Genomic DNA, 72,089 nt, shown 5'->3' on the forward strand with positions numbered 1-72,089 from the left:
AAGATGATATATGAGATCAATTGAATACACTCTGCTTCAATTGATTTTCCAAGGTGACTCCTTCACCTATCATTGTGTTGCATCTTGTCATCATGTTGCACCTCATCGTGTTGCACCATGTTGCACCCATCATCATAATGTTGGACCTCGTGACTGTTGCACCTTATGCTGCACTGTTGTCCCATGTGCCATTGTTGAACCATGTTGTCATACAGCATGTCTCATGTGCATGCAACACCATGCTTGCCACTGCTATCAATGTTGTCCATGCTTGCCATGCTTACCATGCTTGTTATGTTGGTCATGCTTGCTATTTTCCATGCTTGTTGTTGTCATGTAATAGTTGTTGTCCCACTTGTACCACTACTGCACAATTGTCATTGTTGTCCTCTGTCATTGGGCTATCCCATCATAGTTGTTGTCCCAACATGTTGTTGTCCCATCATAGTTGTTGTCCCAACATATTGTTGTCCCATCATAGTTGTTGTTCCTATGAGTGCTTGTTGTTCCACTGTTTGCTGCACCAAGCACCATGCCTAGCTGTCTCATTTATCTTAGCATATCTTGCTCTCCCATTTATTATGCCATTGTCCCTTGCCACTGCTGCCTAGATATATGGTTGTAGTTGTTGTCCCTAACATTCATACTATACCTTGTTGTTGTCCCATCATAGTTGTTGTTCCTATGAGTGCTTGTTGTCCCTCTGTTTGTTGCACCAAGTAGCCCAGCTGTCCCATTTACCTTAGCATATCTTGCTGTCCCATTTATTATACTGTTGTCCTGGGCATGTTTGAGCCCTCAAATTCTCCTCAAACAGTCCTCCCTTTCAGCCGCATTAGGCCTGTGTCTAGGGCACCTTATGCCTGCGGATAGGGCATCATTGGTGTGTTTAGGACAGCGTCTATCTTCATCTTAACAACGGTTAGGATACCCTTGAGATAGCGTAGGTTAGCACTGCATTAGGATAGCGTTAGGGCTGCCTTCTTGGATGCATTAGCGCTGCCTCTAGGATATCGTTTAGGGCAACCTCTAGTACTGCGCTAGGGACTTCCCTTTGACAGCATCTAGGGCTTCCATTGACAGCGATAGAAACCTGCGTAGAGTCTTCCTTTTCACTGCGTCTAGGGCTAGGGGAGCCTAGGGCATCTCCTCTAGGGCGGCTCCCTTAGTCTTCTTTCCTCCCAAGAGTTCTCTTCCACTAAAACCCAAGACAAGTGGAGAGAAATCAAGATAGAAGTGTGTCTTAGAAATGATTCTCAAGTCATCTCCTTTTATACTAAAACGTTGAGTCCATGTGGGGTTTATTTGATCGCTGGCTGACCTTGACGAATTATCTTATAACACAAATAAATTCATAACTCCATGAATACTTATCGGAATCGGATGATCTTTAGATCAATCCTATACCTCTCGATGAGAGGGATCCAAGAAAAATATCAACTGCCATAAATAAGATGACCCACATGGAGTTCGGCCCTAATGGCCAATTTTAACAGTGAGTGAAAAAATATGCTTTCAAGTGTAACAAATTAAAAATATTCAAATTAAATTTTAATTTGTTTATAATTTCATTAAATTTTAATGTATTTCCACCATCCTCTAATTACAATATAGCCCTCATAAAGGTTAAATCTCTAGCACCTTCATGACATGGTCTATGTCTACTACAATCTCAAGCTATGGAATGACAAAGCACCTCACACAAATGCCATTTCAATGGATATGATTGACACTACGAGTCCATGGAGGGTGAACGTTTATAGAATTATCATGGCGGAGGCACCTCAATGCTTGGAGCAAGATGACAATGTGTTGGAAGAAAGGGGAATTTGGGAATGAAAGTGGCAGCCACCTCGTCACAGAGACAAGAAACTAGGAGAATACATCTCACATCAATTTCCACATTAGCCCCAACACCTTCCACCTTAGCCCTAGTCGCCGCATCTTCCACCTCAGTGACACCATGTGCACCCACAGGTTTGAGAGGAAGTGAGGTGACCTTTGTCTACCTTCCACCTCAGTGACACCATGTGCACCCACTAGTTTGAGAGGAAGTGAGGTGACCTTTGTCTATAAAATCGGTAGAGAGAATCGATGATTCCTTAGTGCATTTACCATTGTATATATCAGTTTTATTTTCATATTTTATATAACAATGTATTTGTTTAATGTTGTTGTTGCTTTAGAGATTTTAAAAATTGAGAAATAATTGATTTTTTTTATGTTATCTGATATTTTCCAATATTTTCCTCCACATTGCCAATAAGTTATATTCTGGACCCTCAAAATATATTAGCTAACACAATAAATGTAACATTGGTTTGTAGTGCCACTCCAAGATTGCAATGTCATGATACATACAAAGACAGAAGGGAAATATTGTTGCGCAAATGGAAGATTTTAAGGGAAAGTAGCAGTGCATGCAAAACCACAAGGCAGTGTTTTCAGTATGGCAGAAATTGCAAGGTAGAGGTTTCACTATAGCTAGAATATTGCAAGGGTAGGGGGAAGTACATATGACACTGCTAGGAAAAGGGTGTGTGTCATGTAAAAAAATTAGTTAGTATTTAATTTTAGGTTTATTATTTAATTTTAGGTTAAATTAGACGAAAGGGCAGGTTTATTATTTAATTTTAGGTTAAATTAGACGAAAGGGCACGATCATAAGATCATGCCCTTTCCCCGAAGGGTGCCCATGGCGATATATAAGCCAGGAAACCCCAATGTAAACAATCATCTTCTGTCAATTAATCATATATATATATATATATATATAATTCTCTGCGTATCAAGAAGTATTCACTTCATTGGTATCAGAACGGTTCGCTCCCAAGACGTTGCTGCTACTGCACCTGTTCGTCATTGCTCGACAGTGAATACACAGCGGCCCACATTCGTTGTCCCACTGTGTCATCGCCGCAATTTCTCCGCTGTTTTTTCCTTGATTTTCACTTGCGTTATCCCCGTTCGAACCAAAACCACCACGTGTTGCAAACCCTCAACTCCGTTGTGTGCCTTGGACGTCCACCTTCGATTTCCATTGTCCCTTCCGCGCATTGTTCGTGCTTTCCGTCGTCCCTTGTCAAGCCTGTCCTCAGTCAATCACTGCGTAAACCCTGTCACCATTTGCGTGTTTTCAATGGTTTTTCTGCTTGTTGTTAACGTCCCTCATCCACCCATATTTTTTTTTGAACGGTTAAATAAGCGTGACGGATCAGTCAGACGTAACTGTCCGTACGATATATATATATAATATATATAATATATACTATAATTTAATTACAAGTTATATAATATTAAACTTTAATTTAGTTATAAGAGGGTTTTTTTTTTTTTTTTTTTTTTTTTTCCCCGAAGGTGGCAAAACCTATCAAACTCAGGTGTCAAACCAACAGTGAGGACAGCCATCTCTCACTGCTATCCGCGAATGTCGGTTTGACTCATCACTGTTATCAAGGAAAACCACGCCACCTGTAATAACCCGCTGGTGGTCCGTAAGGGAGCAGGCTAGTTATAAGTTACATATATATAAAAGTTAATTTAATTAATTAAAAACAAAAAAAAACTTATCTCATATAATTAATTTAATTTAATTAATTAAATTTATTTTAATTAATTAAAAACAAAAAAAAAAACTTATGTCATATAATTAAATTAATTAATTTAATTAATTATTTAAAAAATAATTAATTAATTAATTTAAGCTGGTAGATAAATACACGCCCCCACAAACTCGTTCAATGTCGACAATGACAATGGCGGATTTCCAAAAAAAATTGATTGACGTGGAGCATAAGATAAATAACAACCACGATGAGGTCAATAAAAGATTAGATGATTTCCAGATCAAGCTTGAGGGGCAGGCTGACAATATCAAAAATCTTCAGGATACGACAAATCGAATAGAAATAAAGATGGAAAATCACCGTGTCCAAACAGAAGTAGATCTCAAAGAGACCTTAACATTGCTGAAACTTTTGTGTAAAAAGATGAATTATACACCCGCACAACTACTACAAGAAAATGAAGAAAATCAAGAGCACAACTCATCAGATTTAACGAAGTCAACAGACTCTCATGAAAAAACTGAATCCCCAAAAAAAATCAGCGACACCCCACCAAGAAATGAGTAACGCGACTCTTACAAACAAACAACTCTGGAATACCTTTACCAATCAACACCCCTTTTTCGCTCAACCATTAACGACATACCAGCAAAGGGCAAAAGTCGAGATGCCTAAATTCGATGGAAACGAAAAAAACAATGTTGCATGGATAAATAAACCAGAGGAATACTTTGAGATATATGACATCAATGATGATGACGAAAAGCTCAGGGACGCATCCATGAAAATGGAAGGGGACGCATATAATTGGTATATGTGGTGGAAAAAGACAACACACGTCATTAGTTGGAGAAAATTTAAGGATGCATTATTTAAAAGATTCCAAGGTGTAAAGGAAGAAGAATTCTTTTCAAAACTCATCAAATTACGACAAAAAGGAAATGTGGACGAATACACTAAAGAATGGGAGACCTTAGTAACACGAGTACCTGAGTTATCAGAATCTCGTCCAATTCAATCATACGTCTCGGGACTCAAAACCCATTTACAAGTAGAACTTGAGATGCATGACATTACATCAATAGAAGTAGCAAGACGAAAAGCAAAAACAGCCGAAAAGAAACGCGAACAAATATTTTGGTCAAAATCGGAAAAAACATATTCAAGACGAAAAATACCCCAATGTATGGACTCAAATAATACAATCTATGTTCCACCACATTGTCGTGAAAATGAAAAATCTAATGTGGAAACACAAAGGATAAAAGAGGGTAAATGTAAACGCTGTGGTGAGAAGTGAAACCCCAAACATAGATGTGCTAAAGGAAAAGAACCAAAGAACCTATATAATTGTGAAGCAACCAATGATTCAAACAGTGAAGATTATGACATAGAAGAAACAGAAGATGCCCCAAAATTTTCACCATAATTAGATGACGGAATTATTCCGTAAGTGTCATTATCAGCTATGACAGGAATATCACAACCTCAGACCTTAAAGTTAAAAGGACACATAAAGAAGAACAACATAGTGGTTCTCATAGACTCTGGTAGCACATACAATTTTTTAGATGCAACCGTGGCAAAAAGACTCAATATTTTTTCATTTCCCTTACCAAACACGAAAGTGATGGTAGCTAACGGTAAGAAGATTGAAAAGGTGGGGAAATGCCATAAGGTCAAATTGCATATTCAAGACTTTAATTTAGAGTCTCTGTTCTTCACAGTACCGTTAAAGGGGTAGATGTAGTGTTAGGTATCCAATGGCTACGAACTTTAGGTACTTATGCCGCCAACCACCAAATACAATTTATAAAATTCAAATGGGGAGGTCAGAAGTACAAATTACACGGATTCCAAGCACCAGAGAATCAAATTGTATCATCATCTCAGATGATGAAGATGATTCGAAAAGAAGCACCCACTTATGTAGTACAATGTCACCAATTAGAGCTGATATCTGCAAATATGACCAGTGAAGAGTCACCAGAGATACAAGATCTAATTCGGAAGCATGAAAAAGTATTTCAAGACCTACCTATGAAGATGCCGCCTAATAGGGAAATTGAGCATACAATAGAAGTCAAGGCAGGGTCAGACCCCATCAACATCAAGCCATACCGATATCCACATCACCAAAAAACGGAAATTGAGAGATTAATCCAAGACCTTTTAAAGTGTGGGACTTTGATCATCTTGGAATATCTGATCAAGTGGAAGGACTTACCCGAAGAAGACGCTTCTTGGGAGAATGAAGCATTTTGTCAACAACATCCGTCGTTACGTATGCTTTGAGGACAAAACATTCTTTCGAGAGAAAGGCAATGTTATGTAAAAAAATTAGTTAGTATTTAATTTTAGGTTTATTATTTAATTTTAGGTTAAATTAGAAGAAAGGGCACGATCATAAGATCATGCCCTTTACCCAAAGGGTGCCCATGGCAATATATAAGCCAGGAAACCCCAGTGTAGACAATCATCTTCTGTCAATTAATCATATATATATATATATAATTCTCTGTGTATCAAGAAGTATTCACTTCAGTGTGAGGTGCCATAAAGTACAATCAAGCATATCATAGATGTATTTTGTTATGATTTTATAGTAAATTTTATGTCTGACCTTGAAAACATTGCAAGTTCCTTAGAAAGACTGTAGGAAATAAACGAAAAAAACAGCAGCAAACAAACATCAAAAAAGTATTAAAAACACATTTTATTCTGTTACAGTGGACCGAAAACCCTAACATAAACAAAGAGAAAAGATGTAAGAAGCACGATTCTACCTCCAAAATGTGGAGCTGAGTAAATTGTAGGTGGTGCAGAAAGCCCTGCTGCTGGAATGCTGGAGGTGAAGCAAAACTGTGATTCCTGAAACCTTGCTGCTGATGGAGTCTTGGAGTGAAGGCCTTCTTGCTGCTGGGGTGCCAAAACCTGCTTCATTTCCGTTACAATCCCTACGTGTGGATGCCCTAAATGACTAACTTTGTCTTGTTTCAGGATTGGGAGAGCTCAGGCGATAGAAAGAAAAACACAGTGCTCAACTTGAGCAAAAATGGGTCATTCTATAGTCGTCGTAGACAAAACAGGTTAGTTTTTCAGCTCATCAATGAGTCAACAAGTCAAACTCATTGAAAAATAAATGATCCACAAGTACTCGAGAGTCAAGTGCTTGCAGGGACGTTGTAACATCTAGGTTAGCCCAGTGACCTGGACTTGTCCTGCAAGTCTTTGTTAAACGGTAAACCCGGCAAATCTGTTAATGCTGGTTGTGGGGTGCGGGGTGCTCCGTATATCTGTGTATGTTCGTCAAAGATCCCAAATAGTTTGCCGAGAAAATCTCAACCTCCCTATAGTCTTTACTGTCCTCCCGGAAGTTCAATAGGCAAGAGAGAAAACATTGTTATAGAGCTCAGAAACTCAAACAGAAGGTGTAAATGTAGTTATTCCTCTAGAAACCAAAGCTTGACTGACAAAATAGGAGCTCTGTAAAATTGTCTCATATTAATACAAAATTCCAGTTTTGCTCTTTTCTCTGCATATGTATTCTATCAAATTCTGCTAGTAGTGTTGGATGTTAAATACCTGTATACACACGTACGACAACTAAACCGAGTAACCAATTCATCTCATGATAGGTAGATCGTATTTTCATAACAAAGAGTGGCTTCTATTTATGCTATAAAAAATATAAATATATATTATTTATGGCATAGTCTCTGCTCTGGGTGTATATACTTTAATTGGAGTATAGTTGAATTCCAAGTTTGTAGATCTTTCTGAAGGCTATGACAGAATATTGGCGTATAAAAAGGAGTGCAGTCCCAGAAAAACAAGTAAAACCATTTATTCTGCTACAACCTAGAGATACTTGTAGCCCTGCAGTTTTCAATACTGCATGTAAATATTCGATTATATTTGGTACGAAAGCCCAAATATAGATTAGCCAACAATAAATATGTAAGAATCATCACCAAGGTGGACATTTTAACAGCCAGTCACACATTCAGTTCCTGCGAAACAACACGTACCAGCATCCAATGTCACATGGTTCGGGTTTGAGTTTGGATTCGGTAATGATTAGGTTCGGTTTAAGTTTAAATTTTTTTATGAGGTTCACCATTAGGTTTGTCTATATACATATATATATATATATATGAGGTTCACCATTAGGTTTGTCTATATATATAATGAATTACAGGATAAAATAGTAAGAAATCAACATCAATAAACATCAAAATGCTATCACGGACATGGAAACTGCAAGGATAAATTACAAGCTTGAGTTGTGACATGAGGTTACGAGTTTTGATTGCCGAACCTCAAAGGTTCACCAAAATTTGAACCTCAAGGTTAAAGTTCGACGAACCTTGTGACATAGCCAGCATCGCTTCCTCAAATAGGCATATATCTGAATACCAAGAGCAGATGCACTGAATGATGGGTAACAAGTACCTGATCACATGTCATGGTTCAAGTTACATTATGGCTGCAAACAGAAAAAGCAGTCCCTTGATCTTAGTCTCACTTCTGCTAGATAATTGATCTTTCCATTCATTTTGATCATGCTTAATCCCGCAAATATCCATCACTGTTTATGGATACAGACAATAGACTGTAAAGCCCATGTTTCCTCTTAAAGGGTTATAGAATTTTTAGATAAGAAAAACCTTGATCTTCTAGCAGCACCCTCGCATTTCACTATGTAGTAAAAGACCATACCCAAGTAACCTACAGTTAACATGCCCGGAACAGTTATCACATGGAAGTTAGAAGTATAAGTACGGATACTGAATTTTTTGTTTGAACATAGTTACCAAAAAGTTGAAAGGGAAGAGCACTCCGAAACTTTACATTGCTTCTAATTTTTCGTTCTTAATGTTCTTCCTATTCTGAATAGATAGTCTTCATGAATGGATACAATTTTCAACACAGTAACCCAGATAAAATATTAATGAGACTATAAGATAGTTTTGCTATCATTATTAAGTAGCTATCAGGTCCTGCAGATTCCTACATATTAAATCAACAAAACAACATAGGAAAAAGGAATTAGAATTCAATCCAAATAAGATGCAATTCAGCTAAGACATAATTTTCTTAATGCTAAAATGGAATAGATGGGCCAATATATTTGCAACTTGAGAAAAATAAAAGAGGGATAGAATATATCAAATAAAGGCGATTATTACATGGTAATAATAAAGCCATAAGCCTTAGCATTGGATTTCATATAAATGCATGATTTGTCAGTTTCTTTATACAACACAAAGCTAATTTTTTATCCAACAAATTACATCAAAAGCACACTATTTCGACATAGTTCCGGTAGAATTCCAATATTACATTCCAGCATCATGCTCCTGAATGTCACAATGGTGAACAGCTCATGTCCTTTTTTGAACGCTATTATGCACCTTGACCCGATGCGCAGAGAAGAAAGTAGGACAAGCCGAAGAGAGAAGCATGCATTTTGCTCTAAAATGAGAGAAGAATTGGATTTGTGGATGCTGGAGATTCATTCTTGAACTGTCAAACATGTATATATTTGTGTCCAGCTGTTTTCTGCTCGAATGTCTTCTTTTTGGGGTTAAGTTCTAAGTCATCTCCAATTTCTTCCATTACTTTTGCATCTGCATGCGCATGCCGAGTTGACGCCCTAACTGGAAATATATCTTTTCTATGTGGTTGTGCTGCAGACATATCTTTAACTCTTGTCCCCATAATTGCCAGTGCAGAAGCACTTGAAGTTAAATATTGTCTCCTAAACTGGAAACCCTTCTGTGAACTAGACTCTAAAAAGCAGCCACAGTCTAGTCTTCTACTTTCTTTTGTCCAATGTACACTCAGTTTTTCTACAGTCACCTGACCATTCATTAGTACAAGATATAGTCAGTGACCCAAGAGAGGAAGTATTAATGTCGAACGAAACAGTTGCAGTCCAAGTTCTCTCCTAACAATGGCTCACTTACCAAATCTGTCTGCCCAGTGGAGTGCTTCCACCGCTGCAGCCACATCTTTGGCCTACAATCCTTGCCTGCATTAGATTCATTTATTATAGCTGCAGTGTTGGCATTAGCTGCGTTGGTTGGTGCATGCTTTTTATGAGTACACCATGTTCTCTTTACACAACTTGATGTGTGTCCATCCGCTTCAGATATTTTCAACTTTACGTGGTCAACATAATCTAATTCAGCTTCTCTTTCACGAGATGACACCAGACACCTCTGTAAAGTTGATCCTGTTTCAGCAGATGGCCTCCTAGCCTTTAACTGGTGAAATTCATGACAGTCCAAAATTGTTTTACCTTGAGAGAAACCAGTGTTGTTTCTTGGAGATTCTGGCCTATTAGATTGAATCATGGCAGAGATCTTCTCATCCTTCATCAATTTTCCTTTGCCATTGCCATCTACTACACTTTCTATTTCTTGTGGATCTTTAGATGTAAACTTGAAGGCTCCTCGCTGAACCTTAGGATATACAGATGAAAAGACAGTTTGACGATCAGAGAAGCGAGAAAATGCTCCTGTGTATTTTTCCTGCCAAAGAATTCAGACAGATAAAGATGCCAATTATTGCATGAATGTCACTATCAAAATGGAATACAATGATACATTCTTTCTGCCAGCTTCAACCTTTAATGTAATAGAATTGAACACATCCAAAAAAAATACCATGGATAAATGATAATTAGATAGATAATTTGCATGAGAAAAAGAAGTGTTTGGGTCATTAGAGTTAGTGACACTCACCTCTCTGAAGATGCAGCTTAAGTAATGCTACAAATTTGTTAACTAAGAATTCTTGCAAACTCCATTGCCTATGAGACCCAAAACCTCATCAATTTTACTATAAAAGTCAAATTACTGCCCCTGAAAATGGCCCCCCAGCGAGGAAAATCACCAGTCCTATACAAATGAAAGTTTATGTAAAAAGTCCTCAGCTACTCAATAAGTCAATTTCAAAACCACAGAAAGAGAGATACTACTGCTGTTACATGAGGAGCTCTTCCTGGATTCAAATTCTTTCTTGTTCCCTTATCTTCTATTCCTGTTCAAAGTCTATCCCTAATTGTCATATCTCAAGATTAACCACCAGTACGTGTCAAGATGGTCTGATCCTAAGCCATAAAAGAGAATGCAAGTCTAATGAAACACCTGATGAGGCCATGAAAAAATTCCTTAAGACTACCTCAACTTGTAGATTCTTTCTGGAACCACTAGACATTTTTCCACCCTTTGACTTTTGTGAATCTGGACCCAGTTTCACAGTAACCAGAAAAAGCATAATAGACCAACAAAAATCACTTTTTTAACCAAAAATTATTAGTTTGGACTGAAATAGCATCATGGTATGAGAATGGGTATGGTAGACCCCTGTATCTAAACTCTAAAGTGAGGAGTTGGAACTTGGGACTGCTCCAAGAAAATTGAGTTTACCTCTTCAAAAACATCCAGGAATATTTATTCAGCTACCGACGCATCTATCAAAAGGACAGAACCTAGATATCTAAAAGGGTACCGAGCTGGCTTCTCAGCTTAAAGTGAGTTGTATGGTAACAGATCTCAATCTCAACTGTGCTAAATTAACTATGACCTACAGGTAATGGAACCAATATTTTTTCTACTCTTAGATTGCAAGTGACATACAGCTGGACTTAGACTGGTTCATAGGGGTCACGCCATACCCTTTAAAGGGGGTCTATCCTTCTATAATAAGCAGCAAGTGATCACATATATACTTCTCCATCACCTACACATAAAAAGGGGGAAACTTTTTGCAGGAAATATAAATAGCACACATCTCTGGAGCCAATTCTAGCTCTCTGTAGAACAGAGGAGCCATGAATGGTTCCTACTTCTAAGGAGTTGCAGGTGGTTTCTCGAAGGATAATTGGCCAAAACATGAAATATGTATATTTGGCAGCCTCACATCTTGCATTTTGGCTAATTAATTCCAGAAACCACCTACAACTCCTTAGGATAATAAGGATAAATTTATCAATGTTAGAATTTTGGGCATTAGACTCAATGAGCGCACACACCAGATTTGGTAACAACTTTCTATTAACCTTACACAGCTAATGAACTGAAATACGCTGATGTGTTTAACCAGAAACAAACTTAACACTGGAACTTATAAAACCATCAATCAGATCATGCACAGTAACACAAAAATTCATCCCCAAAAACAGAATTCTTATTAGTCCAACAAGAATCTAAGGCTCCCATACCAGGGAAAATGGCCCTTTTACAATGCTCAGTAAAATACCAAATCGCACTGGAAAACTTAGAAAAACCTTTGTTTTGACCCACAGAAAATTACTTAAGAAATAACAGCTGAAGGGGAACCTGCAACTTGGCCTCCTAGAGATTATGGCTGCCAGGAAACTCAAGTGCTGAACTGGAATTGTCCCCAAGAAAAACTCGGCCTCCTTGGAGTACTCTCGGTCCTCTCTCCCTGCTCACAGCCTGTCTGGCAATCATACAGCCTGTGCACCTGTCAAATCGACCCAAGGAAACAACTCAACCTCCAGAACAAATCGGCCCCTCAGCTCAGTCCTTCTCTTCCCACTTGGCTTCCCTTGAATTTCTCCGGAAATCTCCCCCAACAATTCCTCCTCAATCTTCTTCAATCAACTAGAGCCTCTTGGCCCGCCACAAGCCCTCTCGGCCTTCTCGGGTCTGAGGCCTACTTAGCCTTCTCCTCCACAAGATGCTCTCTTGCCAACCACTTTCCACAGGCCCACTCGTGCCTCCTCAAGCCCTCTCAGCCCTCTCAAGTCTAAGGCCTACTCGGTGTTTTCCTCCACAAGATGCTCTCTTGCTAACCTACCATAGGCCCTCTCAGCCCTCATAGGTCTAAGGCCTACTCAGCCTTCTCCTCCACGAGATGCTCTCATGTTGACCCCCTTCCACAAGCCCTCTCAGCCCTCGACAACTCTGAGGCCTACTCGACCTTCTCTTCCACAAGATGCTCTCTAGCCAACCACAAGAATAAATCACTTTTCCAAAGGGTGTTGAGTTATCAGAATACCATGGGTCTTGTTGTCGCTCAGATTGTACAAACATTGTGCGACAATAACTCAGGTCGGGGGTTGTCACTTCGATTCCCAACCTCTCTGTTCTAGTTGTCTCTCAGCAGCAAGCCATCGGGGGTAGTCACTATGGATTATGAAAATGCAAGACTTGTTGGAAACCAACAAGTCCAGGAGACGCGATTGAATGGCCTAGCCACTTGGTTGACTTTAGCAAGTTAATAGATTAGATTGAATTATTTATGAGACCAATGCCTTATGGAGTCAACTACTTGCTTTAGATCGATTAAATACCAGGTGATCAAATGAACAACCGTTGCTTAGATGCTTTGCTATCCTTAATGAAGTGCAAGTCTTACAATCTAGGTGTGATGCAAGAAATCTTGGTTAATTTTAATTATATGCCTAGCTAAGTGTATCCCTTAATCCTTATCTATTTTGAGGCTAGTCTCAAAAGTAGGTTGTAGAGAGAAGTCAAGGTGAAGCAAGCAAAGGCTTGGTTAACGATACCTCCCCTTGAAATCTAACATACCCAATGCCTCTAGCACTGCAGAGACTGTGGCTCTGACGACTACAAGGTCACCGTTTTAACCACTAGAGAGGGTCTAGCGTTCGCAAGCTAAGAGATGAAGGGTGTTCCTATCTTTCTATCAACCAAGCTTATGCTTGGAGGTGAGTTAATTAATGCAAGTCTAGGCCTAGAATGCAAATGCAAATTAATTTGAGTGATCTTGAGTTAAGATTGTTTATGATCTTAAGTACTTAGTTACGATTTATCTTATGACAAAGAGTACTCAACAATGAATGAAAGACAATCTTAAACACAAGATGGAGTGCCCAATTACAATAGTGCTCAAAATATGTATTAAATGTGGCTCTGACGACTACAAGGTCACCGTTTTAAGTTTTAACCACTAGAGAGGGTCTAGCGTTCACAAGCTAAGAGGCGAAGGGTGTTCCTATCTTTCTATCAACCAAGCTTATGCTTGGAGGTGAGTTAATTAATGTAAGTTTAGACCTAGAATGCAAATGCAAATTAATTTGAGTGATCTTGAGTTAAGATTGTTTATGATCTTAAGTATTTAGTTACGATTTATCTTATGACAAAGAGTACTCAACAATGACTGAAAGACAATCTTAAACACAAGACGGAGTGCCCAACTACAATAGTGCTCAAAAGATGTATTAAATATAACCAAGAGATAGTTGCTCAAGCAATGAATGAAAGCAAGATAAATGCTCTAGATACCAAATGAAATTATCATCCACAATAGATATTTACTTTAACCATGAACCATAAATGACAACAAAAGAAATTAGAGTACTTATCCACGATAACACTTAGAACAATTAATCAAGGTTATCTAGAGACAATGTAATAATGAAGTGGGGACAATAAGAGATTGCTTAAAGGATTAGTAATTTATATGGTAATGCTCTCTAAACACAATAAGCACTTCTTCAACTTATGACAAATGTTATCACAATACCAAATTAGTGTAGAACAATTAGATCTCCAACGCTATTGTGAAAGAACAAGAGATATCAATATGCCTAAGGTCAATGATCAATTAAACAACATTAACCATTTAAGATGCTATTAGATCTTAGGATTAGGCAAGTGCTAATAGGAGTGAGTTACTTAGTGCAAGAATTATGAACTTTAGGATTATGACACTCACAATAAACCAAATGTGTTAAATCTCTTATTAGCAATGTAACAACTTAACCAATGAACAAATAACTTCTAAAATCCAAAGTTACCAATGCTAACAATCCACAATAGAGCCTTAAGCATGATTGGAAGCCTTTATGTAACTTATAACATCAAATGAGCAATAGTAAACTTTTATGACAGCAATAAGTTAATTTCAATTAGAACACTTGTGATGCAAAAGATGAAATGCATATGACTGCAAAAAAAAATGTAAATGACATAACCCAAATGCTAAACTACTTTGCCAACACAAGATTCTCAATGAATTAGGCTCTTTTAGATGCCAATGCCAATGTTATGATCAGACCTTAATGTGCCTATGACAGTCATCAAAAATTTATGAAATTTGTCAAACAGTGAATACCAAATTGATGCAAGTGACTTGTGAATATGTTAGATGATTTAGGTATTAAATTAATGTCATTTAGATTAAAATTTTAGCACTGTTATGCAAATGATCAATGCCACTAGCAAAACAATGAGGGAATGAGGGTTTGAAGAAGCAAACCAATTGGCCTTTAGGCCTAGAAGATGACTAGAAGATTTGCCCAAAACTTCTCTAATGGAGTGACCACCTGCAACCACCAATGTTAGCTCAAAATCTCATGAATCTTGCTGCAACCACAATATGGGCAAAAAATCAATGATAACCCAAATCAAAGATGAGAAGAGGCAAAGAGGGGCCAAATAGGGCAATGCTAGGCCTAGAAGGCTAGCGTTAGGGCTAGAGACGGGGCAGAAAGGCCTATTAGTCCTGTGCATGGTTACTTGGGAGCGGGAGCAAAAGCGGGAGTGGGAAGCGACATTTTCAAAAGCTCCTGGTTCGGGAGCGAATCGGGAGCAAATTTATATATAATATATATTTTTATATATTTTGATGCCTATATGTCAACAAAAGTAGAATGATGAATTAGATATAAAAAACACAAAAACATGGATTGAACCATATAACATCAATCATCTAGAAATTATGATCTTCATCAACCACATCCACAAGTTAGTAACATACAACATATCGAGTCTCATGATTCATCAATCTTAAAGTTTCAAGCTTTCAAAATTCAATATATAACATTTATCATCATTGATCACTAAAGTTGTAACTTGTACTTGTAACCATTACCATTACCAAGTAACCAAACGATAACAAAGAATATCTAACATGAAATGAAATGTTTCAACTTTCACGAAGCATCATATTCATAATTCATTACCAACGAGTTATAAATGCCAACTTCAAACTTCAAACTTATATTATCACATATTGTTTACAAAAAATACCATAATAAATATGAAAGAGCCAATAGTTAAAAAAAGTACTAGAAACTAGAAAATACAAGTAAATCTATTATCTACTGCTTGACCCTCTTGCCATGAGAAATTTCTAATTTTTTGTCTCGTGCTTTATTGGGAGTCTCCTCCTACATAATCGAACGGCCTTGGTGCTCTTGAATAAATACAAGTTCCATACCCTAGAACCCTAGGTGCTCTTGATTATTGGGAGTCTCCCCTGTTGAAGAATCTAGGGCAGTCATGTTTAATAAGATTCTTCTTGCCATGATAACTATTTGTGAGGTACCTTTAATTTTTGTTATTAGCACATTCTTCACTTGTTAATATTAGAGTGTGTCTTCTTAGTTCATCAAATAGTTACCAAAACAAAAGAGATAAAAACACAAGATGTTGGCTTTCTACCAGGGCCAAAACCTCTCACTCTTTGAGAGGAAAACCCGCACAAAATTCTTCTTATGGAGATTCCAACTGACAAATACCAAGACCATGACCCTTGACCTATTAGGCCACTCCAAGACCAAGACACCAATCCTCTTCTTTGTCACTGTTGAGATCATCATCATCATTGTTGCTTCATCGAGGTTATCATTATTGCACCACAGAGGTCATTACAGTTGCTCCATTCCAGCACCTTCATTGAGATCATTGCTGCTCTTCTGTTGAGATCATTGTTGCTCCTCCATTGAGACTTTCACCATAACATCGAGACCTTTATACTAAGATATATATATATATATATATACCGAGATCTTCATCATGCTCATGACTGTGTCTTTATGATTACTTCTATGCCCAAATTATAACTGCACCTTAAATGTATGTCGAGACATAAAGTGATACTTTAAGATCCTCCTCTTCACAAGAATACCAGGACTGTAAGGTTGCTTCTTAGTATGTCAAGACAGTGTTCATTAGGACTGTGAGGAGGCTGAGACATCACCTCTGTGATACCCATCCGAAAAACACAAAACCATTACACCATTGTAGTCATCTGAAATATTGTATTTATCTGAAATACTGAACCACCGAAGTTTCAGAGAATCCGAGTTGTTGAGCCTGTAATTACTCACTGTAATCACCTACGAAGTTGCAGAGGTATCCAAGTTTGCTGCACTTCTGTAATGCAAATTTCAAACCCTGTACACATCTGAGAATTGCAGGGAATCCGAGTTCCTGTAACTTCTCTTTTGCGCAGACCCTAGCTGGGTATTTATATCCTCCATAAATGAGTCAAGTGTCATGTTTAACGGGTGTGTCTCCATAGGTGAGCCCGACATGACTTCTTTTGCTATTATTTTGATGTCGACTTCTTCAAGAGGGATTGTGCTTGTCTTTGGAGGGCTTCTAGACTTTTCTATAGACTTGTATACTTTAAACATAGGCTCAAGAAGAGCTTCTTCATACATGACATTAACTCTTTGACTTATTAATAAATCCTAAGGCTCTCAATAGGAGCCACTATCAAATAAACCTCTTGCTCATGAAATCCATGCAGCAAGGCATACAAAAATATTTTTATTTCTTTCATTTCATCATTTACAAAGATCATGTCATTATGAAGACCGAACCTAGTTATAAACACTCCCTCTTAACTAGGGAGGTATTCATAATGGTACTTGGTCATTCTCAATCTAAAGAATTTCTCATAAGAAGAATCGAATCGGTAACCAATCTGTATAGCATCATAGTAACCAACATTGTTTCCACAGCAAGGCCTTGACTAACAATTCTATCTCTCATTGTATCAGAGCACAATGTTGGCGAGACCAATGACTATAGACACCTTCATCATTGTCTCTCAAGGTACATAGCCACCCGGGTGTTCATTGAGTATGACCTTCTAGGGCTATTCTTATCTTGGGTTCCCAGCCCTCAAAGAATATCGGTCCTCTTGCCTACTCTTGTCTTGGATGCCCTACACATCCTCAAAGAGCATCGAATGCCAGATGATTACCCAATCCTCCATTCTTTCTTCCCAAGTGAAGACAAGAATGTTGTGTCTATCTCTCCCTCTCAACTAGGGAAGATATGCCCATCCCTGTAAAGGAATGTACCCAAGCTCCCTCTCAATTAGGGACTTGTCAAAGCTCCCTTTTAACTAGGGACTCTCCTTTTCAATGTTACTTGGGAGCGGGAGCGAAAGCGGGGAGCGGGAGCGAAAACGGGAGCGGGAGCGACATTTTCAAAAGCTCTCGGTTTGGGAGCGAATCCCGGAGCGTTTTATATATATATATATTTTATATTTTGATACATATATGTCAACAAAAACATGTAGAATAATGAATTAGATATAAAAAACATAAACAAAAAAAAAACAAAAATAGATTGAACCATACAACAACAATCATCTAGAAGTTATAATCTTCATCAACCACGTCCACAAGTTAGTTACATAGTAACATACAACATATTGAGTCTCATGATTCATCAATCATAAAGTTTCAAGCTTTCAAAATTCAATATGTAACATTTATCATCATTGATCACCAAAGTCGTACTTGTAAACTAAGTGTAACCATTACAACAAATAATATCTAACATGAAATGAAATGTTATAAAATGAAATGAAATGAAACAACTTTCAACTTTCATGAAGCATCATATTCATAATTCATTACTAATGAGTTATAATTGCCAACTTCAAACTTAAATTGTCATATATTGTTTAAAAAAATATCATAATAAATATGAAAGAGTCAATAGTTATAAAAGTTACTAGAAACTAGAAAAGAGAAGTAAATCTATTATCTATTTCTTATGCTTGGGCCTCTTGCCACCACGAGAAATGTCTAATTTTTTAGTCTTGTTGGAAAATCAGGGTCTTTGTCATTAATATCACCCTCTAAGCATTAATATGCAGAGGTATCTTTGTCATTACCTCTGTATCTGTATAGGGATCTTTGTCATTAATATCACCCTCTAAGCATTAACATAAGATAGAACAAGCATAGCATGTCAAGTCAAGATTTTGTTTGAGTGATGCGTACATTTTTAGGAGGGTCATGATAGAGGAGTTCGACAACCAATGTCAGTAACATCAAGGTACATAGAGGGGTTGGTGCTCTTGATTAAATACAAGTTCCATACCCTAATACATGACAATATTCAATTGAAACATTGCAATCCCCCAATCCTGAAATCTTGAAAAACTGATAAGTCTGCTGGATTTTGAATGAAATCTAAAATTCTACTTTCTCCATATGAAATCCAATGAGGCCAAAACCACTCTCAAACATCCCGAGTCATTTCATGGTAATGTTAAAAATTTAAGTAAAAGGATGAAAATGAATATTAAGGAGAATGTCACTTTTACTTTAAGAATTTAACATTACCATGAATAGCATATCAATACTAAGGCCTAGACTTGATCATTAAGCTGCCCCACTCAAAAATTATTTTGTTTCTTTCAAAAAAAATTGCATTTCAAACATTACTACAAAAAAAAAAAAGCAAAAAAGGCAAAACGCTTCCAAAATCGCTCCCGAAAAGGCAAGGAGCGAATTTTTTTTAGGGAGCGCGCTCCCGAAATCGCTCCCATTTCAAGAGCGATTTCGGGAGCACGCTCCCGACCCGCTCCCGCCCGGAGCGCAGATTGGGAGCGGGAGTGGGGGGGGAGCGCTCCCCCGCAACTCTGCTCCTTTTCATCAGCAACTTCTTCTTTCTGGGTCCTTCAACTGCTTGATCAATTTCTTTCCTTAATGTCATGAAATTCAGTGGTGCTTCTTCCTTGTAGAACATTAGCCATCCATCGCTTTCCTTCTTGGTTCGTCATGTCATTCCTTTTTTCATGGAAAGTGGCCTTCTTGATACATATCTGGAACCTTCATCATATGGCTACTTCTTCCTCATGATGTTTCTTTTAGGACTTTCCATCCACCACATGAATGCTACTTGTACTTGTACTTACCACTCTTGTGTCAGTATCCCTGCATGAACTCATCTAGATATTATTCAAGAAATCAAAACATAACATTAAATCAAATAATACCTTACAAGATGGCTCTTCATCATGACATCTTCCTGTGGGTATCAGCATCCTGCATACATGTTGACACATATCCCAAAGATATCCATAGTCAAGGGTCTCCATATTTTTCAGACTTTTATCAGAGTCTACATATCTTTCCGAGAGATTTCTTAGTCAAATCTTCTTAATCCTTTGGATGTTCATTACCTTCATCATGGTTGCATATTTCACGATCTCTTCCTTCCTCACACATTCCATTCCCAGAAGCTTTCAATCAAAGTTCCTTAATTGTAGTCAACCACCTCATACTTCATATGAGGACATATTATGTTGATTTCATCTAGTGTGATTTATGCCTTCATCCTTTCAGAGGAGGAGATCCTTTTTCTCTTGATCATGCTTCTCAAGATAGAAGTAATGATCCATGTTACATGCAACCATATGACATGACATTATAATATTAAATACAAGCATACATACCTCATTTTAACTTTAGGTCATCTAGGCTTCTTCCAGCAGCTTCCTTGATTGAAAAGATCTTCAATCCCTTGATCTGCTTCATTTCTCATGTCATCATACCATCATCTCATGAATTCCATAAGTTGGATTTCCTGATGAAACACTTGCTTCCTCTCTAGATCAGTGAACCCTCCGATGAGGATTCCTTCAGAGAATCTTGAGGATCTTGCATATCCCCATCTGGCAAATGTTTCCTTTTTTACTTGATGTATGATGAGTCTTGTCCCGGATGACTTCTTCCTTTCCTGCAATGTCTAATGAGGTTCCCAAGAGCTATATCCTTCATGTTTGACTGCCATGGATTTTGTCCTTCATGATTCCCATGGTGATGTCACGAGCTCTTGTTTCTAATGCTTCCATGATGCCACAATGCATCTTATTATCATGGTCATATCTATAACAAAAGATTTAGGAACTTATGATAGGACCCTTTTGTGAGGGATACCATCTCAATCATAGTAGAGGTCTGTTACTCCCTCTTTCCTTGGCCCTTTTCTTCAACTTCCTCCATCTTTCCGATGATATGAGCTTCTTTCCATAATCTTTCCATAGCATTGAATCTTAGCTATACTATTTTGTCTTGTTTGAGGACCAAACTTCCCTTTCCTTTCTGCACATGTTTGAGTCCTTTAACCTTCAACACTTTTGCCCTCAACTTGTCTTTTTCTATCTAACATAGAGACCACAAGTTGTTGAATGAGGTAACTTTCTTGTCATTTGTTACCTTGCTTATCAGTTAGTGCATTTCAGAACAATGATAATTATCTTCTTATCATCTCTCCCAGATCTCCCAATTGAGATCTTATGAAGATATTCCTTCATTCTTTGATACCTTCAATCAGGTCTAAGTGATATGACCTTCTTCACTTCATTTCAGAGAGTATATCTTCTAGCATTTCATATATCTCTTTTATGTCTCCTTTCTTGCTACATAGGGATGAGAGGACCTTAAGAGTTCCCTCCCATGAATTCAAAGGAGACCTTTTTCCTTGATATGTTCACTGACTTCTCTTATCTATGAGGATTATGACAATCCTCCTTATTCCATGCAAGGACCTTTGATGACCCATCCAACCTATAGATCTCCTTGCAATCATGAAGTCATTTTACCAAATTGATTAATGAAAATACTTACTTGACATGTGAAGATAAAATCTTCACCTTGATCATGTTGAAGATGCATTGATGCTTCCTCCAGGTGATCTTCGAGTTGATGTGATTTTATTGTAGATCCTTGCTTGAGTTGAAGAACTGAAATCCTTTTTCAAAGATCTCCTTTGAGACACTCTTGCACAGAATTGTAGGCCTGTAATCATCATCTGAAGATTTCAGAAGGGAGTTTGAATTTGAGCCTGAGGTAAGCTATCTGAGAACTTTAGTTAATAATCCAAATTAGTCTTACTATAGGACTTAATTGTCTTGTTGTAGATTGTCTCCTTCAATCATTGATGTAGGTTTTGAAACACAAATCCATTCAAATTGCTTTGATGTTGACCCTTGAAGGTCTATTTTTGTTGCCCTTCCTTTGACTTTAGCACCTTAGCTCCGATACCATGTTGAAGAATCTAGGGCAGTTAAGGTTAATAAGATTCCTCTCACCATCATAACTATTTGTGAGGTACTTTTAATATTTCTTATTAGCACATTCTTCACTTGTTAATATTAGAGTGTCTTCTTAGTTCATCAAATAGTTACCAAACAAAAGAGACAAGAACACAAGATGTTGGCTTTCTGCCAGGGCCAAAACCTCTCACTCTTTGAGAGGAAAACCCGCACAAAATTCTTCTTATAGAGATTCCAATTAACAAATACCAAGACCATGACCCTTGACCTATTAGGCCACTCCAAGACCAAGACACCAATCCTCTTCTTTGTTACTGCTAAGATCATCATCATCACTGCTGCTTCATCAAGGTTATCATTATTGCACCACAAAAGTCATTATAGTTGCTCCATTCCAACACCTTCATTGAGATCATTATTGCTCCTCCATTGATACTTTCACCATAACACCGAGACCTTTATACTAAGATATGTATATATATACCGAGATCTTCATCATGCTCATGATTGTGTCTTTATGATTACTTCTATGCCCAAATTATAATTGCACCTTAAATGTATGCCGAGCCAGAGAGTGATACTTTAAGATCCTCCTCTTCACAAGAATACCGAGACTGTGAAGTTGCTTCTTAGTATGTCGAGACAGTGTTCATTAGGACTATGAGGAGGCTGAGACATCACCTCTGTGATACCCATCCGAAAAACACAGAACCACTGTACCACTGTACTCATCTGAAATACTGTACTTATCCGAAATACTGAACCACCGAAACTTCAGAGAATGAGTTGTTGATACTGTAATTACTCACTATAATCACCTACGAAGTTGCAGAGGTATCTGAGTTTTTTGCACTCCTGTAATGTGGATTTCAGACCCTGTACATATCCGAGAATTGTAGGGAATCTGAGTTCCTGTACCTTCTCTTTTGCGCAGACCCTAGACGGGTATTTATAGTGGTTTGTCCTCCATAAATGAGCCGACGTGTCATGCTGAACAGGTGTGTCTCCATAGGTAAGCCGACATGACTTCTTTTGCTATTATTTTGAGGCCAACTTCTTCAAGAGGGATTGTGCTCGTCTTTGGAGGGCTTCTAGACTTTTCTATAGACTTGCATACTTTAAACATAAGCTCAAGAAGAGCTTCTTCATACATGACATTGACTCTTTGACTTATTAATAAATCCTAAGGCTCTCAATGGGAGCCACTATCAAATAAACCTCTTGCTCATGAAACCCATGCAGCAAGGCCTACAAAAATAATTTTATTTCTTTCATTTCATCATTTACAAATATCATGTCATTATGAAGACCGAACCTAATTACACTTTCTTCAACATCCCCCGCATAGAGGGCTTGGTGCTCTTGATTAAATACAAGTTTCGTACCCTAGTACATGACAAAATCCAATGGAAACAATGCAATCCCCCCAATCCTGAAATCCTGAAAAGAAAAAAAGGATAAATCTGCTGGATTTTGAGTGAGATCTAAAATTCTACCTTTTCCATATGAAATCCCATAGGTCGAAACCACTCTCAAACATCCTGAGTCATTTGATGGTAATGTTAAAAATTTAAGTAAAAGGATGAAAATGAAAGATAAAAGAGAATGTCACGTTTACTTCAAGAATTTAACATTACCATGAACTCCATATCAACACTAGGGCCATAGGCTTGAACATTAGGTTGCCTCACTCAAAAAATTTTATTTCCAATCTTCAATAGCTCCCTCCATCACTCCTGAAAAGCCAGGGAGCGAAAAAAATTAGGGAGCGCACTCCCTAAAAAAATTTCACTCCCAATGCGGTCCGAGAGCGAGTTCAAGGGGGAGGGGCTTGTGGCTAGGGCTCAAGGCCTAGATGGGCTGTTAAAATTGGCAACTAGGGCCAAACTCCATGTGGGTCATCTTATTTATGGAAACTGATATTTTTCTTGGATCCCTCTCATCGAGAGGTGTAGGATTGATCTAAAGATCATTCGATTCCGATAAGTATTCATGGAGTTATGAAATTATTTGTGTTATAAGACAATTCGTCAAGGTCGACCAGCAACCAAATAACCCACACATGTGCTCAACATTTTAGTATAAAAGGAGATGACTTGAGAGTCATTTCACACACACTTCTCTCTTGATTTCTCTCCACTTGTCTTGGGTTTTAGTGTGAGAGAAATCTAGGAGGAAGTAGCCCTAAACACAAGAGGAAAGGAGGCTAATCTATCTGCCCTAGCCGCAGTCCTAGCCCTAGCTTCTACGCATAACCTAGCCGCAGTCATGAAGAGATGCCCTAATTCTCCACGCTGTCCCAAGGGTAACCTAGACGCAGTAAGGAAGGAGTCCTACGCATGACCTAGGTGTTGTCCTAAAGAGGTCATGGACAGCGTGAGAATTTAGGGACTGTTTGGAGGGTTTTTCAGGGGTCCGAAGTGCAGGAAGTAGGGTCGAAGGACTGCTCTTGGAGGCTGAAGCAGAGAAGGGAATTATGGGTTGTTTGAGAGCCAAGTGGAGGGGAGGCAAACCCTAAACAGGCAACCGCAAACTTGTGATGCCTTGTTGTAGCTAGCCACAAGCATATAAGGCAGGTCGAGGTTGTTAAAGAGGGCTAGACTGCCCAAAACCACAGCAAGAAGGGTCAGCCTCCTAACAAAGGGCAACCACACTCCTTAACAGTAGATCTGGGCAGAATTGAAGGCTGGATATGGGACTGTAATGATGCCCTAACCAGGCCTACGTGGCAGCATAGGAGTGGACCTCGAACAGTGAGTTGAAGCATGCATTTTAGGTGCTTGGTGTGTGTGCAGCAAAGGTCTGTGGTAGGCCACTCCAAAATAGGCCAGGTGGAAGTGTTAGGGGCTGCCATATGCTCACAGCAGCATGAGGAGGCAGCCATCTACCTTGACTAGTCATTAAGGTAGTTTAAGATATGTTGGGTTGTTGTAGCAATGGGACAGCAGCAAACATGGTGTTGCAAACACAAATGGGACAGCAAGCAATCATAGGAGCAGCAGTCACTTACAGTGGGACAGCTAGGCAATGGTGCTTGTTGGAACAAGGTAAATAGGACAGCTAGGTAATGGTGCTTGGTGCCGCAAGCAATCATAGGAACAACAATGCTAGTAGTGTGACAGCATGGTGCAGCAATACCACATGGGACAGCAGTGGCAAGCATGGTGCAGCAATGGCACATGGGACAGCAAGTACATGGTGCAGCAAGGTGCAACAATAGTACTTGGGACAGCAATGATACTTGGTGCAGCAAGTACATGGTACAGTCATGATTGGTGAAGCATGATGAGAATCATGAGATGCAGCGTAGTGATGATGGGTGCAGCACGGTGAGGTGCAGCATGATGATGATGAGCAGCACAATGATAGGTGCAGCAAGGCGATGGAGTCACCTTGGAGAATCAGTGGAAGCAGCTTGTCTTCAACTGAGTTCAGCTACCTCATGTATCATCCTCTTAGAGATGATCTATGATTTTATTAAATAAGTCAACGTGTTGACTTCTGTTGTATATGTACTCCCTCCCTCTCTCTCTCTCTCTGTTGAACTATTGAAGAACATATAACAAGAATTGATCAAGGGTTTCCCCACATTTGGGTTTGTCCCTGGCTAGCGCCACATCTTGTGTCCTCTTGTCTTGGATTGTCTTCTGCGATCTATGTTTATGTTCTATCTGCAATTTACTTTAACGCTAATGTGATTGCTAATTAGGAAAAGATATTGAGCTAACTGTGAAAATTGAAATAAATTGCTCTAATCATAGAACATACCTAAAATTAACATGGGCCCACAGCAAGGGTGGAAGAAGCACTAGGGCTTTGACGTCAAGGCCCAAGAAGGGTTGCGACTTAAGGAAATGAGGCACTAGGGCCTACGGCAAGGGGAAAGGAGGCAACGGAGGGAAGAAGAGGGCTCACGAAAGGGGGAGGGGGCTAAAGGGAGGCCCTTAAGGCCTGTTGTTTGTTACCCACCATTTTGTGGGTGATATCCCTAAGAGAAAAAAAAAATTCTCGAAGATGGTCCTCAGCCGGCAGCCCCTTGCAGCCACCAACTAGTTCATTGTGCCATTTCTCCACCACCTAAGCCAGCCATGTGGTCCCTCGCCCATCTTCCATGATCATATGTTTGAAGGTGGGCCTCCCGAACCTAAAGGTATGCCTTGTCATTTGGTAATTGAGTATTTTTGTTTCCTTATCATGGACACTTATGGGCATGGATTAATGGGGGGATTCGGCAGAAAGAAAGGGTTAGGTATATGCCTTGTCCCCTAAACCCCTTTTGGATATTAACCTTGCATTCTAGTCTCATGGGATCTCTTTTACTGACCATTTGGCTTTAGGGATGGTATTTCATGGGAAACCCCAATTTTGGTTGCGTGGTCACGTGCCCTTATCTACTTATATTATCCCCTTTCCACTCATTATTACTCCATTCATCATCTCTCCCACCTGGGTCCACATTCCTCCACTGGGTCCACATAGGGTTAGCTCACCCCTTTCCCTTGCCCACACCTTGGGTCATGGCCTGGAATGATGCCTGAAGTTTGATGCAGTTAAAAAGAAAGATAAAAGCATATTTGGCCACATTCAACAAGAAACTATACCACAAAATGCAAAAGATGGTGGGGACAAACACATTTAGCACATGGGAAAAAGCCAATACATGAGCTTTACCCCATCATCATGGCCATCGTCCTGGTTCCTACAGGTTCTATAAACCTCCTTCATCATATAGAAACCCATGATTGTCCCATCCCCTGATGGGCAATGAACCACCCTACCTTAAAAAGAGGTATTCATTGTTATATCTTATACATCATGCTCTTACCCCTTGAGTCCCGAGCAGTTAATCAAAGAAAATCATAAAAAAGCAAAAGGCATATAAAAAAGGGTGGAAAAATTAAAGTCGGGGCACCTCATGTACCACGATTGCTCCCTCCTATACATTATACACCCAAGTGTGGGCTTCCCTCTTATTAGCTACCGTTGTACCCCATCATGTGACCCAGGACTACCCCTTCTCATCCCTTACTTCGTTAACCTATTTGTCACATTCCACCACGTTTTGAAGGATTTACCTTGAACATAGTATCCCCTTTAGAAGTAGAAACCACCTAATAAGATTCTTGGTTAACCCCATTTGGAGTTTAGGAGACATTGGCACATCCTGAAGCCCATTATGGAAGGGCAAGCCATTATGAAGTCCCCACCTATGGTCCATGATTGGTAAGCTCATTTACTCGATTTCTCTAATGACTTGTTGTACTAGAAGGCTAAGGGACACATTGAATGTTATGCAAGATTGCAGATGGTCTCCATCTTGGGTTTGGTCTCCCTATAAGGGGTCCTAATCCTCTAGAGGGATACATTGGCACATGTAGGGTGTGTGTTGAGAGCCATGGGTCTCCACAGCAGTAGACAACACTCCATGGATCCCCAAGGATGGTCAGAGATGCTCGAGATACTCCCCTTGGACGAGGAAGATGCACTTGGTTCATTTCTGCCCAGTAGGCCCCATAGATGTATCATGCACTTGGCCGCTGACCCAGGACTTGTAGGACGATGTGGCATCCCTTGCAGATGATCTACAAGCATCTTCGACTCATTTGGATACCCATGAGGTTATTGTTGTGCCCCCACACCCATTGGGAGCACCACATGTTTATTGTTTGGAGAACAAGGGACCAACCCCTTGTCCATCACTTTTGAGGGTCCTACTCCATTATGGCACCCATGGATATATCATTAGGCCTCTTAGAGAACCCTACGACATGCATAGATTATTATTTGACCTCTTGAGAGGCTTATTCTTTCATTTATGAGCTAGTTTGGTGACTTGTCACCAAAAGTTAGATTATTAGAACATTATTTTATTTTTGGGGCTTATGTAGGCCAAGGAGGCTAATTCAAAATCCTCATTAGTGTATATATACAAGTGAGATGAGTTCAATATCTCATTATCACTTTGGATTGGATCTTTTCTCTCTCTTGAGAATTTCGCACTTTTTCTTAGAAGATGAATTGGAGCTTTATGGATGAACTTTGATGTGTGGATTTGGTCTATCCTATCTTGGAGCTTCTCACTTGTCAAATTGTGGATGGTTGGATATATTTTATTACATGTATGTACATGCTTTTAATGTTATTCTTGTTTTACTTTGTCATATACATTGGACTGGGATTTTCGCTATTTTTAGGGCTAATTGTTGCATGCATTTACTTCTTAAATTGTGCAATTTTGCCTCATTATAGCATCTCTCAATGTATGGGCCATGTAATGTAAATGAAATCTCATAGGGATAATTCTATCAATGAATTTATCTTGACAAGCCATCACCTTTTGCACATCAAAGTATAAAAGCTGCAAGATTGCGTCTCTTTCACCTAAAAGGCTAGCGAAGTAGTCTTCAGGCCTCCTTGACCAAGAACCAAAGGTCCTCACTCATAATCATCATAAACTCCATTCTCCCAAGATTAAGGCAATGATCTACCAAAAGGTGGTCACCTTAAACCAATTTCTTTCACCTTTTCCTAGGTCTAGCCAAACTTGGGTCACCTAGGGCATCATTTTCCCAACAAACTAGCCCTCCAAAAAGTTTGATCTCCTAGCCCCTCCTATGCTAGTGTTTCCTCAAGACCTCCTCCAAATTTGAGGCCATTCCAACAATGGAGTTCTGAGAAAAGCCAAGCACTAGCTCTGAGATCAAATTTTGCTCTAGTATCCCCAAGGCTAGTACCTTATGGGATCAGTTCAACACCTTTAAGTGAAAATTCTTTCTTTGATCCTTTCCCCCACCTTGTCTAAGGTAAGAACATCATTGGTTTCCATACTCTTTCCTCCTACCCTAGATTGGGTCCACTTGGTCCCGTGTGGTCCCGTTCCTTTGAAAAGAAAATTCTTCAAGAACCATCCGCGATACTAATTTCAATAAGTATTTTGGGGATTGGGAAACTCTTTCACGAATCATATCCCCTAAACGTAACCCTCGAATCCTCTCATTCCTCTCCTAAAAGACATTGTACCTTGCTTAGAAAGCAAACAAGCTCTATTCTTCAACCTCTTCTGGAAAGGCATTATTTGGGTCACTCCATATCCACTTATTGATTTATCCTTCATTGGTGACTCCATAATATACCGGGTCTCCTTCCATCGATGAAAGTCTGTAAATAGAAGGGAGCCTTAGCTAAGGTGACAGTGGGCTAAGTCTCCATTTGTTGCCCTTGGTCTAGCATTTTCCCTTTAGGGATCCCCTTTATGTCCCCTGCTAGTTTGAGCGGTAACACGACCAAGGCTAAAATCCCTAAAAAAGGAAACCGCAAGCCTTTCTCGTCCTGCGACTAAGGGAAGAAGCCCATTAGAGGTTATGGCCAAGCCCTAATGGCTGCCGCTAGGAGGCTAAGGCCTCTAGAGGGATAGACGGCTCCCTAAAAGGAAAGTTGAGGCCTGTAAGAGAGCCTAGAAGGGGCTGGCTAGGGCTAAAGAAGAGGAGGCAAGGGTTGGACGACTCACAAAAATTTTGATAAAATTTTCTCCACAAATTTGTTGCGAAAATGTTGAATGCTTAGCCTACAAAATCAAATTTGAGACTAGATATTACCCTCAAGGGCCTAGATCTAGCTCAAAACCCCAACAAAAATTCTCATGATCACCTTGAAGCTTATCTGCACAAATGAAAATAAAATTTCCCTAAAACCCCAAACCCCAATTGTTGCAAAACATAATTTTTTGAATAATGACAATGGACCAATGTATTTTCGAAAGTTAGAGTATTGACCACAGCCTTTAGCGAAGTACAAAAATCATATAAGAATTCCCAGAGCCCAAACAAGGTCAACTCTTCTCCAAAAGTTGTGAACTTGGAGCCCAAGGGTCGGTGTACCTGCAAATCTCTATATATTTCCTCAAGCGGACTTGTTAAATCATATGGTGAATCAGATTACCTAAGATAAAACCAGATTTTACCAATAGAATTCTCTTATCACTGACAAATGAAATAACAAGCTTATAAAAAATTTGGCACAATATAGGAAAGCACATAACCAGCACGTACCACAAATCAATGGACAAAGAACACCATGAACTGAACCCCAAAGTATTTTTATTATGACATCAAACGTTCCCAACAGAGCAATAACTCAATACCAGCATTACAAATTTACATCAAAATCATTTTGATTTGAGAAGCAAATGGCCTTTAATTTATAGAGAAATCCTCCAAGTGAAAAATAACAGCTAGTTGGTTTGATCCCCGTCAAAATAATTTTGACCGTTGATAATAATTTGTATCATCTTTCAATCTTTGCCATCGAAAATATTTATTTTGAGGAAATTTTTGAATTTCTCAAACCCATTTTTTATTAATCCAAAAATTAATTTTTTGAATAAATTTCCTCAAAATTTCGACTTTGACTTAACCACCAAGGTCCAACGGCTTCATTTTCCTTAAAAACTCTATTTTTGCCTTGGTGGGGGACCTCTAAAAATTGACTTCTTTTTTACCCACGAATTTTTTGGTCATTTTCCACTTGGAGAAAATTAATTTCTCTAAAATTAATTTTCGACTCTAAATTAATTAATTTTTTAGCTTAAGATTTTATTCTAATTTAGCCAGAAAAATTAATTAATTAACACAAGAGAGGATTAATTATTTTTTCCACCCTCAAATATTTTAGCCATGGGGTCTAATCTAAGTATGAGGGACCATGCACTAAAATATTTTTTTCATCAGATATTACAAAATACACCTATACATATAGACCCTTAAAATAATTACCCAATTCTGCGACACAATATGATCTAGTAGACCAAGTGATCTATAGTAAAATAATTCAGCCAAATAGCTTAAATTATCCCCAAACCACTTTTACAAAGACTCAATATAACACTAGAACTCACCTAAGACTTTGTCAATAAATTCCACCCCAACTTTGGGATTTAAGCTTGAGGAAAAACTTTGTCAATTATCCGTGTTTAGAAACACACCTAATATGATGAGGTTAAAAAACCTCCTAGGATGAAATTTGGTGAGGTTTACAACTCGAATTTGAATGGGTTAAATTCATGAAGGTTCAGCCTTGAGGTTCGACGAACCTGAACGAATTTGAAAAAAAAATTGAAGTTCGTCGAATTTCGAACCTCAAGATTCCAATTCAACAAACCCTGTGACATAGAAAGTAACTAAGAAAAGAAAATTCCACTCTGAAGTGTGTGCTTCTTTGAAACTGTCCAATGTATGTCGTGAGGCCAAGTGAGATTGGTTTCAAGTTAAAACTATGAAGCTGGAGTGTGTGTAGAGTCAAACCTTGGCTTATGCAGGATTCTGCCAATGTATTTAACCTCTTGGTGTAACTATTGTAACAAAAAAAAGTAAACCAAAAAAGGAGATGATATCTAGATTGTATGGAATCTAGATTATATTATGTGTTCAAGCAGCATCTGGTCCTGGCATATCCATTGTAAGGCATATGGCTGAGTAAGATTGCTTGTGTTAAGGATGTGGATTAATAGCAAGCATTTTCGAGCTTATGTAGTAGATATTTTCAATATTTATTATTTAGTATAAACCAGTGTTGAAAATATCGATATCGCCAAAATATCGGTGAGGGTCCAGAAAACATCTTATCAACAATATTAGCGAAAATATCGGCAAATATCAGCAAGCATAAAAATGCATACTATATTCATCTTTTTCAGATTTTTAAACATATAAAGCAATAACAACATGAAATAAACACATTGGCACATAAATATGAAGAAAGCACTAATATATATGATGTCAAATAGAAATGATACATCAAAGGCGTTACCAAACCCTGTTGATCCCTGATAATTGTCCAATCAAGGACTCAAATGTGGAGAACCAGTACAAAATAACATCACATATATAAAAGTATCTCATTATCATGAGTTATATGTAGCAAAACAAATAAAACTAGCAGTTATCTATTTGAAATCACTGCCCTCTCCCCCCTTTACGGGAAAACATGATGGGTTGTTTGCCAAGCCTGCCCCTAATAGTAGAAGGCCCTGGCCCTGCCTCTGCACCTAATGTCAAATAATGAGTGCTAGGTATGGAGCTGTGCTCTCTTATATCTATGGCAGATGGTGCTGATGTTGGGAGCCTCCTCCTCTTCCTCCTCCTCGTGGTTCTCCTCCTCCGAGTCCTCCTCCTCTTGCTGCCCCTGTTCTAATGGATCATCTAGCTCTAACCACAAAGGCGACTCCTCCAAGATGGACCCCTCAGACTCCACCCTCCATTGAGACAATACATCAATATTGTCTAAGGAAATGGCATCTGGATCCATTGGTGCCTCTATTTGCTTCACTCTAAGTCAGATATTGTAATGCACATACACTAAATCATTGAAGCGTGCGAACTCCAACCTGTAAGAGTGTCAAAAAAACTAATGAGTATTGACTCTTGACTGTTGACACTTGAAGGTCATAAATTAAAAATTAAAAATTACAAATTACAAAAGTGTAATTGCTCAACTGAAGGTTGGAGCTCAAAGTTATACTTGTTGCGCTTTTTTGCGTGTATTTTCTCAAATACACTCCAATTGCGCTCACACCCTGAAGAGCTACATGTCTGACTAAAGATTCTTATGGCCAATTTCTACAAATTTGATAGCTTCGCCACCAAATATCTACAACAAAATAAAGAAATAAAAAATTCAAAAACTTAAAACATAATTAAACTTTCAAATAAAAGTTACATAATTGAATTTTAAAAAACTAAAATTATAAGTAAGGATATTCTAAATTGAAAATTCTAATTTCTAATGAGTGATGACTTGTCACTTATGTGGCATGAAGAGGATCCTTTCCCTAATAGCGTCATCAAAGCCAAATAGGCCAACACAATCCCGATAAAACTGAATATCGTGATTGATTTTGCTACGAAGCTCAGGATTAGGTACCATCCTTTGAATACAGGAATGGAGCCCTTCCATCACCTCGCCATCAAAATCAAAGCCGCATTTGAATGAAAATGTGGGGTTGAGAAAGAGTGTTGCTGCATGAATGGGTCAATGAAGCATCCCTATCCACCGACTATCAATCACATCCCATAACATCATATGCCTATCAAGGCCGGCAGAACCCTTGTCTGCATAATAAGAACGAATGGTCTCCTTGGCCCTATCCATGGCCTCATACAAATAGGCCATTTTAGGCTTCTCCCCATCTACCAATCTCAGAACCTTTACTATAGGTTCACTAAGCATGCTTCTTCTACTCCATGCCAAAACGTGTCAGAGTACACCATTTTTGCAATGGCTCTCCCGTCCTGTCTCTTGCTGTATCTACAATTACGCCAGTCATCAGACACAAACATTTGCTTCAACTCGAACTGACATTGAAGCAAAGACTGAAGAGTAATAAAGTTTGTGGCAAAACGTGTGATCGCAGGATGCCGCAACTCCTTGTTTCTAGTGAACCTCCTCATTAGGCTAAAAACAAAAGCATGGTTATAAATAAACTTGGGGACGCTCCTAGCCATATCAACCACCTCCTTGATGAATGAGAGTTTCCCCATATCCTCAAGCAGCAAATTGAGAAAATGTGATGCACACGGAATCTAGAACAATGTGTGATGCCTCTCCATAAGAATCTTGTCGGCAGACACATAATGAGTTGCATTGTCTGTGATCCAAAATGGATTCAGTTTTGCCTCCATATCAAAGCCTTCAAATTCAGATGAAAGTGGGATCAAGTCAAAGTGCTCGACGAGACGATTCCAACAGTGCAAACGACGCGTAAATCCGAGTTCGGATGAAGAAGTTAAGGCCAATCAAAGTTTCAAGGCAAACTAGGGCAAAAGTCAAAAAGTCAAAGGAGTCCAAGGAGTCAAAGTCAAATAGGTCAATGGTTAACAGTCAACGGTTACATCAGCAAGACACGTGTCGTCCCAGGAATGCGCCACATGTTTTGGATGACATCCGCAGGGAAGGTGACATGGCAGTTTTTGATTGGTTCACATGGGCCAATCTAGTGCTGACACGCAGCAGCCCAGATTTGCCCAATATTGGCATGCAATCCCAAAATTTTGGGGGTCAGGGAGGATCGAACCCCTGACCTCCCGGAAACACTGAGACTTTGCCGGATTCCACGCACCGATCGGGTACAGTTTGAACCTTGGTAACTGAAGGAATGATATGGTATTTATTGTTTCGGGTTGCTGACCGCCAGAAAAGGGTCAACCCCATGACCGTCGGTCCCTTAAGCATTTGTTGTTATCATAACCGCCGGACTACACCATAGTCACAACCATATATACGTATTAACCCATAGTTCCGAACCATATCAAATGAACCACATAAATCTCGACAACAAACCATATCATATCGTATAATATATATGATATATATATTACATGCGATATAAAATGCTGGAGTGTCGGGCGGGGGTTTCGACCCGTTGACCTCCCAAACTATATATGCCTTCACAACAAAGCGCTTGCCAACACGCCAAACCCACGGGCTTGTCAACAAGCCGCTGCCCATTCTTTTTAAAATCCAGTTGCAGGTATAGTCCACCGAGGAGCGCGCGGTTTTCCAAAGCGGTTTTTACACGTAAAGGTGGTTTTGCGTAGCGGAAAGGCGGTTTTTGCAAGTGTATGGTGGTTTTTGACTTTTCAGGGGGGTCTGGAAGTCACTATGGCCAAATATGGTCGAGTTTATACTCGTTTGACTCGAAATTTCGAGCCGGACGTGGTGGTGATGTCCATTTTCTGATTTGAGACTCTGTTTTCGAGCTCATACCTATAACAACGTTTTGAAGACAAAATAAAGAGGTCAACACTGGAAGCGAAAGGACTAGGAGACGTAGCCAGAAAGTCTGGTGAACTCCTTTATTAAATTTGGCTGTGTTGATGTGATTAAATGTGTTTTCAATTTGCTTAAGTGTTTATGTTATTCGCAATCTTTTCGATCCATTGCACTAAGTAACATAAGCGAATTCACACATAGTCTATAATACCTTTTTCATTAACGAATCAGTGTATTATGACTTGCACCACATTCTACACACCAATCTCCCGAATGAACCCATCTAACAACTCACATATCGTTGTTGTATCTTTGATATGTTCTTATGCATCCACTGATTTAATAAACATGGTACCTTTAGGACAATGTACCGAGAAATTTAGAAGGGTCCTACCCTTCCTACCTGTCCAACCATCAAACATCACTATGCATCTAGAAACTTCCCATGTTTTTTTCAACTCCGCCAATCAAGAGTTGATGTCCTGCTTTTATGCTTGAAGAATTGGCTCACGCAACTCCTCATATGTAGCACTTTTGTACCCTGGGCCCACAACAACAATAGTATCACACATTGGCTGCCAAAATGGATTGGTTTTGGTGACGTTGAGAGGTAAGTCGCTCTAGAAAAGACACCTCCCCATGACTCTATCTGCTTCTTGTTTCTCCTTTTTTTTAACAATTGATTTTATGCTAGGTTGTGCTCCATGTCCTGTTCGTGGAACAAAAAATGATGACCTCGCACTAGCAGTAGCAAGTGATGTTGTGGAGCCCCTCCCACTACCCTCAGCGTCAAAATCAGAAGAATCTCGAAAGATCTACCTGCACGTTCAACCTTGTTTCTTTCTGTCTCTTCCTTCTTTCTGTCTTTGTCATCAATTGCTTCAAGAGATTTTTGTATAAACCCCAGACTAGAAACTGTACAAATCCCAACATCATGTCCAGTGAGTCTAGCCCTAAGTTACCGGATCCGGCACAGGCAGGAGGAGTATTGCCGGATCCACGGATCTGAACCGGATCCGGATCCGGATACTCCAAAAATACGGTTAAAATACGTATTTTTTAAATAGACGGTTTTTGGAAACGGACAACCTTTACAGGATACGGATCCCGCACGGGATTTTTTGTTGCGGGCTTACCACTGCACGCAGCACGCACACCTTGTTGGGCCCCCTGCACGCAGCACGCAGTGTTATTCACGCCCGCACACAGTATTATTCACGGCAGCACTATTCACGCCCGCAAAAAATTTAAAAACGGCAAGGGTTTAACTGTTCACAAGGTAATTAAATTTTTAACATTCATTTATTGTTATCAGTTATATAGCCGCATAGCGTAGTGTTATGTTAATATATGCACATATTAATATTTAATATATTAGTTATCAGTTATATAGCCGCATAGCGTAGGGTAATATATGTTATATATAAATATAACAATGATATTCATATATTTATATATATATGTTACATAATAATAACAGTTATATTAATATATTAATATATTAATGTTTAATATATCATAATATATGTTATATCAGTTATATAGCCGCATAGCGTAGTGTTATGTTAATATATGCACATATTAATATTTAATATATTAGTTATCAGTTATATAGCCGCATAGCGTAGGGTAATATATGTTATATATAAATATAACAATGATATTCATATATTTATATATATATGTTACATAATAATAACAGTTATATTAATATATTAATATATTAATGTTTAATATATCATAATATATGTTATATAACAGTTATATTCAACGAAAGTTATATATTACCCTCACTGGTAGCTAACTGAAATGTAAAAAAATATATACCCTCCACCAAAGTATAAGTATGTGGTTTTTTTATAAATGTCTAGTCACATAAATTAATGTGGTTATTAAAATTTAAAAAATATTATTATATTTTTTTGTACTTGACGTATTAAAATTTAAAATATATTATTATATTTTTTGTACTTGACGTATCCTTGCCGTATCCGGATCCTGGATTTTCAAAAAACTAGCGAATCCGGATCCGAATCCGTATCCGTATCCGGATCCGTATCCGAATCCTGGTAACTTAGGTCTAGCCAGATGGTATTTCAATCGCGTAACCCCTCTTGTCATCTTGGTCCCACACAATTTGCATGATAGATATGCCCGATTTGTCCCACCATCAGGCTCCCCATACTCCCAAAATGGGTCCAAGGCTCTTAGCATATTTGAATTTTGTAGTGAACTAACTAAAACGTAGGGCACCAAAAAAAACTTGGAATTAATAAGTAATAACCACCTCATTTTACAAAATATTTTTTTTGCTACATTATTTGCAATGTGAATTCAATGAAAAATCATAAATGACAATAAGAGGGTGCATTTGAAAGTTATAAAAAATAAAAAATAAAAAAATAAAAAATTGGATTGTGCTGTCCAAATATGGAGAAAACCTTTGCAATTGCTCATGGGCATGAAAATCATAGCAAATGGGGTGAAAAAAAAACAAAACAAAAAACAAGAAAAATGTTTGTAGGCAAATAGGCAAGCAAGAATAACCCTAAAACTATCAAAAAAATCATTAACATAGGGGTTTATTTGAACATACTTGTTAATGGAAGAAATGAAAATTGTCTCACTATTCTTCAATCTTTGATCAACAAAATATTCATTGTTGGTGGCGATAATGGCTATTCAACCCTCGAATCCTCCTTGGCAGCAAGCACAATGCTCTCCCGTTCCTTCTCCAGCAATCAGAAAACAAAATGAGTGAAAAAAAATGAATTCATCCTTTTCTAGCCGCAGTGGCGAATTTTTTCCTATGCCCGGCGATATTTGCCATCGTAGAGCGATATTTTCCCGAGATATCACCGATATTTCCTCGGCGATATCTCGTCTCCCTGAAAGTACAGTGATATTTCCGAATCTCGGCGATATTGTCATCACTGGTATAAACAGCATCTTTAACTGCTTATCTGGGGAACATATTACTGAGACAAAAATTAACATAATGGCTTTTGAAAGACACCCCTCTTATTTTCTATGACATTCTTAAGGCCTCCTCCAGAAGATTTTTAAATCTTTTGGTTATAATTACCCATGAAAGTTTCTCTTAATTTGTTAAAACATGCTATTGCTCAGGAGTCAATGAGACTGCCAATTCATCAGTTACAAGCTACAATGTCTTCTGTAATATGCATAATATAGGAACAGTCTACTTTCCTGGCATGAACCTCAATCAATGCCAGCTTGCTCTAATATCTGATAGTAGATACTCCTGGTTGAAGGACATCCATTTTGGGTTTGTGGATTTAGTTCATCAATTGGGTAATGTTCCCAAGCATATTGAGTACTAAAGCCGCTGTTAAATAAACTCAACATGCAAACAATTTTTTGGTCTGGGCATTCATAGTGGCAAATAACCATAATAAGTTATTGTTTATGCCAATCGTCAACAACCACTAGGGTCCAGGTTAACTCTTTCCAATAGCCTTATATTTTATGTTTAATTCATGGAGTCAATAACTATATCAGGTATTGCTGATTCCTCAAGCTGGAGCCCATCCATGTCATTTACTTTCAATTTTTTAAATAGAAAATTGTGTCATCCTTCATGACATCATGATGATATCCATCGTTGATATCCTACAATGGAATCCAATTTTGGCATGTTGCAACAAAATAAAACCTCAGTCTATAGAGCTTCTGGTCAATCAGCTATTATTATTAGCAATTGAAATTGTAATTTTTTTAAATTTCTATACAATAAAGTAATCAGCTATTTTAACTATAGTTTAATTTCATCATTTTCGTACAATATTACGCGTAAGTTGTTTGTCTTGGCTTTTAATCAATAACACAGTGATTTGTTTGGAGAATTCCTCATATTTTCACATCTCTAGCATAATGTGCAAGCAGCAACCCACAATTGACTGTTCCCATGATCCCATAGGAACTTCAAACTTCAATAATTTCTTATGCCTGGGGCTTAGGTAATCTATCAAACAATTTGGCTGAAGCTTACCTCTCATGTGTAGTCTGTCTTTAACCAAGGAGACAAATATTAGAGAGCTCTAAGTCTTTGGGGATCCATTGATCGTCATTAAAACAATGATAGGTAAATCTAATCCCAAAGAATCAAAATTAGAAAACATCAACTCTAGGATCAAACAAGAAATTAAGGTTTTTGTAACAGTCTCCTTCCATATCAAGAGAGACTTGAACGAGGAGGCCAATCAATGGGCTAAACAAGAAACTAAGATTACCCTGGCACCTTGGGAAAAAATGGGGTTAAAGACTTTATGGTCATTCCCTATATTTATGAGAAAGTGGGTATCAATGCACATTAATTTCAACATGAAGCAGCAATTAACAAGTTCGCAAAGCTTTAGGATGGGCAATCCCAGGACACATAACACCCTCCTCTTCATGCGAATTCGCTCTTGGTTTGTGGCAATTGAATTTTGTTCTGTGTTTTGGTACATTTGTGGTGGGATAATGGCAGGGCCAGGCATCAAATGGTGGTGTATTTCAGGTATTCTAGTAAGTCTCATGGTTAGCTTCTGCCTGTTTATTAATATATGTTTTCTCTGGATTGATTTCTTCCTTTCATTAGCCTCCTGTGTCAGCAGGAAGTGTTGAAATGTGTAGCTTGGGAGGTAATCCCACAAACCCTAGGGTATTGGGTTTGTGAGGAGTTGACCCACAAAAGTGGTCTGTGGGCAGTGTAACCAAGCAGTGGGTTTTGTACCCAAAGTTGTGGGCGCAAGACCAAGTGGAGAAAATGATATTTTATTCATTGAAAGTATGTGGGGCACCCTTGAAGGTCCAAGGGGCACCTAGGGCTTCAAGGATGTGGCGAAAGATTAACGAAATGAATTTTTAGTATTTACTCCTTGAGAAATTGGTGTTTAAGCAAGATTGCTTAGGTCGGCTTTGATGAAGTAGTGTGACCCTTGGTGGAATGTGAGACCACCATAGAACACTACAAGGAGTAAATGTGAGCTCGTTGAGGATCATTCCAAGCACATTCTCTCAAGTGATCTGATCAAGAAACAAGTGCGAATTACCTCAGGTGGCCGCAGGACTTTAGGAGGACGAGATTTGTGCAAGAGAGGTCTGTCTTATGTCTGTTGGGAGTCCATGTTTGCACAGGATTAAAGGAGAAATGTCTCTTTGATTTCAGCCTCAACTAAGTCTGTTTTGTGCACAGGATTTTATTTCTCTGTGATTTCGCGCCCTAGCTAGGGCTTCTTATATGCAGATACAGCCACATTGAAGCACAGAAATCTGGTTATTTAGCTCTGTTCAGCGCATGGAGGAAGGGATGCCGAGCCATCCAAAGAAGGCCTAAAAAGCCCAGGTCTGTTGACTGTGTTAGGGCCACAGAACCTCAAGGTATGTGAGCTGTTTCTGTGGTGTATTGGGCTGAGTCTAACACTCAAGGTGCTGAACAGAAGTGCGGCTGTGAGGGCTGTCTTGAAGTGAAGAAGTTTGGGAACAGATTCGTGGAGGGAAGTGCTGAAGTAGAGTAGCAAGAAGTCTGTCCTACATGGAGGGATAGGACAGCTGTTTGGTTGCCCTAGTTCAGTCATCTTATTGTTGGAGAATGTAACTAAATTTGGTCTTCATAATTTGTACCATTATGTATTTTATGTAAAAAGCAAAAGAAAAGAAAAAGAAAAATTATTACTATTATTTTTCTAGACAAACATGTTTTTCATGCTTCTAGGTTTTTGAGTCAAAGAGTCAAAGTCCTATTTGGACCTATTGTAAAAGAAAAAATTCAAATATGTAATTTTGGGTCAAAAACCCCTCTAAGTGCCAAGTCAGCCTACATGTCAAGTCGGCCTTGCCCCAATGGACATGTCTATTCGCACACCTTTGAACTATATAAATAGAGGGAAGATGGAGCTCATTTGGACACACACTTGGATGGTTTTGGTCTGAAATATCACAGAAAGGATAGAGATGATAAGGACAGCCAAAGTATGAGAGATATCTTGCTGGTGATCTCTTGTTGACAGATCTGTTGGGAAGAAGGAAGGTTTGGCTTGGCATCTAAAGGTGGAAGTTTTCTGTGGTCATGGGTCTTGGATGTCTCAATTTTGATCTGATTCTATAAGAAGAAAAAATTTCTGGGTTTTCCCTTGGAAGGGTTTTTGCCCTGGCTTGGAGCCTATATCTTGTGTTCTTTTGTTTATGTGATCTTCATGTTCATGTTATGGTAATTGTTGGATGGATGATCAGAATAAAAATTAACAAGAAGCCATCTAAATTCACAAGCAATTACTATTGAAAAGGAAATCTAAATTAATATACAAAGCCTCCTGATTTCCAATATGGTATCAGAGCTGAGTTTGATTAAGGAGGCTAGAAGATCACTTTGTTGGCATCGAAGTATTAAGCATCACGTGACTATGACTTAAATCTCATATTCGGTGGCTCTCTAAAAAATTTGGGTCTGTGATTCTATGGTCCGCATTGTCCTCACAGTGGCTCGTTCGTATGGTTGAAGGCTCGCTTTTATAATTCACCATGACTAGCATAACTTTGCGATAACCCTAAAAGATCCGATCCACAGAAAATATGGACTCTATGGCAAAAATGCAATACAAGAAATTTACAGTTGAAAAGCATTATAATCTATGGCTTGTTTTGAATGGCTCGTTATATCATATGTGGTCACTACCCTAAGGCACAAGGCTCGTTGTATACACCGTGGTTCGGATAGGTATAGAGATTTGGTATTCATGGATCATATATAAATCGTTGTTTTTGTGGCTCACAACGAGGAGCACTGAAAAATGGCATATATAGTATATGATGACTCGCATTTTATATAACTGCGGCTCGTTTATCTATTTAGCTATGGATTGTATATATGGGTTATAGTGGCTTGGTTGGGCTCATTTATCCTTGTATCATGACACGATAGGAGGTTCATCAATGGCATCAATCTATACATGTCAACGTCACATTGTGATGCCTCAGTAACAAAGTATAACTCGTTGAATTCTTGTATGTGACTTACAAGTCGCTCACACTTACTATAACAGTAACATTCATTTGATATGAGGCTTGCATCGTATGAACTCTCTACGATGGCTTCTCTGTGTATTGCTTGCACCAAAATCTACTGATCACACTTGAATGACTCTGAGTTATGTATAAAGAAATAGGACTTTTACGTATGGTTCAACGATGGTAGTTAAAATTCGACTTACTCTGCACTAGCTCGATCTAAGTGGCTTTAATTACAGCTATTATATATCAAGCATTATGAGGAAGGACTTGGAACTGGCACTCACTTCATCTTAGTCTGTAATGGCCACTCTCCACTCTTATTGTGACATGGCGCATGAATCTAGTGGGATTGTTTATCACAACGTAGTTGCATCACAATCTCACGTATTTTATTAAGGTCGTCTGATGTGTCAATTATTTAGCATCGAGCATCAGAATCTAATGTGTCAAATGTTATGACTTGGCATCACGGTGATGCGATGGTTGGTATCTTGCACTTATTCTTTGGGTCACATGGTCGCCAGGACCTTAATACGTGTTATAAATGGGCAGACATGGGAGGAGGATGATATAAAGGACGACTATTTGGCTAAATCAAGCAGGCATAGAACTATGAATCAGAAATTATGGTTCAATAATAAGTCTGGGACTTGTAGCCACAGTGATTTGATGATGATCCAAGTAAAAATTTGTCAAATAACCTACATATGACAGTAATTCAATGAGAAGTCATGCAATCTAAGATAGTTGTATGGAAGTGACACTCTACATGAAGGTTCTCATACCTATATGATAGTGTTCGGATGGGTTTCATTGTATGAAGATCAATGGATAGCAGTTTGGATCATCTTCTAGATGTGCGTTGACCTAGTTCAAGAAAACATTGTAACTGGGCCATTATCCCTAGTACGGGAGCCCATATTTTGTAAAGAGACAAGTTGCCTAAGAGTTGTAAAAGCATTGTTGAGGAGAGTCAGTGTTATTGTCAGTGTCTGTCGAGATAAGGATATAGGTCCTAGTGTTGTTGATCTGTCAAATAAAATCATTTAAAATCATTGTAAGTGGACCATTGTCCCTAGTACAGGAGTCCAAAATTTCTATATTTTATTTTTGTCTTTATAAGGTAATAGGGCGGTGCTAGGCTGGTGAATGAAGTCACCTTCAGGTTGGGGTCTGTAAACACTTCAGGGTGGTAGGGTGGTGCTAGGGTGAGTTGTGGCTCACTAGAGTGTTGGGGCATCCTTTCAGTTCGCTGCTGATAAAACCAGGGTGTTGGGGCATCCTTCCAGTTGGAGCTGGAGAAGAATGTTTTTCTAGAATTTTATATAGTTGTAGCTTTCTTTTAAGTTGGGGTTGGAGATTAAAGAACTTATTAGAAAAGTGTTCGGTGGTTTTTGACCCAGAGGGGGTTTTCCACCTAAAAATCCTGTGCCTACAATCTTTATATTTTACATTGTTGTTTACTGCTTTCACTAAATAATTATAATAACTGAAGATTAGCTAATGCTCTGAAAAAAAAAATCAATAAAGTGCTAATTGCTAAGAAATACTAGTTCACCCCCCTGGTCAGTATTTCAAACACTTAGTACATTTTTCCCTCCTTTTATTTAATTAAAATACCTTTTCAATTTGGGAAAAAGTTAAATCGACCACGATCCCTCCTCGGGCCATTGAAAGTCACTTCCCACCATGTCATCCTGTAGATCTTGTTCTGGTTCCAACGAGCTATTACACTAAGGTGTTCCATCAATTATTCCTCCTGGAATGTCACCTTAAGCGTAATTAATTGGGTTGGGCTCAATAATAACCCCATTTTCCAAAATTTGACGGAATGCAATGGAACAAAAGGCAAGTTGCACGGATGATGGAATATGCCAATCAAATGCCATCAGATCCGAAATAAACTCCTCACAATCTCATAAATCCCCTCCAGAAGCCCCTGGTCCTCTTGAAGGAGTAAACCTGCTCCTATGACCTAGCTATCTCCAACCCTGGAAGTTCATCCTGACCACGCCATAAGGGAAACCAGAAAAAGGAACATGACATAGAAGAATGCAATGGTTGGCACTACTTGGAGTATGGGAAAGATGGCACAAAAGGAGGAGGCACTTAGTAAAGTTACAAGGGGTCTTGGTACTGGCAAGGTGTAGTTGCAAATTGTGACACTAAGGATTGGTAAGAAGGTGCTTTTGGCACTATTGGTGTTGAGGGATGTAGTAATTGTGCTCCTATAGATGGAGAAATTCCAAGAGGGATTTTCTCGTGAAGTGGCAGAGAAGAAGAAACAAAAATGATTTGTGAATGAGCCTTTGCAATTTCTTGCTCATTTTTGAGAATATGAACACTGGTTTGTACCTCTTTGATATGTTTCTCCAACAATCAAAACTTGTCATTAGTTGCTCCATGATTATTTTTTGTAAACATTTGCAACTCTCCCACTGAAGTCTCCAAATGTCAAGTAGTGAAGTCCATGAGTTAAAGCCTTCCACTAAGTCCTTCCAGTGCATGTAGTAGGTTATCAATTTCCTGCTTCATGATATTTTCAACTAATTGAATCATCACAACATCGTAGGATGCTGGATTGTTTTCTTGCCTTGGTTCTGCAGGTTCCATTTGTTCACAAAGACTGCAACATTTCAATGAATATATCGACTTTGGTGTTGTAATGTGAGTGATGTATTCTGCAACTTTGAGCTGAATGGGGAAAAGAGTCTGAGTTAGTTGTTGGCACCAATTATTTGGGAAGTCAATAAAGGCTCGGGTGTCAAGGTGACCAGAGGCATTGGATGAGAGCAGATTGTGCACGAGGATCTCCAAGAGGCATTTAAGATGAAGTAGGATCTCCTAAATATTGGTGTGATCAATGTGTATGAAGATATCATGAAGTTGGACGACACATTGGCTGTATAAGGAGTGAAGCTGATATGAACCACACATACATTGTACAAGTGAGGGAACCAAGGGGAGGGCACTAGCGGCAAAGCATTGGAATGGATCCATCACACCAAGCAAGGCATCACATGAAAAAACCTTACTGAAGATCCCAAAACTGAACAGAGCTACTGGCCGGAGCAGGGATAAAAAAATCGTTCTACTTTGTAAGCTAGAAACACAAATATCAGAAATTAAGTTGCTTTTGATTTAACTTTGCACAATACTTTTGAAAAATTGGATCCATTGAGGCTGTGGAAGCGTGATTGTTGAGGAGAGGTTCTATTGAGGCTACAGAGCCTGAATTTTGAGGGCGTGGATCCCTTGAGGCTCCAGAGGCTTGAATAAGGAGTAACCAGATCCCTTAGGCTACAAAATCCTGAATGTTGAGGAAGCAGATCCCCTTGAGGCTGCAAAAGCTTGAATAGTGAGGTATGGAATCCCTTTGTTATCCCCAAAAAAGTTTGATGTCCGCAGACTGAATGGTCTAGAGTATAATATAAAATGATACAGCCCAGATGGACTGTATGCCAAATAGAAAAGATAGAAAAAATAAATTGCTCAAAAAGGGATCGAATAACACACATTACCTCTATTAATCATCCCTCTTACAGGCAACATGCGATATATGGGAGATGACCGTAATCAAAGTTCATCATGTCCCCGAGACATTAAAATATAACAAACTCTAACAATCTTAATGATAACCTATAATAACTACTATCAGGCTCGTAATATGCATGGTTCACTGAGCCTCTTTTACAAAAGGAGAAACCCCTAGATAACTAATTGTTAACTAGTTGTTTATGAGTGCACCAAAATGTGAACTGTCTCTTCATGTATCAATGACAACCGTATACATCACTACAGCCATTAGAGAAACGGAACATGAATTCCTTGTGCCCGATATGGAAATGGTGTATATTGTAACATAGCCTTTCTCAGTTGTCTCCCATTATAAATGGTGTGAGACTCTATAGCCCACTGCGATAGAGATGTTGTCACATACATGGATAATACTTACATCATCACATTCGGGTTCAAAAAGGATATAATTCTTATAATAAACATCGTAATACTATATAATATATACAAACAAAAATAAAACTATTTCTATAGTAACATTATTTTTATGGTTCCCACGATTTAAACCAAAAAAAAAAATAGTATTTTTATGTAAATATCATATCTACAATATTTCTATTTATGAGTAATGGTATCTCTATCTACAATATTTCTATTTATGAGTAATGGTATCTCTCTCTCTATATATATGACATAAATAGAAATACTGTATATATGATATTTACATAAAATAATGATATATATATATATATATATATATATAAAAAGAGAGATACCATTAGACATAGATAAAATTACTATAAATATGATATGTTGTATAAAAATAATGTTACAATACGTATATGTGTAGTTAGTTAGTTAGTTAGCTAGCTTGACAATAATCAAAAACTATATTTTCACATATCCATATCTGCATAATTTTTGAGTTCTGAGATCTACTACTGAGTTATACTGTGTTGAGTGAGATTACAACCAGCTTAGATCCATCTTACATGATCAAAAAATTTACAGCTCAAAGGATTGATCCCTATCAAGTTTCAACATCTGATAGATCCGGGGATAACATGGATCTATGTTGGTTATGTTTCGTTTGCTTATGTGAGAAAATCAATAATCTAGGAAATGTTCCAGAGGCTTGACATTCCTTTAGTTTAATCCTAGGAACACTATTTATCTTGGTCCATTCCCACTGCCCAATCACTTGAACACTAGAAGCTAGATATCGTATCAACAATGCATAAATCATGCTCAGTACACTGACTTTGCGCTTTCATTAAATTCCAGAAATCACTTCCAATGGCAAGCCTTTGGCTCTTTTCTTGACTGGTTTTGAGATACTCTTAAATGGTTTGATAATGTAGGAAAGTTAGAGGCACACCTGACCAGAACAACATTGGAAGCACGAATACTTGATAGGGCCACAGTGTCAAGAATCCTCTATTCACTGATGAGTGCATGTGTGTGAGACTCAAAGGTAGACAAGCTCTGTATACAATTTAAGTTTGAAAATACATTAGTTCACCAACCTGAAAAGTTCGATTAATAGCATCATCATTGAACTTGTATTGGGATGCCACACCTGCAGATAGAATGAAAGACAAGATATGTATAAATCTAGCCTCGAGTAATAGCAGACAACACATGCATTGATGAATTCAAAATCACAAACGATGGATATACGCGTGCCAACTGTCCAGCATGTATTACCTCCAACAGATTCCCTCTCGTGACTTTGCTCTCTAAACGGTTTTTCTAAGCTTGAGTTTTTGCCTTTGACATCTGACCAGCCATCGCTTGCTATCGCAGCTTGCTTTGAAAATCCAACATCTCCATTTTCGGCTTTTGTTGATATTTCTTCTTCGTCAGGCACCGGACAATTAGAATAGTGAGACGATTGCGACTCGGGCTCCAGGTAGCATTGTTGCCTTCTAGGCCTATCGTAAGCAGCATCATTTTTAGTGAAAGTAGATCTTCTCCCTGAATGAATATGAAACTCACTCGACTTTTTTGGGTCATTACGTCTGTTAAGCGTGTCTGCGCATACATCACTCGCCAAGCGTACAGCTGCAGAGTAGTTATCTGATGGTATTATCTCATCTATCTGATTTCCAGGGGATAAGTACTTTGGAGTTTTAAAAGGGTGCAGTTCCATGCTCTCAAATCTCCCTAGTTCCTGAGCAATTCCATATCTGCGAGGTCCAACTAACGGTGTCAAGAACGAAGACTCGAAACAATTTTCTGTTCCAATATTCCCCACCTCTAGCGCACTGTTTTTCACATTAGGAAATGATTTGCACCCCTGCATCCAAATTGCCTGCTGGTCTACAAAGCAATGGTTGCTGCAGTTTTCCATGGCTGGAATCTGCTTGGCAATATTGAAAACCGGCGACAATGAGGGCAAACTACTGTGAGTTGCATATTGTACAGATTCAATATCAATCCTATTTCTTATGGGAACGGAAGTCGCAAATGCCATTTGAGGACTTTTCAATCTTTTTCCATCCATTTCCTTCTGTTTTCCACGGACATTGTGATCACCCATTTCCTTCTGTTTTCCACGGACATTGTGATCATCCATTTCCTTCTGTTTTCCACGGACATTGAGATCACCCATTTCCTTCTGTTTTCCACGGACATTGTGATCATCCATTTCCTTCTGTTTTCCACGGACATTGTGATCATCCATTTCCTTCTGTTTTCCACGGACATTGAGATCATCCATTTCCTTCTGTTTTCCATGGACATTGTGATCTCTATTTGACGCCACAATCTCCCTGTACGAACCTACATCCCACATGTTGTTTCCAAGGTGCCGCTGCTGTGATTCTTGCCACTGCAACTCATTCAGCTTTCCCTCCTCATGCATAGAATGGTTAGCCTTGCAGGGTGACTCGGAAGCCAAGCCGGGCTGCTTCACACAATCATCCATCGTTGTCTGATGTTCACAATTTGCATACACGTAAGAAGAGGCCACAGGGGCGGGACTCAAGAGCCCTTCTCCAAATTCATGCCCTCCCTCGCTGTCTTTTATCATTCTGGATCTAATTTCCCACTTCTCCGTTCCTAAATTTCCTAATCTAGGCGTCTGTTCAATGGTCTCTTCTTTCTGTTCACTGCAAAAGTACCGCTCCCAATGGTCAGCAAGAGCTGGAGCTAACGCTTGCTTGCCCTTCAATGCCGTCCCAGGCTTCTTGGCAGATGACTCGGAGGGCTTGAGCGCGATCACGGACCTTGTCCTGACCTGGAAAGGCCCAAATCCAGCAATCACATGTGTCTCTGTAACCAGATTAACATTGTTTGTAGATGATGAAGAGGCTCTGGGGGCTTGCTGCTGCGCCTTTACAGGGTTCCCAATGACAGACTCAACCCTAGGAAGAATCTGTGGATAGATTGCATACCTGCACCCTTCAATGTCAGTATCGCCGACGTTATTTCCCCCGGAAGGAGTACTAGTCGACCCTTCAGTCAGGCGAACAGGGAGACCCTTTCCACAAAACTCCGCCCCATTTCTATCGCCATGGGACTTATTCAATCCTGTCCACGTCCCTTTGATCTCTCTGAGCTTAAGAGAATGGCCACCAGGCCTCAGCCTTTGAACCCACGAAGACTGCAAGCCCTTGCTGCCCATTGCACTACTACTCCTACCCAATTCGTCAAACCTCACAACATCGCTACCTCTAATAAGCCTAGTGGAAGTGCCAAAGGACTGCATATGTTTGCTTACCTTTTACCTGCACTGCTCTCTAAATTCGGTTCTGTTCAAGCCGCTGCCTGAAATCTCTGTTCTCTGCACTCGCCCATGCTCCACGACCCACCTGCCAATTAAGAGCGTTAAAGAACTTGATTTTCGTGCTGCGGTGAGCTCTAATCCGCTAGCCTCCAGCACAAATAGGTTAATGACGACATGAGGATTTGTTCCTGGGACCTCTTATCATCTCGTCCACATAAAACCGGGCGCAAAGCGACATGTATCCAACACTTGCTTACTATGTGTTGTCAGAAACTGATACACTTTAATGTCATGGAGATTGCAGATCCGATTGGTCAAAATGCGTGTTGCTGATAATTTTGCGTGAAATTCTTCAATGCTTGAACACCTGGTGTTAAGATGACACGGAGTCCTACTCTTATACTCTTATAGTTCATCACAACCAAACTGGGTTAAAATGGCTAATGAAGTCAGTTAGTGTTTGTAATCGTCGACATGATTTGCCAAAATCATATGAATCCTCTTGTCTGGTACACGACTTATCCACACCCAGATTAATCGCAAACTAGACATCAACACTCAGGTTAAGAAGGGAACTAATGTCATTTGACGTTTAAGCCTTTACCCTGCGTTTGACCATACTAGGAGGAACTGGATTCTTCCATAAAAGCCATGACCTAGCTAGGTCTGACCCAATTCTTTCACGTACACAGTTAAAAGCTTTGCCAATCATCAATATGATCGCGTTAAAATATCTTCCTTTATTGTTTTCGGTTGAAAGGTAGATTCTACCTTTTAAGTGGGTGAGGTGTAAAAATTTATATGATGCATAATTAGATATTTCAAAAATATTACTTTTAAGTTTATTTTAATTTTAATTATTAATTTAGGAGGGGTTTCTATTCTCAGAGGGGTATCAAAACACCGATGGATATCAAGATATATCTAGACTCCAGATCAGTGAGGATTTGTTGGATTTCACCCCGCCACACGAGATCTCAGCAGCATATACGTCTCAGATCTATTTCTAGGAGACAGACTAAGTACTCTAGACCTCAGCAGCGAGCGAACTCCCCCAAGCAACGATTTAGTGGACAGTTCACACTTTCCACTTGTTCTTCATCGGGCCAACACACTTTGTTGAGTTTCTTCAGTGTTCTTCATTCATCCTTGGATGTTAGGAAAGATGGATTTGATCTTCAAACCTATTAGCTCATGGATCTTCTCCGTCAAGGCCAAATGTTAGTTTACTTCATGCATTGTATCTTTTATAGGAGACCGTTTGGTTCTCCCACTTTGTATGGACATCATTATACCCAACAGTGCCTTTGACCTACTTTGTGGTCAATAGTTCAACACAAATATAATTATCTTATTTTATCTCTCGAGTTATATTATGTCAGTACCGCTCCCATTATGTTTGGGGCATTGCATGAGCTCTACCGCTCCCATTATATTTGGGCCATTGTATGAGCTCTAGTCATTTTTATGGCAGGAAGTTAGCATAAGATTAAATGTTATTTGAATCTTGCAAACAAGAGGACTTAACAAGATAATTCTATCTGATTAACAAAGCTGGAGAAAAAAATGGACAATACAGACCGCAAGCTTACCATTCTAGCCAAATGATAAGCCAACATCTCCTTCTCCTTGAATGAGGGTAGTGACCTAGCCAACACAAATGTCTAGAGATTTTTCCCAATAGTTGCTATGACTCATTGGTTTTTTTCTTGCAGTGTTTTTGTCTTCTCATGTTGTTATATGTCGAGGTCTAGCACAGTTAGAATGTTTTTATAAGTTTCTATTTACAAGATGCTCTAATTAGACTAGATTATAACCACCTCAACAAAAAAATTTGGTCTATATAATCCTCATTTGAAATAATGCAAAGTGAATAACTTCATATATATATATATATATATATATATATATATATAATTATTAAAATTAAATTATTAACTAAAAAGTTTTTTTTTTTTAATTTCTCAACAAAAGGTTGAACACTTTTATATAATTTATAAATAGTAGATAGATAAACCAGCCTAGATCCATCTTAACCCTGGATCTATCAAGCATCGAGAGGGATCAAATCTCTCGAGGTGCAAACCTCTTTTCTGAGTGCAAAACTTGAGGAAAGGTTTGCACCTCAAGAGATTTGATCATTCTCAGCACTTGATAGATTCAGGATTAAGATGGATCTAAGTTGGTTATATAATATCTATAATTGTAATTTTCTGACTATTTCTTATTCCCTCTCTCTATCTCACCCCACAAACATACACACACTCTCTCCCTATCTATCTATCTCCCTCTCTCTCTTCCCCTTCTACCTCTCTCTCTCTCTCTCCACCTCTCCACCTTTCTCCCTCTGTGTGTTTCTTCTTCCCTCCCTCTCTCTCCCCCTCCAACTCCAACCCCCTCCCTCTCTCTCTACTAAGTCCTCTCTCTTTTTTCTTCCTCTCTCTGTCATTCTCTCCCACCTCCCTTTATCTCTCCCCCCATCACTCTCTCTCTCTCTCTCTTCTCTCTAACTCTAACACTATCTCCCTTCCTCTCTCCTTCTCTCTCTTCCCTCCATCTATGTCTCCCTCTCTCTCTTCCCATTCTCTTCCTATCTCTCTCTTCCCTCCTCTCTCCCCATCTCTTCCTTGTTACTCCCTCTCTCTCCCCCATCACTCTATCTCTCTCTCTTCGCCCCACAACTTTGTCACTATCTCCCTCCCTCTACCACTCTCTCTCCCTCCTTCCCTCTCATCCACCCCTCTTAAATTTGATACCATGATATTGTATTTAAGAAAGTATTTAAATTAAAAAAAAAAAAAAAACTCAATTGGTTGTAAAATATTAAACCTATATTTTGGATCAATTATATCAAAGAAAATACAATAATGAAAAACTTAAAATAATCATGCACTATCTTTGCTCTATTATTGTTGGTCAATTTGTTTGTCCTCATGGCTTCGATCCTGAGTTAAGATGGATCTATGTTGGTTTTTTGTAACATTATTTATATTTATATATTTCACATCTTTATATATAAAGTATTCTCATTTTTAATTGTATTGAAACCTTGATTTAATTTCTATGGGAATCTTTTTAGTAGTTGTGATGATAGAGAGTTTAGATATATCTTAAAAGTAATGCTATTTTTTTTCTTTTAGATTTTATTAAAATATATATTATAAAATTAATTAAAATAAAATATTTTAATTGTGAAATAATTTATGTTTTTTGGGCATGTGGTATTGATAAGCCATGTTATTGGTCCATGGTATTGTAACAAAGCCTATTTACATGTTAATAATATAAAGTGGGGGTGAATATCCATGGTTAAGAATTGTGTCATATTGTTGTAAAATATTTTAATTGTACCAACAATATTTTGATTATAAAATAAGTTATGGTTTTTGGATATGTGGTTTTGATAAGCCATGTTATTGTCCCGTGGTATGGTAACAAAACATATTCACAAGTTAATAAAAAAACAAAATACTTGTAACTTTAATTTTTTATTATTAATTGAGCCAAAATTTAAATGTTTACATTCATCCAACTTTGTATTACTTTTAACTTTTTATTTATTGCTTTTAATGTGTTGTTGTTGTTGTTAACTTTTTATTTATTGCTTTTAATGTGGTGGTGGTGTTGTTGTTGTTGTTGTTGTGTTTTTTTTTTTTTAGCCGACATATAAATGTTAAATGTAAAACATTTGTGGCTACACATTTACCCCTATACTAGGTTGATATTGACATTAGATTAAATTTGTTAAATGTTAAATGTCGATATTGACATTAGATTAAATTTGTTAAATGTTAAATGTTAAACATTTATGGTTGACATCTACCCCATAATGGGTTGTAGAGCACGCCATCATCAAACTTATTTAATAATTAATACTTTTCTATAAATTATAAATGATAAATAAAATCAATTATCTAAATTAATTGATATTTAACTATCATAGATTTATATTAATGAAATCTACCAAACACTAAGAGGGATAAAATCTCTGAGGATGTAAGTCATTTTTTGTTTGCAAAATTTGAGGAAAGGTTCACACCTAAAGAGATTTTATTCCTCTCCGCTATGCTAGATCTGGAGTTAAGATGGTTGTATGTTGTTTTTGAACAACACACTAATAAAATGATTTAACTATAAGAAATTTTTAATTTTCACTTATTTTGTAGGATATATATAATTAATTTTATGAATAATGTTTTTTTAAATGTTAATCATATTTGAAATAATCTCCACCCTCGCAGTTGGTTACTACAAAACCAACAGGTAATAGTGACCTCCATAATTACTTATTGGTTAATAATGAGTTAATAGTATATTCCTAAGATGCAAAGTGTTGAATAATCCATGGATGGAGCTCTGCAAACCCTCGCAGCGGCTAGGGTTTCACCCTAGCTATCCATTTTATGCTTCATTTGCATGAATATTTTGCAAATCTCTTCTGTAATGCCAAATTCCAATGATTGAGCGAAAAAAAAGACAATTTCTTTTACATGTATGGCTACCGATCTAGCAAGCTCTTCTTCAGCTTCGTACAGTTTCATGTTGAAATTTGGTTCTAGTCTTCTGGTGGTTCAAGAAATTCCTTCCCTCAATGTTCATGTGGATGAGGAAGTTATCAATTCTGAAAATTTTTACACTGAGTAAGGCCTTCTTTACAGGTTTAACGAGTTTTGGTCGTGACTAGTTGATCGGCCCAAATGGATCTCTGAAACTTGGAAGCCCCTTTTGTCGGATGAGTTAAATATTTACCCTTTAGCTCGGGGTATTTTCGTTGTGGTTTTTGATAACATAAAGGACAAGAAGGCCATTTGCAAAGCTAGGCCATGGTTTTGGGGTAGTGTTGGTCTCTTCATGCAACCCTATACTCCCACTTTTGATCCAGTAACAATATCAATCTCTATGACTCTAGTTTGGGTAAGGCTTCTGAACCTTCCCTTGCAATTTTGGAATCCTCCATCGCTTTCCTCTATTAGGAATGTGTTGGGAAACTTTTTATCGCCAATGTCTTGAAACTGCAAAATTATTCAAAACTACTTATGCTTGAATATGTGTGAAGGTGGACTTCAACAATGGTTTTCCCATAAAGATTAATCTGACGCCTCCAAACGATGTTTGGGTCCAAACGCTCAACTATGATAATGAGAATATTTCTTTCCACTACGGAGCATGCTATGAAATGGGGCATATAATTAAAAGCTACCCAAAGATTTTACCTAATAACAAAGATCAAAAAAGAACCCGAATACCTAAATGGTGGGAAGGAGCTCAGGGTATTTATTATGTGATATTCAAAGAGGATGTGCTTCATGATAAGAAAGAACCAAAAGACAAGAAGGAAGCAGATACGACCAAAGAAATTACATCAATGGCAACATAAGCCAAGCAAGAAATACTAAATGCCAATGAGGATCCTCTAGACTCAACAAAAGTAGAAAAACAACAAACCCTCATGGATTATGGATCCCCTCCTGAATCCACAAGTATTCTTGTTGGAAAAGCATCTCCTTGCAGATCAAGCATATGAGGAAGAACCCAAATTTCACTTACCAAAGAATAATATGCCAGAAATAGAAGAAAACATGAGTTGGACTCAAGTTGTGAAGAAAGGAAAAGGAATTTCGCCATAGAAAACAAGGAGTTGACTAAGTCAAAACGAAAGTAGTGAATAATGGAATGTAAAAGTATCTAGATATTGAGCGTTTTTTGGAAAACAAATAGTTGGAAAGGGGAAATTTTTGTGCCATGGAGAACTCATTTAAGGGTTTGGATTGAGGTCCCATGATCAATTTCAAACCTTCAAAGAAGATTGGAATATGTAAAGGTTTAGCCTAGTAACCATATTTTTTTAATAATGCAAATTCCTACTAGTTTCTTTGAAAAAAAAATAAAAAAATTAAATGTTATATATAATTAATTTTTTCTATTAATACTTTTAAAAATGTTATATGTTAATTATGTATTAGGCATCTAAGGAATTGCATATTTAAAATATATTATTTATGGCTAACATTAATTTTTTTGTTATTAATATCTTTTAATGGCCTAGTTTCACTAATAAATGAAATAGTTTTTCTGTGAGAATAAAATAATACAATTTTAAGTAAGATTGTGATTTCTTATTGCTTAAAATACAATTTTGAATGCATAAATGGATTTGGCACCCTAGAAAACCCTCGAGACAATAGATATGTGTAGATTAAACAACTTAAACTTATAATTTATAAAAATTCCACCTGATTTTAGACCAAATTTCTCAATATGATAATTAATGATTTCAAATTCTATAGAAATTCAATCCTTCTGTGTTTTATATAATTTATAAATAATAAATATGATAAATCATCTTTTTTTAATAATTAATATTTTTACATAATTTACAAAGGCGTAGTCCAACTAATAGATAAAATGGTTTTTTTTTGGCAGAAATCCAATAATACAATTTTTAGTAAGATTGTGATTTTTTATTTTTTTAAACGCACTTTTGAATGAATAAATAGATTCATCACTTTAAGCGCTGAATCTTTGCAAATTAAACAACTTATGATTTTTGTATTCAAGCTTCTGTGATCCATAATGAATTAAGCAAAGCCTTTCGGTAGAAATCACATAAGAGAAATTTTCGGCCGACGCGTTTCGAACCAACAAGTGTGGTTCATCATCACGACCAGATGATGATGATGAACCACACTTGTTGGTTCAAAACACGTCGGCCAAAAATTTCTCTTATGTGATTTCTACCAAAAGACTTTGCTTAACTTATGATTTTTAAAAAATCTCTACCAAATTTTGAACAAAAATGACCAAAAAAATTATTAGAAAAATAGTCATTTCATCTCTTAATTAAACTACACCGATTATAAATAATAATAAAAAAAATCATTAACCTTAATTAATATTTAATAATTATTAGTTTCAATTTTTATAAAAAATTAATTATAAGATTGTGGATATTAATTAATAATTAATAATTTCATTTTCTATAAAAGTTCAATCTTTCTCTATCTTTTATATAATTTATAAATAATAAATATAATAAATCATCAAATTTATTTAATCATTAATTAATAATTAATAATTAATAATTAATAAGAGAGTCAAGATTCAAATCACCTTGTTCGCAACTTTGTTTATGGAGAGGAAAATTGATTACTAATAATTATGTGTTAATAATTAATAATCTAAAAGTTTATAGATATTCAATCATTCTCTATCTTTGATATAAGTCACATATAATAAATATGATAAATGACCAAACTTATTTAATACCTAAATGTTTTTAAGTAATTTATAAATAATAAATAAAATAAATAATTGATATTAATTAATATTTGATAATTAGTAGTTTTAATGTTTTATACAAATTCAATCTCTTTAGTTTTTTACAAATTTTTATTTTTAATTAATATATGGAAGGGTCTTTTTTCTGTCAATTTAACCTAAAATCATAAGTTTAAGTTGTTTAATCCATAAAGTTTCAATGTCTAAAGATTTTTCAAGATGTTGAATCTATTTATACATTAAAAAATACATGTTAAACAAAAAGAAATCACAATCTTGCTCAAAATTTTATTGCTAGATTACATTTAATTTATTATTTAATTTATGTGATATATTTTTTTACAATATATAGAAAATTATGTCAACAAATTATTTTCATTTTATTATTAAATTTATTATAATGATAAAAAATTACATATTTTTTCAAAAAAATATAACATTATTTTTGTTTATTTCATTTCATGATCGGGGCGATATATTGGACATGTCGAAGATGTAGTATTGCCAAGCTTACAAAAAAAAGGTCCACGTGCTATTGGATAAAGGGTGATCGGGTACTTTGTTAAGGCACTCCTTGATGTGAAGTCATCGGTTCAATTCCCTGCCTCGATCGGGGTGATATATTGGACATGATGAAGTTCTAGTCCTGCCAACCTTTAAAAAAAATGATTATAACATCACAATTAATATTATAATTTCTCATTTTCCCCGATGGGGGTGAGGAATAGAGAGGAGGATGTTACCGAGGTAACGTGTGGGAGCCTATGGTAAACACCTGGCTACAGGATGGCGAGTTGTCCTCACGACCCTCCCATATTACCTTGAGTACGAGAGACAATAAATATTGATGTGGGAAACCTTAAGTCAAATTGGGTCTTGCGAAGGGTGGTGAGCACATTAACGTTATGGAGGGTGGCAGGGGTGTTCAATGGTCATTCTGCAAAGGAGATAGTTTTAGAGCCTATGTGTGGAGTGCTGGGAGAAGAGGAGGGTGTTTCAGAGGAGCTCCGGGCCAGCTAAAGGGTTAGCATTGACGTAGAAGGTTCTGCCCCTGTTGGTGTGGGTAGCTGTCAATTGCCAAATTGGGCTTGGCAAGAGCAAGTCTGCAAGGAATGTGGTGCATGTGCGTCTGACGAGGGTGGTTTATTGTGGCTTATGGTTTGTTTGGTGCAGTTTTAGTCCGGGCTGGTTGCAAATTTGCCTTTGGTGGAGCGGGATTATTGAAGTGCGCATCTCCAGCCAGTTCACGGGGTCTTGGGTTGCGGGGTGGTGCCCTTAGCGAGCCTGTCGTGGGTTTTGGTTTGACAAAATTGTGAGGGGTCGCTTCAAGGGGGTGTATGCTGCTAGTTCGAGGTGGCAAATAGCTTTGTAAGTTATGGGTGCCTAGCATTAGAGGGAGAGGAGGTTCAACTGAAGCTGGTGGTCTTGTGCGTGGATTGTTTGGGAGCTACTGGAAGGGTGGTCTTCGTCTCACTTAAGCGGTGTCAAGGTTTCAAGCATGCGGCTGGTTCATTGCTCAGGGTGGTCCTCAGCCTAGGTGTTGCCTAATTCGGGCAGGACAGGTGTGGCTAAGTCCCAGCCTCAGCTTGAGCTAGTGTCTGGCAATGGTGGAAGGAGTATGGAAGGTCTGAGTACAAAGGGTTAGAGTCGCACGGCTTTAGGAGGTAGAGGTGGTGGTCGGTCGGGGCGTTCTAGACGTGCGAGGTCAGCAGCTCGAGGTGGTAGACGCGGGCAGTTAGTTGGGAGTCGGGGTCCCCTTGCTCCGGCCATTCTACATAGAGGGGGTTTGGTCCATTGTGGTGGTTCCGAGCGTGTTGGTGCGTCAAGGTGGATATAGTTAGCAAAAAAGTTGCTGCATGGAGAACTATCGAGATGTGGTTCAGCCAATTCTGGATCATTTGGAGAATTCAGAGTGGGTTACACATGAGGAGCACGCCAAAATGCATTATTTCCAATATCATACCCTGGAGCATGTTGTGGTGGTCTAACGTGGCAAGAATTTGCTATCAGAGAAGGTTGAGAAACTGGAGGCCTGGATGGCCCATTTAGAGGAGCATGCTCAATGCTCCTTTCGTCCCCCACCACCTCCTGGTACAACTCTGGACAACCCAACCTCCATCACCTCTGACGACTAGCATGGATATAGGTGTTTTATATGTTATGTATGTATATTGGGGCCTATGGCCTTTGAAATTATGGATTGTGTCTCTCTTTGTGTTTTTGTTTGATTGTCATATGCTTTCGGCAGTACTCAACAAACCTGGTCGGGGTGAGACTACTTGCGATTTTCCTCTAACGTATTTCCTTTCGAAACTATGAACAGAAATTTGACTTACAAAAAAAAATATTATAATTTCTCATTTGACATTATTGTGATATATTTAATAATGTGGATTTTTTTTAATAATTTATTAATTATTTATCCCATGAGGCGTAGAATATACGGTGATGAGGTGTACTGTTAAGTCACTCTGTGGTGTGAAGATCACAAGTTCGAAACTCCACAAACAAAAATCCAGTCATGGTAATGGTTGGTGTGGCCCAAGCCAGATGCGATCCCTAAGAGATTTTGATGGCTTACATTCCCCTAGGTCGCGGTTTCTCAAGCCATAGGTCAAGCCTGATGTAATCTATGATGAACTCAGGTCACTTAACAAAAACAAAATAATGACGGTAAAAATCACATCATCAGAGTTTTGTCGACTCGTTTCGAACCATCCAGTGTGGTTCATCATCATGACAAGATGAAGAACCATATCTTGGCATCAAGTTAAATAAATGAAGATAAATTTTTTTAGCCGTTATAATATAACGATTAAATTTGACTAAATAAATAATATTTTAATGTAAGGAAATAACTGTTAGAGTATAGTTGTTAATATTGAATTAAGGAACATAATTAATGAAAAGGAAAATTTTAATGAAATGAATATTTAAAAATAAAAATAATATTTAGGTCAAACCTAAATAATCAAACCAATAAAATAATTAATAAAATCAATGTAATAATATAATATAATAAAAATAATATTTGGTTTGAAACGAGTCCCCCAAAATTTCTCTTATGTGATTTCTACCAAAAAAACTTTGCTTCATTAAATAATCAAAACACTAAAATAAAAATAATATTTAGGTCAAACTTAAATAAGCCAAACAAATTCTAAAAACTTAAAAATAATAAATATTCAAACTTAATAATCATATGTTTACTCGCATTAATAATAATAATATTTATGTATTAATATATTTAATATTATTATTATCATTCAGTGTGATGACAAATGACAAATTGACTTGGACAAGCACAAATGACTAAAATAAAGCATGTACTTTATTAGAAAGATTGCTTACGATTCATGATTAATAATTTTCCATCTTATTTTTAGAACCTCCTCACTATCCACGTAGTGGTTTATAAAGTCGTACTAATGAATTTATTCCAACCCTATTTTAGAATTGGAAGTGGACTGGACTGAGGTACGATAGAGGTTCTCGAGCCCCCTACGAGGTTGGATTTGCTTTGTTCCTCCTTATCAAGTGTTAAAAATTGAAGTTTGCTTTTGTATGTGGGAAAATGTTCAAGTTTGAAAGTGAATTGTTTGTTATGAAGAGTGTTCACCACCCCTCATAATTTTATAGAAGAGGAAAGTGACTACCCCATAATAGGGTTAATTTAGAAGTAGAAAGTAAACCAGAGTAATAGGGACCTAGAATTTAGTGAAAAAGAGGGTTATGGTAAATTCAGAGATCAATTTGAGATTACGTTGATTTGATATAATGTTTAGGCATAGAGAACAAGATAAGATGGAATATGACTTGTAACATTTATAGGAGGAAATGTTGTAGTTGCAAATCAGACATAACCAGTTGGCATCAAGTTTGACAACCATTATGGAGATTCTTATAAAGCAGTGTTCTTAATTAATTATAAATGGCAAAAGGTGAAATTGATAACATGCTTCATTAGCTTAGAAATCCAAACAAGGGCAAGAAATGGATGCCCAACTTTCTCAGACATTTTGATAATTCAATATCATTTAATCCTAGGCACATTCATGATTTCAATGTTATGGCCCCTTCGTTGGAGCCTTTTTCCAAGCTCAAGGAGGTTTTAATATTTAGCTTATTATGTCACGCTTTGTAAGTTCTATTTGATTATGGAGTAATTTTGGAGCATCTATCAATTAAATAAGTATAAGATAGGATAATTATTTTTATGTTTTAGGTTAGATATAATGTGGGAGAACATGACTGAACTCATACACCTATATGTCCATTTTTGTACTATGCATATAATGTTATACCTACACATAGATTCTCATTATGTCAAATTATTCTAATTATGGAATTATATATATATATATATGTGTGTGTGTGTGTGTGAGATCATTTATTTTAATCTTAATTATATTTTTCTCTTTTCTAAATTTAAGTAGAGACAAGAGATGTAAACTACAAATTATGATCAATAAAATTGATTGAGTTTGTTAGTGTGGATAAATTTTAATTTTTATTAAAATTGTAATATGCTAACGTTTACATGTGTATTTATATTTATGAATGCCATATATATATAATTTCCAAAAAACTTAATTTGAATAATAATAATTAAAATAATTTTATTTTAAATAAAAAATAATTAATAAATTTTATAATACCGTTTTTAATATATTAATAAAATTATATAATTAATTTTATGATAAAAATAATAATGTTTTATAAGTTTTTAAGAATATTGCTTATTTATTTTTCAAGAATATTAATTAAACTATTTTATGAAAGCATTAGAGTGGAAAATTTTGAAATATGCATCTTTATGTAAGGGTCCAACATGAAGTGGCTAAAACATAAAAGAACCCTTTTAAAAATAAGGTTAAAAATAAAGCACTAAATAAATATAGAAAATAGTTTTCTGGATTAATCACATTGTAGACCCAATCCTTACAATGTGATTAATCCGGAAGACTATTTTCTAAATTATGGATCACAAAAGTCTTAGATCTAACACTAAATAAATATCTCAAGCTTCAAATAACATCCACAAAGATTTTTAACAAAATTTTAAAGAGAAGATTTTTAAATAATTATGATATTACTCGATATATATATATATATGATTTTTAAAAAATAATAATTATTTAAATATATAATAATTTGGATTTTTAAATATATATATATTTATGATTATTTGTATTTTGTTGAGGAGAAAATTCAAGATATCAATGGTTGAGATTATCACAATAATATATGATATTTAGAAAAAGATGAATTCATTCTTTTACTAGAAAACAATGAAATTCCAATTCTAACTAATTTTGAGAATGATTATAAATAAATCATATAATAAAACTTTTTTTTTTTTAAATGGTTGTTCAAACTGGTTGATAAAAGATAAATTTTATTTTGATTTAATGTTAAGTAAAATTCTTAACTTTTATTTAAAGCATTGTTATTATTATTATAACTACTTGATTTTGAAATAATAACTCATAAACTATATGAAATTTAGTGTTAAAATTATTTTTTATTGAACTTAAATATATATATATATATAATTATTTTTTTATGAAAAATTTTAATTTTCAATAATAAATAATGAAAATTACAAAAGTATAGATACTATAAAACATATAAAAAAAAGTGATTGTTATCACTCAACATCATCTTTACGATGAGATATATACTATCCAATAAAACATGTTCATATAATATCAGCCCATTTAAGTCTAGATATATACAAGAATATCAACTAAAAATGATATTGTCCTATATACAAAATAAATATCTACCATCATAATATCATAATTTGTGCATGAATAAGGTGCCCATATATTCAAAAATAGTGCAAAAATGAGTCACTCTAGAGTGGATGATAAAGATGGTGATAAAACCGATAGTGTTTATGTCCATTTTGTTCAATTATCTACCATATCTTATGTTCCTGTTGTGCGCCCTTTTGGATAGATGATCGGAAAGCGTGTTTCTTTCTCTGTAAATATGTTGACAATATATAAAATCAAATTGTGCTTTTAACATCATAATCTCATCCAATATGTTCCTGAGTGTGTGCGTGTTACATGTTAATTGAACCAATCAATAACCACTCTAGAATCACCATTGACCTATCGCTGTTGGCATCCTCTTTCTATTGAAAAAAAAAAAAAACAAAACAAAAAACAAAAACAAAAACAATTATAGGCTAAAAAGTTCCATAAAATTATGTGTACCAGTACCCAAACCAAATTTTAATTTGAAAAAATAATATTTATTTAAATATAATACTCATCCTCTCCCCACCGGCCCATTTTATGCTTATAAATATATATTTTTATATTTGAAAAACACTCCATCTTAGTTACTTAAACCGAGATTATTTTATTATAACAACACCACAAATAAAAAAAAAATTATAACACTAACCCTGGACGGAATACATGATAAATGCATATACCAATGAAATCATGTCACCTCATGATTATGTAATCATGTGAATTTGTTAAGATTGAATTTTCGTTATATATATATATATTTATTGATTGAAGATGGGACATGTAAAAGCAAGAGGGTACTTCACTAAAGGAAGATGCTTTATTGAATAGTTCATGCCAAAGTGGCCTCATAAGAAAAGTATGGACCTACCAACTTAATCAAGTTGTGGGGACAAAAGTCCTTTCCTCTTTTCAATATTTCTTGATTGGGATGGAAATGGTTGGGCAGGTCCTTTTTCTGCCCAAATCAATCAAGTGGATTTGGATTTTTGTTTGGACACTCTGGATATTTTTGGACTCTCTCTCTCTAAGTGGAAGGCTGTAAGGGCTCACTATAATGGGAAATTTGTAGAACATTCATAGATTTTGGACTAAAATTGAATTTTAAATATATCATATCTCCCCTTCAATTATTTCTAGTACCACCATCATCTTGCTTGCCAACATTAATATTACTATAAATTAATACTTTTACAAGTAACATGCAACCTTGTAAATTAAAAAACTAGGATAATGTTCTTTAGATTGACTCTTTGTACTTATATTATGGTTTTTATCGACAATTGGTATGGAGAAGTGTAAGGAATATTGAATATTTGAATTTGTACCACATATATCCATAATTGTGCTTATCAAAGCACTTAAGCGCTTACGTGATCACGCCTTAGTACACGCATGCAAATTGGATGGGTCGTGTTACTTTTATTTATTAAATAAATAAACCTCACGTTTAAGGTGGTCTATGATTTGAAATCCACCATTAAGTAATATTTAAAGTGGTTTATGATATGAAATACATTATTAGTTAAATATATTTACCTTAAATATAGGTAAATATATTTATTTACATTAAATATAAAATACATAGGGTGTAATGGTAAATTTTAATTGAGAAAAATAAGGAGATTTCAATGATTGAGAAAGGAAGAAACTATAACAATATCCATATAAAGGAAAGAGAAAGGAAGATATAATAATAATATTGGATGGGTCATGTTACTCTTACTTAGTAAATAAATAAACCTCATGTTTAAGGAGGTTATGACTTGAAATCCACCATCAAGTAACATTCAAAGTGGTTTATGACATGAAATATACTATTATGTAAATATATTGATATTAAATATAGGAAAATATATTTACATTAAATATAAAATTTATAGAGTGTAATGGTAAATTTTAATTGAGAAAAATAAGGAGATTTCAATGATTAAGAAAGGAAGATATAATAATAATATCCATACAAAGGAAAGAGAAAAGAAGATATAATAATAATAATATCGAGACAAAGGAGAAGTCCCTTTTCCTTGTAGTTTATTTATTTTTTAATTCTTCTTTAAGTTTTCAATAATCTCCTTTGAGCAAAGTGGGGCAAATGGAAGTAAGGGTGAAAATTAGGCTTCCTTTTAGAAAGGAAAATGTTATCTTTATCCAATTGAAATAGAGAGTGCAACATTGAGAGTTTATATAAAATATAGCCAACATGTTTTCGGAGCCCAGATGTAATAAGGCTAGAGCATCAAAATAATATGCATTACATGGCATTGTGTAAAAACTGAAACAAAAGAACTCTCAAAGCACAACATTACAGAAGGGCGATACCAACAAACAAAAAACGAGACTATGTATACATCATAATAACTCAAATATGACTCATGACCTCAGATAATCAACATCCTAAACATAAAAAAATCAAAATAGAAACAATTTTCTAGCAAAAACCAGTATTAAGAGTCAAGTAATTGGAAACCAAAGGGGATTTGTAGTCTCCCTTTGTGTATAAATTGAATGCCCTGCCATTTTTCATAAAAGATGTAACTCTTTCAAGCACCAAGCCCTCCTTTGGATAATGAGTTTGCTTGTCCATTAAATTCCTAGTATATGTGCTTGAAGGGCACAAAAGAGAAGTTGTTCCTTAAGAGGTTGATTTTCTCCATTCAACACTTGAGAGAAAGACTCTTAATCATGTTTAAGCCATTCATCTAGTCTATAACAATCCAGGAGTCCCCATAAATATGTAAGGAGGAAACAATGAAAGTGACAGCGCCCAGTGGAAGGGCCCATCATATGATGATTTCCACTTTAGTATTTGATCCCTCGTCCATGTTGAGCCAAAAACTGAAAGACATATTATCCTATAAAACCAAATACGCAACTCCTCCACAAACATTTTCCTTCCAGAATTTGGGCATTTGAATGAAGGATAAAGATCACACCAACAACTATCCAATACCAAGCTTGAGATCCAAAGGTCACATCAACATAAATTTGAGATCCAAAGGTCACATCATCATAAGTTTGATATATTTATGATAAAAAATGGACAAACCATATGAAAGAGGCTCTTAAACAAAGTGTGTACTTTCTTGGGGTTTGTATCATTAATGCGGTCCATTAGTTTAGGGATCCCAATTATATTATGTGCACCATATTAATTAAGATTAATCAAATCACCATAGAAAAGTATCTTTATGTAAATAAAGAAAATTTGACATTTCAAAATTGATTTTAGAGTAAGTTAATATTATAGCAAAATGACCCACTTTCCAACTACAAGTTTAATAAGAGTGTGATAAATTTTTCATGGATGATTATAGTTCCATCGAGATCCAAGTTTTGTACATGATGGAACAATGTTGATCCGAACTTAAACAAGAATGCAAAAAATTACAGATATATCCATAAATACAAAGATGCAACAGAAATAACACTTCATTTCATTAATATCAAATACTAAAATATGCTTACAAACAGAATGGAAATAAGACTAGCTTGGGTGATCGTAGTTTATCTCTGAGAAGAGATGTGGTGGCTACATGCCTCTGAACTGTGTTACAATGAGGCTCAAAGGCCAATTTATTATTGAGAAATAATGGAAAACCCTAAACATCCAAAAACCTAACCCTAGGAGATGAAGCACCAAAACTATGGGCCTCGTTTAAGTAAATGATGGAAGAGCATCCAGCTCAATATTATCATGTATTCTAGTAGAAATAGGGGGTCTTGTATTTCAAGGAAGTTGGTTTCCTAAGTATTGGATTTATGTAATTATTTAATGTTTTGAGTGATTTTAATGAGAGTAGGAATTAATTGAATATTGTGAGGCTTTATTGTAAATGTTCTCGAATGTAGGAGAACATGAGAGATTTAGGATAGTTGAGAGATTGAGGGATTGAGAATTGATTGTAAATCTTAGTTTAGGAGTCAATTTATGAATCTAGGGATTAGAGACGAGTTTTAGGAACAAGAAGGAGATTTTAGGATTTTGTTGAGGGATTCAAAGATCTAAACCAAAAGTGGTTTTAGAACCCCATTGTATAAATGTAAGCCTAAAAGGCATGAACAGAGGTTGGAGAAGTTAAGATAAATGTAGATAGTAGGTTGGAGTGTCTTTAGCCTATGGGAAAATAATGAATTTAGGCCACAAATATTGAAGATCGGGCATGAGGAATAGGGATTCCATTATGTAATTATTCATTTGTATTTATATATACAGTAATTGAGTAGGACTGTATAATGTGTGATTGAGTGTCGAATGATTGTTGAATGCATCAAAGGATTGCATATATATATGTATATGTATATATATATATATATATGTATATGTATATACATATACATATACATATATGTATATATATGTATATGTATATGTATATACATATACATATGTATATACATATACATATACATATACATATGTATATGTATATACATATACATATACATATGTATATATATATATAGGCGGAATGTGTGAACGCAGAGGAGCGGAATTCGACAAATACACAGAGAAGAGCATGTCGAGGAGGATCCTAATGAATTGTTAAATCCATTAGAATGATCAATCCAAAGCTCAGGAGGGATAGTGCGCAGTTAAAAAAAACCCCGAGCGACTAAGCGAAACCCATAGAAACAATGCTGAAAACAGCGTAGAACCCAAGTAACAGAAAGAATGAGAAGTGAAGTGGTGACACTCAGCAGCTGTTGGATCATTTAGATCAATGGCCAGGATCAAGTTGCAGCGGCATAAGCCTTTTGAAAAGATTAGCGCTTTGAAGTGAAAGGGTCTAACCTGAAGGATTAGCGAAATGCGATCGCGTGAATAAATCTCAACCATCGTATCATATATTAGATCGACGGTCGCAATTGTGTCGCTAAATCGCAATGGGAGGAGTTAGGGCTGGCCATCAATGGGAGGTAGTGATTGCGATATTGCGATTAAGTGACAGCCGTCGGATCTGGTGTCAGATTGACGACCAGATCTGATCGCTAATCGTATATAGAAAAGTCAAACGGAATCGCAGTAGCAAGTGCCGATAGTGTATTTTGATCGAGGAACTAGGGGATCCGATAATTCTATCTACGCAAGTGTATGGAATTTGAAATCTGAATAAAGGATTTTGGAGCGGAGTTTAATGAAATCCCTTTGTATTCTATAAAGTGTGGGCCGAGTCCTTAAGACTAAAATATATACATATGTATTCCGATAGTCGCATATCGGAAGGAGAAGGGCGATGAGGTATATATGTATGACTGTTGAATAAGCCGATAGCAATTGCGATGGAGGTATAGCCTCGGGAAACGTGACCAGGTTGTACGGTAGGCGAAAAGGTATGTTTAAAGTTAATTCCTTTGTTAATGGGTTTTATAATGAATTATGCGCCGATAAGAAAGATTTAAGGGAAGACTTTAATAAAGTCTTCAATGAAGGTTGAAGGGTGATTTAAAGTCCCGATAGGAGGTAAAGGCGAGGTGATTGAGTTTCAAAACAATGGAACTGCAGGTAAGAGGGCCTTAACCATTGAGTTTATGAGGATTCGACTCTTTTGTGAGTCAATTGCCTGGGAAAGTGGTATTTATGCATGAATATGCATACTATGGGTATGCGCAGGGGAAACCCTGCGTCATTTTGGTATCAGAGTTGAATCATAAATGAAACATTTAGTATCAAGCATAAGAAAGCAAGTATGTGTGGAAGTTACTGAAAGAATTCATAGCAGAGATATTTGGAAAATATGTGCATGAAGGCTAGGGAGATCAGATTCTAATCTGACAGTCAAGCAACCAGAGTACATCTGGGAGAATGGAGAAGAACAGATAAGTTCTTAGAGGCAGGTAAGGTAGAATTAAGCAGAGATTGTAGAGACAGGAAGAGTCTACAACGATGTTTGAAGAGTGAAGATTCACTCAAATGTGAATGGTGAATAGAGATTGCTTATGAAATCATACAAGTATTGTTTTATTTAATTCTGATTTGAGTTTGCTGACAAAGAAATAGACTGAAGAATGATGGTTGCAGCTAATGAAGTATCTCAGCAAAAGGAGATTAAGAAGCAGAAATGAAAGGAATTGTTAATGATTCTGAGTGGAAGAAAACTCAACAAGAAGGAATTGTTACTGATAGCTAAGATTTACCAAGATAAAGCCGGAGGATTGGAAGAAAGGATCAAATTCTAAAATCTGATTGATAGTAGTTGAATATCGAGAAATTGTGCAGTGGAAGCATAAATATTTGCTGAAACAGATTTGCAGGAATGGTGAGATTCTAAAGGTAGTTGAAGGTATGCAGTTTTGTCTAATGATTAGCAGATATGGAATGAATGAAATTTTATAGTAAGATTATAGTAGTTAAACTGTAAGAGGGATGTTTGTAAGTTTTTGAAGTAACAAAGTTTGAAAAACAGCTGAAAGCTAATGGAAAGGACAGGCCATTCAAAAGTGCAAGTGAATGGAAGGACAAGATCAGACAAAGATCTTGAAGGTAAGATGATATGGTTTTATTCTAATTAGATTGAAGATTAGAAGATTGTAGTCTTTGCATTGAAGCAGAAGTATTATTGCAACTCCCAAAAGGCAATTCCACAAAGGATGTGGTTAGAATTGCTAACAGATAAAGGAAGCTAGTGAAAGTTTCTAAGTGAAAATAGAGATGTGGCAGAACCTTGAGGAATTCCAACAACGATTGGATAAAGAGGACAGTTGTGTTCTTAGAAGATGTAGATGAGTTGAAGCCCAGAAAGAGCAAAGAGAAGTGCTCAAAGGAGGTTCCAGAGATAGAGAACCAATTGCTTGCCAAAAGACTGAGTGAGGAGAGCTTGGTGAGGTAAGTGGCAGCAGGACAGGATTTGCTGTTGAAGAGGCTTTAGTGCAACTCATAGTAAAGTGAGTGAGGAACTCATAGAGATGGAGAGGATGATGACTAGTGACAGTCATAATAGAGGTTCTGAAAGAGACCACAACAGAGGACAAAAGGAGAAGGATGCCAAGGCAAATGTCATACAGAGATAGTTAAGCAAAGAGGAATATGAAAGGGAGCTATAGCAATATATAGAGAAACTCGAAAGAGTTGAGCTACAACAAAAGGAAGATGCTGAAGAAGATGTTGAAGTTTCGATATGTGAACTAAAAAGTGGACCATTACTTTTTGAAAGTGATGAAGAGCTAGAGGAGTTGAATCATATGAATGATTCAAAGTAGCTAGAAGACTTGATGACTGAAGCATCAAATAAGACCATAAGGTCTTGTGATTTTAAAACTAATAATTTGTGTATGATTGTAGGTTTCAAAGAAGATAGACAGTCTTTTAAAGCTGTCAAAGATGTGAAAGAGTATATTCCAGAAGATGAAAGTTTTGAAGCAGAATATGACAAAGAGGCTGGGAAAGAATCAGTTCACTACAGTGGACAAATGTTGGAAGACATCATTGAAATAGATGATGAGAAGGGGAGACTAGCTGACAGTCTCAAGAGTTCTTTGAGTTTGGATCAGCATACTGATATGCTGACAGAAGAAGAGAAATCAGCGCAACATACTAAAGTGTTTCTAAAGGGAAAAGAGGTACAAAGGCCTTATATTTTTATTATAATGATTGTCTTATAATTGAAGATGTTGTTGCAGAAGTTGGAACATATTTGGCACAGGTGGATAGCCAAATGGAAGAAGAAGAGGAAGAACATCTACTGAAGGATGTCAAGGAAGATTTAGTAGAGGAAGAAGGACCATGTGATAATGAGAAAATAGCAAATGAGGAAATGGAATATTATGTAAAATTTCCAAAGTTCACTCCAAGTAAAATCATTGAGTTATATAGAGAATTAGACTTTCAAAGGAGGAAGTTGGAAGAGCAAAGGATGAATGTCCAGGATAGATTGCTGAAGAAGGATGACAAAGAAGTTGTCATAAATAATAATCAAGAAGAAGTTGACAAATGCAGAAACCAGAAGCAGGAAATTGTTCTAAAAGACAATGTGGTAAAAGCAAAAAAGTGCAAAACAACAGTAGAGAAGAAGGTAAAAAGGAAAAGGAAACAATCAAATTAAGTGAAGAACCAGCAAGGAGAAGAGTTCAGCAATCAAGAGATGGAAACAATCAGTAGACAGAGGATATACTAGACAAAGAGATTGAGTTGATAAGAAGATTAATGATGAAAGTATCTCAGAGAAAGACAACAGCAAGAAAGAAAAGGAGTGACAACAAGAGGAAAACAATAGCAGACTTCGAGAGCAGGGCAAGTGGAGCATTACAGCATAAAGTATGAAGACCTAGAGAACAGAAACAGACAACAGCAACAATAGAGCAATTGACAAGCAAGGAGAGATTACAAAATAAAGTCTGGGATGGAAACAATTATCCAGATTTATGACTAAGTGGTCATAAATTTTCTTACATGGGGAGTCTGATGTAGGAGCATCCAGATCAATATTATCATTGTATTCTAGTAGAAATAGGGGGTCTTGTATTTCAAGGAAGTTGGTTTCCTAAGTATTGGATCTATGTAATTATTTAATGTTTTGAGTGATTTTAATGAGAGTAGGAATTAATTGAATATTGTGAGGCTTTATTGTAAATGTTCTCGAATGTAGGAGAACATGAGATATTTAGGATAGTTGAGAGATTGAGAATTGATTGTAAATCTTAGTTTAGGAGTCAGTTCATGAATCTAGGGATTAGAGAGGAGTTTTAGTAACAAGAAGGAGATTTTAGGATTTTGTTGAGGGATTCAGGGATCTAAACCAGAAAGTGGTTTTAGAACCCCATTGTATAAATGTAAGCCTAAAAGGCATGAACAAAGGTTGGAGAGGATAAGAGAAAAGTAGATAGTAGGTTGGAGTATCTTTAGCCTATGGGCAGATAATGAATTGAGGCCACAGATATTGAAGATCGGGCCTAAGGAATATGGATTCCATTCTATAATTATTCATTTGTATTTATATATACAGTAATTGAGTAGGACTATATAATGTGTGATTGAGTGTTGAATAATTGTTGAATGCATCAGAGGATTGCATATATATATATATATATATATATATATATATATATATAGGCGGAATGCGTGAATGCAGAGGAGCGTAATTCAACAAATACACAGAGAAGAACATGACGAGGAGGATCCTAATGAATTTTTAAATTCATTAGAATGATCAACCCAAAGCTCAGGAGGGATAGTGCGTAGTTAAAAAAAAAACCCTGAGCGACCAAGTGAAACCCATAGAAACAACGCTGAAAACAACATAGAACCCAAGTAACAGAAAGAACGAGAAGTGAAGTGGTGACACTCAGCAGTCATTGGATCATTTAGATCAACAGATAGGATCAAGTCGCGGCGGCATAAGCCTTTTGAAAAGATCGACGCTTTGAAGTGAAAGGGTCTGACCTGAAGGATTAGCGAAATACGATCACGGGAATAAATCTCAACCATCGGATCATATATTAGATCGACGGTCGCGATTGTGTCGCTAAATCACAATCGGAGGAGTTAGGGCCAACAGTCAATGGGAGGTAGCGATTGCGATATTGCAATTAAGCGATAGCCGTCGGATCTGGCGTGAGATTGATATCCAGATCTGATCGCTAATCGTATATCGGAAAGTCAAATGGAATCGCGGTAGCAAGTGTCGATAGTGTATTTTGATCAGGGAAGTAGGGGATTCAACGATTCTATATACGTGAGTGTATGGAATTTGAAATCCGAATAAAGGATTTCGGAGCGGAGTTTAATGAAATCCCTTTGTATTCTATAAAGTGTGGGTTGAGTCCTTAAGACTAAAATATATACATATGTATTCCGATAGTCGCATATCAGAAGGAGAAGGGCGATGAGGTATATATGTATGACTGTTGAATAAGCCGATAGCAATTGCGATGGAGGTATAGCCTCGGGAAACGTGACCAGGCTGTACGGTAGGCGAAAAGGTATGTTTAAAGTTAATTCCTTTGTTAATGGGTTTTATAATGAATTATGAGCCGATAAGAAAGATTTAAGGGAAGACTTTAATAAAGTCTTCAATGAAGGTTGAAGGGTGATTTAAAGTCCCAATAGGAGGCAAAGGCAGGGTGATTGAGTTTCGAAGCAATGGAACTGCAGGTAAGAGGGCCTTAACCATTGAGTTTATGAGGATTCGACTCTTTTGTGAGTCAATTGCCTAGGAAAGTGGTATTTATGCATGAATATGCATACTGTGGGTATGCGCAGGGGAAACCCTGCGTCAGTAAATTGGTACATCAACTTCCCGGTGTCGTAACTTTGTCATACGATCTCTGTTTGATGCGCACAATGCCTCGTTAGAAATATACATCATAAGACTACAACTTTCGAGTAGAAAACATCAATCCATGAACCATTTTTGCCCC

The 72,089-nt window shown here is 37.0% G+C and overlaps 1 protein-coding gene across 3 annotated transcripts; it reads right to left on the reverse strand.

Annotated features, from left to right (window-relative positions):
- Window positions 1-9,238: 9,238 nt before the first annotated feature.
- Window positions 9,239-49,143, reverse strand: LOC149142985 (uncharacterized). 3 transcript variants are annotated; one of them, XR_016264949.1, is made up of 4 exons: window positions 46,665-49,143; window positions 46,484-46,536; window positions 46,336-46,401; window positions 9,956-10,105 (listed from the first exon to the last, which is right to left on the reverse strand). XR_016264949.1 is itself a non-coding variant. In XM_089449944.1 (3 exons), exons 1-3 carry the CDS (start codon window positions 48,667-48,669, stop codon window positions 9,482-9,484), a joined length of 2,682 nt encoding a protein of 893 aa, XP_089306070.1. In that variant the 5' UTR covers window positions 48,670-49,124; the 3' UTR covers window positions 9,239-9,481. The 3 variants fall into 3 exon arrangements, 2 of the variants coding, with proteins under 2 accessions (XP_089306070.1, XP_089306071.1); XM_089449944.1 differs by lacking the exon at window positions 46,336-46,401 and having other exon boundaries at window positions 9,239-10,105; window positions 46,665-49,124; XM_089449945.1 differs by lacking the exon at window positions 9,956-10,105 and having other exon boundaries at window positions 46,335-46,401.
- Window positions 49,144-72,089: the final 22,946 nt, after the last annotated feature.

The sequence above is a fragment of the Pinus tabuliformis genome, chromosome X (assembly GCF_031772625.1).
Source record: "Pinus tabuliformis cultivar Carrire ecotype Pingquan chromosome X, CPIR1, whole genome shotgun sequence".
In the NCBI taxonomy this organism is placed as follows: domain Eukaryota; kingdom Viridiplantae; phylum Streptophyta; class Pinopsida; order Pinales; family Pinaceae; genus Pinus; species Pinus tabuliformis.

Excerpts from the sequence above, each read along its gene's own strand:
- LOC149142985 (XM_089449944.1), bottom strand. The coding sequence starts at position 48,669 with ATGCAGTCCTTTGGCACTTCCACTAGGCTTATTAGAGGTAGCGATGTT. Across the intron at positions 46,537-46,664 it reads CGAGAGGGAATCTGTTGGAG|GTGTGGCATCCCAATACAAG; the intron begins GTAATACATGCT and ends TTCTATCTGCAG. Across the intron at positions 10,106-46,483 it reads CTATTAATCGAACTTTTCAG|GAAAAATACACAGGAGCATT; the intron begins GTTGGTGAACTA and ends ATTCTTTGGCAG.